Source organism: Tubulanus polymorphus, chromosome 6 (genome assembly GCF_964204645.1).
Source record: "Tubulanus polymorphus chromosome 6, tnTubPoly1.2, whole genome shotgun sequence".
Classification (NCBI taxonomy): domain Eukaryota; kingdom Metazoa; phylum Nemertea; class Palaeonemertea; order Tubulaniformes; family Tubulanidae; genus Tubulanus; species Tubulanus polymorphus.
Window position 1 is genome coordinate 20,988,795 of NC_134030.1, and position 72,089 is coordinate 21,060,883.

The 72,089-nt window shown below is 38.5% G+C and overlaps 2 protein-coding genes and 1 long non-coding RNA gene across 6 annotated transcripts; 2 read left to right on the forward strand and 1 right to left on the reverse strand.

The window, feature by feature from the left end:
• Window positions 1-36,886: 36,886 nt before the first annotated feature.
• LOC141907842 (CD320 antigen-like) lies at window positions 36,887-43,224 on the forward strand. Its single transcript, XM_074797584.1, has 4 exons — window positions 36,887-36,958; window positions 37,364-37,624; window positions 37,910-38,020; window positions 43,189-43,224. Exons 1-4 carry the CDS (start codon window positions 36,887-36,889, stop codon window positions 43,222-43,224), a joined length of 480 nt encoding a protein of 159 aa, XP_074653685.1.
• A 1,589-nt stretch (window positions 43,225-44,813) lies between these two features.
• On the reverse strand, window positions 44,814-52,203 carry LOC141906768 (matrilin-1-like). Of its 4 annotated transcripts, none has more exons than XM_074796128.1 (10): window positions 52,149-52,203; window positions 51,945-52,043; window positions 51,265-51,310; window positions 49,667-49,844; window positions 48,945-49,137; window positions 48,269-48,467; window positions 47,251-47,262; window positions 46,644-46,864; window positions 46,068-46,409; window positions 44,814-45,410 (listed from the first exon to the last, which is right to left on the reverse strand). In XM_074796128.1, exons 2-10 carry the CDS (start codon window positions 51,993-51,995, stop codon window positions 45,309-45,311), a joined length of 1,344 nt encoding a protein of 447 aa, XP_074652229.1. In that variant the 5' UTR covers window positions 51,996-52,043; window positions 52,149-52,203; the 3' UTR covers window positions 44,814-45,308. The 4 variants fall into 4 exon arrangements, with proteins under 4 accessions (XP_074652229.1, XP_074652230.1, XP_074652232.1 ...); XM_074796129.1 differs by having other exon boundaries at window positions 52,122-52,201; XM_074796131.1 differs by having other exon boundaries at window positions 51,945-52,033; window positions 52,149-52,194.
• Window positions 52,204-69,058: 16,855 nt separating this feature from the next.
• On the forward strand, window positions 69,059-70,474 carry LOC141906780 (uncharacterized). The gene is made up of 3 exons (XR_012619415.1): window positions 69,059-69,125; window positions 69,694-69,812; window positions 70,340-70,474. It is a non-coding gene; the product is annotated as an uncharacterized LOC141906780 (long non-coding RNA).
• The last annotated feature ends 1,615 nt before the right edge of the window (window positions 70,475-72,089 follow it).

Here is a 72,089-nt window from a genome sequence, read left to right on the forward strand (position 1 = left end):
GTTCCTAAACAGGATAGGTATTATTTTTATTCAATTTGAATCTCGAAGTATTTTTATACTCCTTCTAAAAACAGGAAAGATGATCTGAATTGCAAGTTGAGTCTTAATCAAAATTGTTTATTTTTTTCTAGCCTAATCTGATAAAAATATTTCAATGAATGAAACTAGATTTCATTTTTAAACAGAATGATGGTTATTACACATGGACAGATGGGAAACCATTGAGCTACGCAGAGTGGTTTAAACCTGCTATGATAAACGAAACGATACCAGAAGTTATTCAAGGATTGATATCTCCTCTACGAAAACAACCGATAAATGACGTCAATATGCCGTGTACGGCGATGATACTGAATAATCCACGAGGATCAGCGAACTGGGTTCGATTCCCGTGTCAAATCGAGGAGATTCACACGAGTTTTATGTGTGGATTCGATGAAGTTGATGTTGGAGAAAAACAGGAAAATACAACTAACACCAGCAGCAAAAATGAAACAAATACAATAATGTTTAAGTTTGATGATATTCAGAGAAACAATTCATTTTGTAGACGAGGTTGGCTTGGTATAGCTGGACAGTGTTATCAGATACTGACAGACTGGACAAACAAAAATGGTTTGGATATCAGAAGAGCGAGGGAAATGTGTCGTGAAATCCACGGAGAAATAACTCATCACGAATATTACATCGTTAAAAACATAATTGAAACATTGCACTATAGATACCAGTATGGCGCTATACTGACCTCTGATAACAGAATTATAAAGCCAATAATCACTAGAGATGACATCACTCATACACATATAGTTAAATGGATGATACAACAGTTTGATAATGTCACAGATGTAGCGCATTCCGTGCTATGTTCCTATAATGTAACTGGTGAAGAGTTGGCTTCTATAAGCGGTTGTAAATCGTGGCAGTTTAAATGTAACGATCAAAGATGTATCAGTGACCATCGCGTATGTGATACCAGAAACGACTGTCAACACGATGAAGATGAAGTCGATTGTTCGGGTTCAAACTTACAAAGTCAGTTCCACTGTTCAGATGGACGGGTTATATCAATAAGTGGATTCTGTGATTTCATTAAGGATTGTTTGGATGGTTCTGATGAGAACTCGTGTATTCATCCCCCGTGTTTGCCCCAACAATTCCGATGTACTAGTGGTCAATGTGTCAGTAAGTATAAAAGATGCGACGGAGACACTGATTGTAAAGACGGCTCGGATGAAATGGATTGCACCTCTCAACTGTGTCAGGGGTTTCTGTGTAACAGTGGCGACTGTATCAGTTCTCAGTTATATCAGGATGGTGTCGTGGATTGTAGTGGAAACCTCGAAGAAGATGAATTAGTAACAAATGCGAATATTACAGTGAATCCTACAGTTCATTGTAATGATTTGAACCAATGTACGACTAACTTCACAAATCTCTGCACGGAATCTGATGAACAAAGATGTTCTTTCGATTCTCCTCATTGTTATTCTAGACGTGATAGATGTATTTTAGAAAGAATGTCGAATAGTTACCCAGTTTGTAGAAATCTTGAGCATATATTGAAATGTGAAAAATTTGATTGTCCAGCTGGTACTGTAAAATGTCCAGCATCGTACTGTATACCGATGGGACAGGTGTGCGATGGTCGATCAGATTGTCCTAATTCAGAAGACGAGCGAAACTGCAAGACGTTGTCATGTCCCGGCATGTTCAAATGTGGCCAGGAAAACCGATGTGTACCACAATCTGAAGTTTGTGATGGTGTTGTTAATTGTAAACATACCACTGATGACGAAGCTTTCTGTAACGTCACGTGTCCTGGATATTGTAAATGTCAAGGCCATTTGATCGACTGTGGAAATGGCGGTTTAACAAATATTACTGATCTTTTCTCGGCATCAAGTCGAGTTCTGATTCTGTCGAATAACACAATTATCTTGGATATGACGACATTTTTTATTTATGTTTATCTTCGTTCGCTCAATATCTCCTTCAATAAGTTGTCTTATATTTTACCAGACGCTTTCTCAAACCTGCATAATCTATATACGTTAGACCTGTCATATAACAACATAACATACTTATCTACAAACACATTCATTGGTTTGTATAGTTTGAAAGAGTTATTGATAACTAAAAATCCAATTAGTCACTTAGCGGACGATACATTTCAAGATTTGAAGTCTCTTAAAGATCTCGATCTTCACGGACTTTTCATATCTGTCCTTGGTCGAAATGTGTTCAGAGGTTTATCTACATTACAGTCGTTGAATATCAGCAGTAACAGAATTCATCATATTTCTCCATATGCTTTTTCGGGATTAGATGAACTTAGACTTATTGATATATCCAATAACTCTAAAATAATATCTACGGAAAAAGATATTTTCAACAATCTGACAACATTAGTCTCTTTAGCGTCTGATGCTTACAAATTTTGCTGCATGGCTCCGAATGTCGACCAGTGTCTTCCTGAAGCAGATCAATTTTCGTCCTGTTCTGATCTGATGGGTAACACGGCCCTCAGAGCTATCATCTGGGTCATCTCCGCATTCAGTTTCTTTCTGAACAGTATCGTCATTTTATTCCGTGTTCGATCATTTCAACTTTCCTACCCTGAAAAGCATAACACATATTCTGACATCCTCATCATTAATATCGCAGCTTGTGATTTTCTGATGTCGATGTATTTGTTTCTGATCGCGGGAGCGGATTACGTCTATAAAGGAGTTTATTTCCTGCATTCTGAAACTTGGACGGACAGTTCGTTGTGTAGTTTCGCTGGAGTTTTGGTGACTATTTCCTGTGAAGGCTCATTGACGTTTCTATTCATTCTAACTCGATATAGATTTTCAAAGATAGTTAATCCATTTTCTGGAAGCCCGATTACATCTCCGAAATGCGTATCCATTATCTGTTGCCTATGTTGGTTATCTATCAGCACTATTTCTATAATACCGCTGTCACAATCATCTTATTTCGGCATCAAATTCTATGGTACTACTGGAATTTGTTTACCTATGAATTTGATATCAATTGATGTCCACGCCTGGCAATACTCATTCGCTATATTTGCCGTGTTTAACTCGGTCGTACTTGCTACAATAATGATGACGTATGCACAGATGTATAGACTCGTATCTGGAAGCAGGTCCGGCTCGGGTAGAGCTGATCCTACCGAATTGGTTCTGGCGCGTAGGAGTTTAGTGATAAATCTGTGTAATTCATTTTGCTGGTTACCGATAATTATCGTCCAGTTTTGCGCTGTATTGCGAGTAGAAATACCGAACCAAGTGGCGGCTTGGTTGGCGGTACTTTTCCTACCGATCAACTCGTCACTGAATCCACTTCTTTACACCATCCTCACTATTGATGTCAAATCAATTCGGGCTAGAAATAAACGGGTTTGGAGAACTCGTTGAGATCTTATTTGATATGGGCCTATAACCTTTAAGTACGCGTTGTAAATATCAAAATGTTGGAACATAAACAAGTTTTTACAAACACCACTAGCACAAGCACGGATATGTGCTGGATTTCTGTCCCAAACACTTGCGCATCGCTTCAAAAGAGACGTTTAGTGCAAAGTAATTGAATTATCCGATCTATTTCAATGAGGTAGACGATACGCGAACTACGTAGTGCTTTCAATAATCACTAGGAGCGCTGCAAATCACTATCAGATTAGCATCTAATTTAAATATTAATTTGTAACACTTTAACACGATTTTCGTCGTGAAACAAATAACTCAGTGAGAACTGTTGATGATTTGTACATTAGATTCGAATAGAAAATAATAAAGTAATGTCGTATATAAAAATATGTTGTATTATCCTGATGCAAGTGAAAAATTGTCAATCTTGCAAGTAGCAGGAAAGTTGCTTGTAGGGGGCTTATATTCTGCTCAATTCTTATCGCGAATTTTGATTGATAGACGATTTAGATACCAGACCAACCGATTAGCAATACGAATTGTTCCAATTTCCACACATAAAACACATTTATTCGTTCCAATGACACCAAAAAGTAGCACCTAACTACACACTGAAACAGTAGCTCATAAACTGCACTTTTTGAAGGCTCACAAGCCATCTACACAACACTTCTAGCCTAAATTCAAAATCCAACCATATCATCCTAACAAGTACTATCTATGGTGGCTCATTTAGGCCACGCTGAGATTTTTCAAACATGCTAAATCTGAAAACAAATTTGATAACGAGAATACGAGTTTACCTTATAAAGCCTTAGGTCTAAGGTTTAGGAATGATATGATTATTTAGAAGTTAATGAATATTGTGTGAATATTATAATATGATGCACTTGTCTTTGTATATTTCAGTTTCTTGGTTTTTTAATGGTTTAGTTAATTAACTATAAGTTTCTAACAACATCCGTGACTTAAATTACTGGCTTCATCGCAGACCCAAAATCCATCACAGTGGTCTTAGGATTGACGAGGAGAAAGTTGTTAATTTCTTCTCTAACTAATTACACGCCTCAAAATCCGAACGAAGATCCCCGAGAACAAAATCCGAGAAATATCGATGACAACATTTTTAAGTTCAGCGAATGAAAGTAATATATGAAACAATTTTCCACACTGACCGTTTAATTATCAAGATCGTCAAGCTTGGTGTAATACGGGTCATATTTCACGCAGACAGCTAAGTTTAACTCATACAAGTTACAGATAAACAATCGACAACTCCTCAACCATTTATTGATGAAAATAATGAAATTTGTCGCAATCGTTCTGATTAACACGTTCGCTGCCGCTTCCGAGTGGGTGCGCCGCAGTTTGCCATTACGAGATAAATCGTCATCGATTCAATGTCATTTTATAACGTAATGAATGACCTGGCAGAGGCGAGAAACCAGATAACAATTGTCTGGCAGTATGGAGAGACTAAGATATTATTTATGGGGGCAACTCAAGTCTGGTGCGAACTTGAAATTTTTTTAAAAAAACCTTCAGAAAGCAATGAATTTAAGCTTCTTTTCCGGCCAATATTTAGAGAGAATATAACTACTAAAATCATTCTATATCATTTATACAATAAAACTTTTATTCCTTAAGATATTTATTTGATTTTTCACACTTTTCACTGGCAATGGGGACAAGAAATAAATTGAGAATATCTTCACCAGTGCCAGTGACGAGTTATCTCGTCATTGGTTTTTTTTCCACTTAAATAGATCAGTGTATTTATTTATCAATGTACAAATAGTGCTGGCAGTATACGTATATTGTATAATGTCAACAATAAGCGTTGGCAATGGCGACTGGACGTTAAACCGCTAGGTGGCAGCGAACGTGTTAAAAGTTCTTTGCCAAAGTTTGAACAAGTATCGCAAAAATAGCTAATTCTACCATATCGAATCTTATCACCGGATAAGGTTACGAATGGGGAACTATTCGTGTAGTCGGTATCAAAGATTACATAGCCTACGTTGTAACCCTTAGTATACCCTGAAAAAAAAGATGGCATCCACTAATTTAGAAACATTGAATTTGTTGCAACGAAAAGCAAGATAACACAAGTATCCACAAAGGAATTGAGAATTAAACTATAAACTTAGCAAAGCATATAAATTGAAAATGAACTACAAACACCAGACATTAGACATTTTATCAGCACACTTTCAAAAACTGATCGTCCACACTTCACATGTGTTCAGTGCTTCACCGGAGACATTTCTAATTCAAAATGAACTATAAACACCAGATATTAGACATTTTATCAGCACACTTTCAAAAACTGATCGTCCACACTTCACATGTGTTCAGTGCTTCACCTGAGACATTTCTATTTGAAAATGAACCACAAACATCAGACATTAGACATTTTATCAGCACATTTTCGAAAACTTATCGTCCACACTTCACATGTGTTCAGTGCTTCACCTGAGACATTTCTATTTGAAAATGAACCACAAACATCAGACATTAGACATTTTATCAGCACATTTTCGAAAACTGATCGTCCACACTTCACATGTGTTCAGTGCTTCACCTGAGACATTTCTAATTGAAAATGAACTACAAACACCAGATATTAGACATTTTATCAGCACACTTTCAAAAACTGATCGTCCACACTTCACATGTGTTCAGTGCTTCACCTGAGACATTTCTATTTGAAAATGAACCACAAACATCAGACATTAGACATTTTATCAGCACATTTTCGAAAACTGATCGTCCACACTTCACATGTGTTCAGTGCTTCACCTGAGACATTTCTATTTGAAAATGAACCACAAACATCAGACATTAGACATTTTATCAGCACATTTTCGAAAACTGATCGTCCACACTTCACATGTGTTCAGTGCTTCACCTGAGACATTTCTAATTGAAAATGAACTACAAACACCAGATATTAGACATTTTATCAGCACACTTTCAAAAACTGATCGTCCACACTTCACATGTGTTCAGTGCTTCACCTGAGACATTTTTAATTGAAAATGAACTACAAACACCAGATATTAGACATTTTATCAGAACACTTTCAAAAACTGATTGTCCACACTTCACATGTGTTCAGTGCTTCACCTGAGACATTTCTAATTGAAAATGATCTACAAACACCAGATATTAGACATTTTATCAGCACACTTTCAAAAACTGATCGTCCACACTTCACATGTGTTCAGTGCTTCACCTGAGACATTTTTAATTGAAAATGAACTACAAACACCAGATATTAGACATTTTATCAGCACATTTTCAAAAACTGATCGTCCACACTTCACATGTGTTCAGTACTTCACTTGAGACATTTTTAATTGAAAATGAACTACGACCACCAGACATTAGACATTTTATCAGCACACTTTCAAAAACTGATCGTCCACACTTCACATGTGTTCAGTACTTCACTTGAGACATTTTTAATTGAAAATGAACTACAAACACCAGATATTAGACATTTTATCAGCACATTTTCAAAAACTGATCGTCCACACTTCACATGTGTTCAGTGCTTCACCTGAGACATTTCTAATTGAAAATGAACTACGACCACCAGACATTAGACATTTTATCAGCACACTTTCAAAAACTGATCGTCCACACTTCACATGTGTTCAGTACTTCACCTGAGACATTTTTAATTGAAAATGAACTACGACCACCAGACATTAGACATTTTATCAGCACACTTTCAAAAACTGATCGTCCACACTTCACATGTGTTCAGTACTTCACTTGAGACATTTTTAATTGAAAATGAACTACAAACACCAGATATTAGACATTTTATCAGCACATTTTCAAAAACTGATCGTCCACACTTCACATGTGTTCAGTGCTTCACCTGAGACATTTCTAATTGAAAATGATCTACAAACACCAGATATTAGACATTTTATCAGCACACTTTCAAAAACTGATCGTCCACACTTCACATGTGTTCAGTGCTTCACCTGAGACATTTTTAATTGAAAATGAACTACAAACACCAGATATTAGACATTTTATCAGCACATTTTCAAAAACTGATCGTCCACACTTCACATGTGTTCAGTGCTTCACCTGAGACATTTTTAATTGAAAATGAACTACAAACACCAGATATTAGACATTTTATCAGCACACTTTCAAAAACTGATCGTCCACACTTCACATGTGTTCAGTGCTTCACCCAAGACATATTTAACTGAAAATGAACTACAAACACCAGATATTAGACATTTTATCAGCACACTTTTAAAAACTGATTGTCCACACTTCACATGTGTTCAGTGCTTCACCCGAGACATTATTTATTCCTTTCTTTCTATGAAGTTGATATGAAAATAGATTCTTCCCTCTCTTCATCGTTAGCCTCTCCCAGGTAAAATGTCTTGGGGGAAATGTGCATCTCGTTGCATATAGATAGAATATCAGTAACCAACACAAGAATAAACTGACAGCATGTTAGAGATCAGAAAACTTTAACACTTTTATTTCTAAGATGTTTTTAATATTTCTACGTTTAAGCTCATACAAGGTTTATAGATTGATCCAACCATTAATTGTTAAAGATAATAGAAGTCGTTCTTATTAAGACATCGAGCATCTTTACTGAAGTTGTTGAAAAATGTTAGGCTCACGTCGGAGGGTAAGGCTGCACTCTTCGAACGAAGGATTCTTCAGGCGTTCTTCGTAGAACCCAGGGTTACGTAAGGTGGCGGCCACTAATTAGCACTTCGGCCATATTTACTGCAACGAAAATCAAGATTACCCAATTATCTACAAAGGAACTGAGTAACCTATAAACTTAGTAAATCGTGAATGATATTTTGAGATATCCTTTCAGTTATCTAGAATTGTCAAACGAAAGTAGATTAACCTCACCGTTTTGAAACACCCTGTACACACGCGTAGAGCATCTGCGATAATTCAGAAACCGCCGAACGATGAGAAAATATTCCGGGTATTTTTGAAATATGATTGGACACAGAAATAACCACGCGTTATGAAACTGAGAATTGCTGCACAGATCGATGGTAATTACTGGGATGATGATCGTTTGAGTCAGAGCCAACACTAATGACAGAATGATTAAAAATATCATATGCGATTTCGACAAAATATCAGCGGTTGAAAATAATTGCTGGATTTTAAAATTGCTGAGTGAAGCAAATCATGAATTTTACAAGTCAGAAATGTAAAATTCTACCTCATTTATGAATGGAACTTGAAGCTCTGTGGACAACCGAGCAGAATTTGAATAGTGAAGGAATTTCATTCATGTGCTGATGGATCGACTGAGAGCGCTGTTTATAGCGTCGCTGATCGTCTGGCGAGTTAACATCGCACACGCTGATCTGTCTGACTCTGTGACGGTCAGTTCGTCTTGTAACAACACTTGGTACCCCGTCGATTCTACGTCCGGTTACATCGTTTCACCGAATTACCCGTCGTTGACGCGCGGTGTTGAATGTCGTTGGTTCGTCAACAGCTCTTTACCGGGAACTTTCAACATTAAACTATACTACGACATCGAGCCGTCGATATTCTGTAGTGATAACTACCTTCTCGTCGGTGAGTCCGATAACAGATTCTGCGGTGAAGGAAAACATGAAATCCGCCGTAACGATTCGATCTCGTTGATGTTTAGAAGTAACGTCGATGGAGCGCGGGGTAGTCGGGTTTATGTTACATATCGCTATGAACGGAGCCGATTGAGAATCAGTCACCGCTGCCACAAATACCAGTTTCGAGTGAATGAATTGAAAACATCGACTGGATACAAATTCGCGATGTTACTACGTTACGGATGTCAGATATTTCTGGAATGGGAGGCCCTCTCGAATGATTCAGCGATGAATTTGACGCTTTTAGATTTCGACCTAAAACGCACGTCACTTTATACTAATGTCGATGCAGCGTCGGGTTTTCGAATCTATGACGGTTGGAACACCAGCAGTGAACCGATAGCGATTATGGGTGAACAACGTGGACATCCACCTTCATCGTTTTATACTAAAACTAACAAAGCCATTTTCACTTCGCAACGAGGCCGACGCGTTAGCACACAACTATCAGTTCAGGTGTATAGAATATCTGATTGGAACGTCTCTAATCCGTTAATTCAAATCTCTAATAACGAGTCTGGAGTGCTCATTCCTGATGACAACAGTTTACACGTAATAACTCGATCAAAACACTTACACTGCTGGTCTATCACAGTGCAGGTGTTACAGTACGTCGTCTTCAACTGGACACGTGATCTCAGCACATCCGGTGACGTCATTGGTGTATATAAACTAGAAGGGTTACGCGTTGTAGGAACTGATATTTTACTCGGTTACAACTACCTGGAATCACTGAGTGTTAAATCTGAAGGCTTTCTCGTCATACTGTGCGTTTTAATAAGTCCGAACATCACAGAATCGAATGTACGAATCGAATTCAGAACGGGATCAATTTTGAAAAAGTTACGCTTCACTAAACGCGTCGTAAGTGCTGATATAGTATTCAAACTTGGAAATTTGCACTTGTTATCATCCAATAACCTACCCGATGCAAACTCCCTGTAATGATAGTAGAATGTTCATGATTAAAGCAAACATTACCATTTCACCAGTTCCCGGCGCAATACATGTTATAATCACATTTCAACAAGTTAAAGATATTCACTAGAATAATGATGAAGCGATTTATAGTGCATTGTACTTTCATGTATTTCAGATATGGCGCAAGCTGGAGACGATTTCATTGTCACATGCGTCGCTTCTTGATAGTCTTCCACCAAAGACTTCGATCTATCGAATAAATGCGTATCAATTCAAATGGAAAGTTGAAATCTATGACATCGATCTGGAATTAGCGGTGCTGTCTGTGAATTGTGAAAATGCTGGATTTTATATATTTGATGGTGGTAATTTCGCGGCTAGACGATACGGTCCGTATTGTCCCGGTTTAGCGGGTTATCGACGAAGTGTCGTCAGTCTGATTACATCAGGCGGTCCGGTGATCATAGTAGGGTATTTCCTTGATAATCACAGCAACCTGAAGGGTAAGGGCAGTTTGATCTTACGTCCGTCTGACTGTGACGGCTACACTCTACGGGATGGAGAACACCACGTTAGAGTGACGTCACGCTGTTTAAGCATTACGCCTGAAAATAGACATGTTCCATCAAATGTAATTTACATATTATCACGACACGAATATCATTTGAGCTCATGTAATCCTAGTTATACGATCCCCAACTCGTGGTGTAAACAGTTCATGCCATTCAGTATTCAGCGCCTGAATAACAGTCTCATACTGCACACTGTGACGATGCGGTATTCGCGGTTGTTTGTGATATACAATTACATCATTGAATTGAGACTTGTTTGTCAATCAGTGAAAAAACATAGCACACCATATACCTGGGAAAACGAGTGTGGAATCATGCAGTCACCAAATTATCCAGGATCAGCGAAGAAATCTGATATCACTTTGAAATACTATCTCCTCACCGGACCAAACAGAACTCGAATTCAGTTTTACCGATTTATTGTAAAACACTTGGAAGCGACGCCGTGCATTAAACAATTCTCATCTGATTTAGACTCCGTTTTATTCGTGGAGAATGTAATTTACGACGGAGACGTGGGGTCAACTAGGTATGAAATTAGATTATGTAATGCATTCACTGAACTAGGAGTTATATTTCACAGTCTAGGTTGGGCAATCCAGTTTGAGGTGAAAAACAAAATACCAAAATTCCGCATACAATACATTTTACAGAAGCAGTTACGAACGAAAAGGCGCGATGATATGTGTAAATCAGGATTTCTAGATTCGGGAATTTCCTGCGTCAAATACATCAGAGATGAACGTCTGAATTGTGAGAACGCTGAAATGTACTGTCAACAGAAATACGGAGGACATCTTCTCAGTATCAACTCTGAACATGAAATGATTTCTGTTAAGTCATTATTTGCTACGGAACTTCTACGACAGGCATATTCACAGAAAGCGCTCATAATGATGATAGGATTGAAATTGCAGGTAATTTCCAAACATATTTCCAACAAAGATTCCCTTGCCGAAAATCTGTCAATATTCCATCATAATTTTTTACCTAAATTTCAGCAAAATACTTATTATTACACGTGGACTGATGGCAAACCATTGAGCTACACAGAGTGGTATGGACCTACAAATAACGAAACGATACCAGAAGTTATTCAAGGATTGATATCTCCTCTACGTAAACAACCGATAAATGACGCCAATATGCCGTGTACGGCGATGATACTGAATAATCCACGAGGATCAGCGAACTGGGTTCGATTCCCTTGCGGAATTGAAGAGGTTCACACGAGTTTCATTTGCGAATCGGAAAAAATGAATATCGAAAATACAACGGTTTACAAATTCAATTCAACGAAAAACGACACAATTTCGATGCGAGAAAATATGATTTATGATGCAATTTACTTTAGCTGGAGCTGTACGGTTGGTTGGGTAAGCATAAATAAAAGGTGCTATCAAATACTGACGGACTGGAACAAACATCGAGGTTTAGATATGAAAACTGCGACAGAGATGTGTCATGGCATCGATGGTGAAATAGAAACTGTGATAAACGGTTACACAGAAATAGAAACTTTGAACCTAGTAAGAATATTTCAATATCGACATCAATATAGCTCGATACTGACAATGACTTACAATGGCGGACTGCAAGTTATAAAACCAATAATCACTAGAGATGATATCACTTATATTCACTCAGTAAAATGGTTGATGAAACAGTTTGATAATGTCACAGATGTAGCGCATTCCGTGCTATGTTCCTACAATGTAACTGGTGAAGAGTTGGCTTCTATAAGCGGTTGTAAATCGTGGCAGTTTCAATGTAACGATCAAAGATGTATCAGCGACCATCGCGTATGTGATACCAGAAACGACTGTCAACACGGTGAAGATGAACTCGACTGTTCGGGTTCAAACTTACAGTTCCACTGTTCAGATGGACGGGTTATATCAATAAGTGGATTCTGTGATTTCATTAAGGATTGTTTGGATGGTTCTGATGAGAACTCGTGTTTTCATCCCCCGTGTTTGCCCCAACAATTCCGATGTACTAGTGGTCAATGTGTCAGTAAGTATAAAAGATGCGACGGAGACACTGATTGTAAAGACGGCTCGGATGAAATGAGATGCACCTCTCAACTGTGTCAGGGGTTCCTGTGTAACAGTGGGGACTGTATCAGTTCTCAGTTGTATCAGGATGGAGTCGTGGATTGTAGTGGAAACCTAGAAGAAGATGAATTAGTAACAAATGCGAATATTACAGTGAATCCTACAGTTCATTGTAATGATTTGAACCAATGTACGACTAATTTCACAAATCTTTGTACAAAATCTGATGAACAAAGATGTTCTTTCGATTCTCCTCATTGTTATTCTAGACGTCATAGATGTATATTAGAAAGAATGTCGAATAGTTACCCAGTTTGTAGGAATCTTCAGCATATATTGAAATGTGAAAAATTTGATTGTCCAGCTGGTACTGTAAAATGTCCAGCATCGTACTGTATACCGATGGGACAGGTGTGCGATGGTCGATCAGATTGTCCTAATTCAGAAGACGAGCGAAACTGCGAGACTTTGTCATGTCCCGGCATGTTCAAATGTGGCCAGGAAAACCGATGTATACCTCAATCTGAGGTTTGTGATGGTGTTGTTAATTGTAAACATACCACTGATGACGAAGCTTTCTGTAACGTCACGTGTCCTGGATATTGTAAATGTCAAGGCAATTTGATCGACTGTGGAAATGGCGGTTTAACAAATATTACTGATCTTTTCTCGGCATCAACTCGAGTTTTGATTCTGTCGAATAACACAATTATCTTGGATTTGACGACATTTCTTCTACATGTTTATGTTCGTTTGCTCAACATCTCTTCTAATAAATTGTCTTACATTTTAGCAAACGCTTTCTCAAACCTGCATAATCTACATACATTAGACCTTACATATAACAATATAACATACTTATCTACAAACACATTCATTGGTTTGTACAGTTTGAAAGAGTTATTGATGACTGAAAATCCAATTAGTCACTTAGCGGACGATACATTTCAAGATTTGAAGTCTCTTAAACATCTCGATCTTCACGGACTTTTCATATCTCTTCTTGGTCGAAATGTATTCAGAGGTTTATCTACATTACAGTCGTTGAATATCAGCAGTAACAGAATTCATCATATTTCTACATATGCCTTTTCGGGATTAGATGAACTTAGAATCATTGATATAACTAATAACTCTAAAATAATATCAACGGAAAAAGATATTTTCAACAATCTTACATCATTAACCTCCCTAGTGTCTGATGCATACAAATTTTGCTGCATGGCTCCGAATGTTGAACACTGCCTTCCCGAAGCTGATCAATTTTCGTCCTGTTCTGATCTGATGGGTAACACAGCCCTCAGAGCTATCATCTGGGTCATCTCCGCATTCAGTTTCTTTCTGAACAGTATCGTCATTTTATTCCGTGTTCGATCATTTCTACTTTCATCCTCCGAAAAGCGTAACACATCTTCTGACATCCTCATCATTAATATCTCAGCTTGTGATTTTCTGATGTCTATTTATCTGTTTCTGATCGCGGGAGCTGATTACGTTTATAAAGGAGTTTATTTCCTGCATTCTGAAACTTGGACGGACAGTTCATTGTGTAGTTTCGCTGGAGTTTTGGTGACTATTTCCTGTGAAGGCTCATTGACGTTTCTATTCATTTTAACGCGTTATAGATTTTCAAAAATCGTCAATCCATTTTCTGGAAGCCCGATTACATCTCCGAAATGCGTATCCATTATATGTTGCGTATGTTGGTTATCTATAAACACTATTTCTATAATACCGCTGTCACAATCATCTTATTTCGGCAACAAATTCTATGGTACTACTGGAATTTGTTTACCTATGAATTTGATATCGATTGATGTCCACGCCTGGCAATATTCATTCGCTATATTTGCCGTGTTTAACTCGGTCCTACTTGCTACAATAATGATGACGTATGCACAGATGTATAGACTCGTATCTGGAAGCAGGTCCGGCTCGGGTAGAGCTGATCCTACCGAATTGATTCTGGCACGTAGGAGTTTAGTGATAAATCTGTGTAATGTATTTTGCTGGTTACCGATAATTACCGTTCAGTTTTGCGCTGTATTGCGAGTAGAAATACCGAACCAAGTGGCGGCTTGGTTGGCGGTACTTTTCCTACCGATCAACTCGTCACTGAATCCACTTCTTTACACCATCCTCACTATTGATGTTAAATCAATTCGGGCTAGAAATAAACGGGTTTGGAGAACTCGTTGAGATCTTATTTGATATGGGCCTATAAGTACGCGTTGTAAATGTCAAAATGTTGGAACATAAACAAGTTTTTACTAACACCACTAGCACAAGCACGGATATGTGCTGGATTTCTGTCCCAAACACTTGCGTTTCGCTTCAAAAGAGACGTTTAGTGCAAAGTAATCGAATTATCCGATCTATTTCAATGAGGTAGACGATACGCGAACTACGTAGTGCTTTCAATAAACACTAGGAGCGCTGCAAATCACTATCAAATTAGCATCTAATTTAAATATTATGTTGTAACACCGATTTTCGTCGTGAAGGAATAACTCAGTGAGTACTGTTGATGATTTGTACATTAGATTCGAATAGAAATTAATAAAGTAATGTCGTATATAAAAATATGTTGTATTATCCTGATGCAAGTGAAAAATTGTCAATCTTGCAAGTAGCAGGAAAGTTGCTTGTAGGGGGCTTATATTCTGCTCAATTCTTATCGCGAATTTTGATTGATAGACGATTTAGATACCAGACCAACCGATTATCAATACGAATTGTTCCAATTTCCACACATAAAACACATTTATTCGATCCAATGACACCAAAAAGTAGCACCTAACTACACACTGAAACAGTAGCTCATAAACTGCACTTCTTGAAGGCTCACAAGCCATCTACACAACACTTTTAGCCTAAATCCAAAATCCAACCATATCATCCTAACAAGTACTATCTATGGTGGCTCATTTAGGCCACGCTGAGATTTTTCGAACATTAAAAATCTGAAAACAAATTTGATAACGAGAATACGAGTTTACCTTATTAAACCTTAGGTCTAAGGTTAAGGAATGATATGATTATTTAGAAGTTAATGAATATTGTGTGAATATTATAATATGATGTACTTGTCTTTGTATATTTCAGTTTCTTGGTTTTTTTAATGGTTTAGTTAATTAACTATAAGTTTCTAACAACATCCGTGACTTAAATTACTGGCTTCATCGCAGACCCAAAATCCATCACAGTGGTCTTAGGATTGACGAGGAGAAAGTTCTTAATTTCTTCTCTAACTAATTACACGCCTCAAAATCCGAACGAAGATCCCCGAGAACAAAATCCGAGAAATATCGATGGCAACATTTTTAAGTTCAGCGAATGAAAGTAATATATAAAACAATTTTCCACACTGACCGTTTAATTATCAAGATCGTCAAGTTTGGTGTAATACGGGTCATATTTCACGCAGACAGCTAAGTTTAACTCATACAAGTTACAGATAAACAATCGACAACTCCTCAACCATTAATTGATGAAAATAATGAAATTTGTCGCAATCGTTCTGATTAACACGTTCGCTGCCGCTTCCGAGTGGGTGCGCCACAGTTTGCCAATACGAGATAAATCGTCATCGATTCAATGTCATTTTATAACGTAATGAATGACCTGGCAGAGGCGAGAAACCAGATAACAATTGTCTGGCAGTATGGAGAGACTAAGATATTATTTATGGGGGCAACTCAAGTCTGGTGCGAACTTGAAATTTTTTTAAAAATATCTTCAGAAAGCAGTGAATTTAAGCTTCTTTTCCGGCCAATATTTAGAGAGAATATAACTACTAAAATCATTCTATATCATTTTTACAATAAAACTTTTATTCCTTAAGATATTTATTTGATTTTTCACACTTTTCACTGGCAATGGGGACAAGAAATAAATTGAGAATATCTTCACCAGTGCCAGTGACGAGTTATCTCGTCATTGGTTTTTTTCCCACTTAAATAGATCAGTGTATTTATTTATCAATGTACAAATAGTGCTGGCAGTATATAAATTGTATAATGTCAAAAATTAGCGTTGGCAATGGCGACTGGACGTTAAACCGCTAGGTGGCAGCGAACGTGTTAAAAGTTCTTTGCCAAAGTTTGAACAAGTATCGCAAAAATAGCTAATTCTACCATATCGAATCTTATCACCGGATAAGGCTACGAATGGGGAACTATTCGTGTAGTCGGTATCAAAGATTACATAGCCTACGTTGTAACCCTTAGTATACCCTGAAAAAAAAGATGGCATCCACTAATTTAGAAACATTGAATTTGTTGCAACGAAAAGCAAGATAACACAAGTATCCACAAAGAATTGAGTATTAAACCTATAAACTTAGCAAAGCATAAATGACATCCTCTTAGTTATCTAGAAATGTCAAACGAAAGTAGATTAACCTGACTGTTTTGAAGCACCTTATTTACACGCGTAGAGCGTCTGCGATAATTCAGAAACCGCCCGAACGATGAGAAAATATTCCGGGTATTTTTAAAATATGATTGGACACAGAAATAACCACGCGTTATGAAACTGAGAATTGCTGCACAGATCGATGGTAATTACTGGGATGTTGATCGTTTGAGTCAGAGCCAACACTAATGACAGAACGAGTAAAAATATCATATGCAATTTCGACAAAATATGAGCGGTTGAAAATAATTGCTGGATTTTAAAATTGCTGAGTGAAGCAAATCATGAATTTCACGAGTGAGATATGTAAAATTCTACATCATTTATGAATGGAACTTGAAGCTCTATGGACAACCGAGCAATGGATCGACTGAGAGCGCTGTTTATAGCGTCGCTGATCGTCTGGCGAGTTAACATCGCACACGCTGATCTGTCTGACACTGTGACGGTCAGTTCGTCTTGTAACAACACTTGGTATCCAGTCGATTCTACGTCCGGTTACATCGTTTCACCGAGTTACCCGTCATTAACGCGCGGTGTTGAATGTCGTTGGTTCGTCAACAGCTCTTTACCGGGAACTTTCAACATCAAACTATTCTACGACATCGAGCCGTCAATATTCTGTAGTGATAACTACCTTCTCGTCAGTGAGTCCGATAACAGATTCTGTGGAGAAGGAAAACATGAAATCCGCCGTAACGATTCGATCTCGTTGATGTTTAGAAGTAACGTCGATGGTGCGCGGGGTAGTCGGGTTTATATCATATATCGTTATGAACGAAACCATTTGAAATTAATTCACAACTGCAGATTCACAATGAACAGATTACAAACATCGACAGGATACAGATTTAAAATGTATTTATTTCGATGTAAATTGTATTTGGAATGGATCGAGATCCCGGATGGTTTTGCAATGAATTTGACGTTCATACAGATCGATTTCAGATTATTTCCTCGCACTCGTTCATTGACAACTGTTCAAATTTACGACGGATGGAACACCAGTGAACCTATAGCTGTTATACCAGAACAAACCGGGCATCCACCTTCATCATTTTATACTAAAACTAACAAAGCCATTATTGATGATACACTTCCATCATCCTTTAAATCGCAACTATCAGTTCAGGTGTATAGAATATCTGATTGGAACGTCTCTAATCCGTTGATTCGAATCTCTAATAACGAGTCTGGAGTGTTCATTCCTGATGACAACAGTTTACACGTAATAACTCGATCAAAACACTTACACTGCTGGTCTATCACAGTGCAGGTGTTACAGTACGTCGTCTTCAACTGGACACGTGATCTCAGCGCATCCGGTGACGTCATTGTTGTATATAAACTAGAAGGGTTACGCGTTGTAGGAACTGATATTTTACTCGGTTACAACTACCTGGAATCACTGAGTGTTAAATCTGACGGCTTTCTCGTCATACTGTGCGTTTTAATAAGACCAGGTGTTTTACAATCGAATGCAAAAATTGAATTTGAAGTGAAGTCTATTTCTATAGGAGACGTACAACTCCGCAAACGCAGGGTGAGTAAAAATGATTTGCTCAATTAAATGTAACCCAGGATGAATTGAGTGTGATTAACTACTCAGCTTCATCTAGATTAAGTGTAACACATCTAAAACACAGAAAATTAAATTAAATAAGATATATTAATGATTAATGATTGATGAAATGTGATTTAGAAAAAGAGTTCATATTGCACTAATTACAGTTTTGAATATGGATTAATTAAATTCAATTCTTTTGTGTTTTTTAGATTGAAAAGAATTCTTTTAATTAGAATGTGCCTTGTAATCAAACATAGAATAAAAGCAAACTAATAATGATTTAATTGAATCTGTAGAATTATTTCAAAAACGTTGCACAAATTTACTTCTAATTTCCCATACGGAAAAAACCCAATAATAAAAATTGCTCCCGTTGAAATCATTAAGCATTCGAATGTTCAGATTAAATCAAATGATGAATTATTCATTGGAAGAAATAAGATTGCTTTCAACATCACCTTTAAATAGATTAGGATCGATTTATGGAGATTTTAATGATCTGTTCATATTTTGTAGATATCTGGCTCTAGCGCCGGTCACAAGACGTCAAAGATGACAACATTAATGTATCGTATAAATACATACGAATTTAAACGGAAAGTTGATATCTATGAGAATAGATTAAAACTAACAGTTTTATCAGAGACGTGCGAGAGAGCTGGATTTTATATATATGATGGTGGTAATTTTACAGCTAGACGCTATGGTCCGTATTGTCCCGGTTATAAATACGGTCGATCTGTCGTCAGCCTGATTACATCAGGAGGACCGGTTACTGTAGTAGGATACGCTTATAACAGCTTATCAGCGCCTCCTGCAGCTCTCAGATTCAATCCTACTGATTGTGACGGGTATGTTCTACATGAAGGAGAAAATCAGATCAATATGACGTCACACTGCCTGGTGATTACACCTGAAAACCGGCGCCTTCCTTTAGAAAACATTTATATATTATCAGAATATGAATATCAAATTGACGCATGTTATCCTGTGCAATACTTCAGCAAAACATGCGACAGGCAAATTAGTTTATCAAATCAGTTTCTCAATAACAGTTTCGTATTAAACGCTGTGAAATTGTTCGACAAATATCAATTCTGGAATTATGGGTTAATAGTTAAACTACGTCGTAAATGTCAAGGAGTAAAAAACCCTACACAATCTAAATTTGGTGTTTCATATTTCCCGGATAGGGATGAATGTGGAATCGTACAATCACCGAACTATCCGGGATCGGCGGGATATACTTCGAAATCTTCTTATTATCGCTTTGAAAACCCGATAATGAATAATCGAATTCGACATTACAGATTTATAATCAAATTTATTCAGACTTTACCGTGCAATAAATTATCAAGATTTGACAAAGATCCAATTCTATTCAAACAACAAATACATGACTTTTACGATAATGGAGTAGTTATTTCAGGAAGCGACACCGAACATCAAACTAAAATGTGCGGAACTATTGCTAAACGTGGAAGTGTATTTCATAGTTTATGGGACAATGATTTGCAATTTGAGATAAAGGATCGCGTTCCCACATTTCAAATACAATATAATTTAGAAAAGTCGTTACCAATAAAACAGTTTGATAAAATCGGCTGTAAATCAGGATTTCTAGATTCGGGAATTTCCTGCATCAAATACATCAGAGATGAACGTCTGAATTGGGAGAACGCTGAAATGTACTGTCAACAGAAATACGGAGGACATCTTCTCAGTATCAGCTCAGAACAGGAAATGATTTCTGTTAAGTCATTATTTGCTACGGAACTTCTACGACAGGCATATTCACAGAAAGCGCTCATAATGATGATAGGATTGAAATTGCAGGTAATTTCCAGACATATTTTCCAACAAAGATTCCCTTGCCGAAAATCTGTAAATATTCCATCATAATTTTTTACCTAAATTTCAGCAAAATACTTATTATTACACGTGGACTGATGGCAAACCATTGAGCTACACAGAGTGGTATGGACCTACAAATAACGAAACGATACCAGAAGTTGTTCAAGGATTGATATCTCCTCTACGTAAACAACCGATAAATGACGCCAATATGCCGTGTACGGCGATGATACTGAATAATCCACGAGGATCAGCGAACTGGGTTCGATTCCCTTGCGGAATTGAAGAGGTTCACACGAGTTTCATTTGCGAATCGGAAAAAATGAATATCGAAAATACAACGGTTTACAAATTCAATTCAACGAAAAACGACACAATTTCGATGCGAGAAAATATGATTTATGATGCAATTTACTTTAGCTGGAGCTGTACGGTTGGTTGGGTAAGCATAAATAAAAGGTGCTATCAAATACTGACGGACTGGAACAAACATCGAGGTTTAGATATGAAAACTGCGACAGAGATGTGTCATGGCATCGATGGTGAAATAGAAACTGTGATAAACGGTTACACAGAAATAGAAACTTTGAACCTAGTAAGAACATTTCAATATCGACATCAATATAGCTCGATACTGACAATGACTTACAATGGCGGACTGCAAGTTATAACACCAATAATCACTAGAGATGATATCACTTATATTCGCTCAGTAAAATGGTTGATGAAACAGTTCGATAATGTCACAGATGTAGCGCATTCCGTGCTATGTTCCTACAATGTAACTGTTGAAGAGTTGGCTTCTATAAGCAGCTGTAAATCGTGGCAGTTTAAATGTAACGATCAAAGATGTATCAGCGACCATCGCGTATGTGATACCGGAAACGACTGTCAACACGGTGAAGATGAAGTCGATTGTTCGGGTTCAAACTTACAAAGTCAGTTCCACTGTTCAGATGGACGGGTTATATCAATAAGTGGATTCTGTGATTTCATTAAGGATTGTTTGGATGGTTCTGATGAGAACTCGTGTTTTCATCCCCCGTGTTTGCCCCAACAATACCGCTGTACTAGTGGTCAATGTGTCAGTAAGTATAAACGATGCGACGGAGACACTGATTGTAAAGACGGCTCGGATGAAATGAGATGCACCTCTCAACTGTGTCAGGGGTTCCTGTGTAACAGTGGGGACTGTATCAGTTCTCAGTTATATCAGGATGGTGCCGTGGATTGTAGTGGAAACCTAGAAGAAGATGAATTAGTAACAAATGCGAATATTACAGTGAATCCTACAGTTCATTGTAATGATTTGAACCAATGTGCGACTAATTTCACAAATCTCTGCACGGAATCTGATGAACAAAGATGTTCTTTCGATTCTCCTCATTGTTATTCTAGACGTGATAGATGTATTTTAGAAAGAATGTCGAATAGTTACCCAGTTTGTAGAAATCTTCAGCATATATTGAAATGTGAAAAATTTGATTGTCCAGCTGGTACTGTAAAATGTCCAGCATCGTACTGTATACCGATGGGACAGGTGTGCGATGGTCGATCAGATTGTCCTAATTCTGAAGACGAGCGAAACAGCAAGACGTTGTCATGTCCCGGCATGTTCAAATGTGGCCAGGAAAACCGATGTATACCACAATCTGAAGTTTGTGATGGTGTTGTCAATTGTAAACTTACCACTGATGACGAAGCTTTCTGTAACGTCACGTGTCCTGGATATTGTAGATGTCAAGGCCATTTGATCGACTGTGGAAATGGCGGTTTAACAAATATTACTGATCTTTTCTCGGCTTCAACTCGAGTTCTGAATCTGTCAAATAACACAATTATCTTGGATATGACGACATTTTTTCCATATGTTTATCTTCGTTCGCTCAATATCTCCTTCAATAAGTTGTCTTACATTTTAGCAAACGCATTCTCAAACCTGCATAATCTACATACATTAGACCTTACATATAACAATATAACATACTTATCTACAAACACATTCATTGGTTTGTATAGTTTGAAAGAGTTATTGATAACTAAAAATCCAATTAGTCACTTAGAGGAAGATACATTTCAAGATTTGAAGTCTCTTAAAGATCTCGATCTTCACGGACTTTTCATATCTGTTCTTGGTCGAAATGTATTCAAAGGTTTATCTACATTACAGTCGTTGAATATCAGCAGTAACAGAATTCATCATATTTTTCTATATGCTTTTTCGGGATTAGATGAACTTAGAATTATTGATATAACCAATAACTCTAAAATAATATCTACGGACAAAGATATTTTTAATAATCTGACAACATTAGTCTCTTTAGCGTCTGATGCCTACAAATTTTGCTGCATGGCTCCGAATGTCGACCAGTGTCTCCCTGAAGCAGATCAATTTTCGTCCTGTTCTGATCTGATGGGTAACACGGCCCTCAGAGCTATCATCTGGGTCATCTCCGCATTCAGTTTCTTTATGAACAGTATCGTCATTTTATTCCGTGTTCGATCATTTCAACTTTCATCCTCCGAAAAGCGTAACACATCTTCTGACATCCTCATCATTAATATCGCAGCTTGTGATTTTCTGATGTCTATTTATCTGTTTCTGATCGCGGGAGCTGATTACGTTTATAAAGGAGTTTATTTCCTGCATTCTGAAACTTGGACGGACAGTTCATTGTGTAGTTTCGCTGGAGTTTTGGTGACTATTTCCTGTGAAGGCTCGCTGACGTTTCTATTCATTTTAACGCGTTATAGATTTTCAAAAATCGTCAATCCATTTTCTGGAAGCCCGATTACATCTCCGAAATGCGTATCCATTATCTGTTGCGTATGTTGGTTATCTATAAACACTATTTCTATAATACCGCTGTCACAATCATCTTATTTCGGCAACAAATTCTATGGTACTACTGGAATTTGTTTACCTATGAATTTGATATCGATTGATGTCCACGCCTGGCAATATTCATTCGCTATATTTGCCGTGTTTAACTCGGTCCTACTTGCTACAATAATGATGACGTATGCACAGATGTATAGACTCGTATCTGGAAGCAGGTCCGGCTCGGGTAGAGCTGATCCTACCGAATTGATTCTGGCACGTAGGAGTTTAGTGATAAATCTGTGTAATGTATTTTGCTGGTTACCGATAATTACCGTTCAGTTTTGCGCTGTATTGCGAGTAGAAATACCGAACCAAGTGGCGGCTTGGTTGGCGGTACTTTTCCTACCGATCAACTCGTCACTGAATCCACTTCTTTACACCATCCTCACTATTGATGTTAATTCAATTCGGGCTAGAAATAAACGGGTTTGGAGAACTCGTTGAGATCTTATTTGATATCGGCCTATAACCTATAAGTACGCGTTGTAAATGTCAAAATGTTGGAACATAAACAAGTTTTTACTAACACCACTAGCACAAGCACGGATATGTGCTGGATTTCTGTCCCAAACACTTGCGTTTCGCTTCAAAAGAGACGTTTAGTGCAAAGTAATCGAATTATCCGTCGATCTATTTCAATGAGGTAGACGATACGCGAACTACGTAGTGCTTTCAATAAACACTAGGAGCGCTGCAAATCACTATCAAATTAGCATCTAATTTAAATATTATGTTGTAACACCAATTTTCGTCGTGAAGGAATAACTCAGTGAGTACTGTTGATGATTTGTACATTAGATTCGAATAGAAATTAATAAAGTAATGTCGTATATAAAAATATGTTGTATTATCCTGATGCAAGTGAAAAATTGTCAATCTTGCAAGTAGCAGGAAAGTTGCTTGTAGGGGGCTTATATTCTGCTCAATTCTTATCGCGAATTTTGATTGATAGACGATTTAGATACCAGACCAACCGATTATCATCAATACAAATTGTTCCAATTTCCACACATAAAACACATTTATTCGATCCAATGACACCAAAAAGTAGCACCGAACCACACACTTAAACAGTAGCTCATAAACTGCACTTTTTGAAGGCTCACAAGCCATCTACACAACACTTTTAGCCTAAATCCAAAATCCAACCATATCATCCTAACAAGTACTATCTATGGTGGCTCATTTAGGCAACGCTGAGATTTTTCAAACATGCTAAATCTGAAAACAAATTTGATAACGAGAATACGAGTTTACCTTATAAAACCTTAGGTCTAAGGTTTAGGAATGATATGATTATTTAGAAGTTAATGAATATTGTGTGAATATTATAATATGATGCACTTGTCTTTGTATATTTCAGTTTCTTGGTTTTTTTAATGGTTTAGTTAATTAACTATAAGTTTCTAACAACATCCGTGACTTAAATTACTGGCTTCATCGCAGACCCAAAATCCATCACAGTGGTCTTAGGATTGACGAGGAGAAAGTTCTTAATTTCTTCTCTAACTAATTACACGCCTCAAAATCCGAACGAAGATCCCCGAGAACAAAATCCGAGAAATATCGATGGCAACATTTTTAAGTTCAGCGAATGAAAGTAATATATAAAACAATTTTCCACACTGACCGTTTAATTATCAAGATCGTCAAGCTTGGTGTAATACGGGTCATATTTCACGCAGACAGCTAAGTTTAACTCATACAAGTTACAGATAAACAATCGACAACTCCTCAACCATTTATTGATGAAAATAATGAAATTTGTCGCAATCGTTCTGATTAACACGTTCGCTGCCGCTTCCGAGTGGGTGCGCCGCAGTTTGCCATTACGAGATAAATCGTCATCGATTCAATGTCATTTTATAACGTAATGAATGACCTGGCAGAGGCGAGAAACCAGATAACAATTGTCTGGCAGTATGGAGAGACTAAGATATTATTTATGGGGGCAACTCAAGTCTGGTGCGAACTTGAAATTTTTTCAAAAAAACCTTCAGAAAGCAATGAATTTAAGCTCCTTTTTCGGCCAATATTTAGAGAGAATATAACTACTAAAATCATTCTATATCATTTTTACAATAAAACGTTTATTCCTTAAGATATTTATTTGATTTTTCACACTTTTCACTGGCAATGGGGACAAGAAATAAATTGAGAATATCTTCACCAGTGCCAGTGACGAGTTATCTCGTCATTGGTTTTTTTTCCACTTAAATAGATCAGTGTATTTATTTATCAATGTACAAATAGTGCTGGCAGTATATAAATTGTATAATGTCAAAAATTAGCGTTGGCAATGGCGACTGGACGTTAAACCGCTAGGTGGCAGCGAACGTGTTAAAAGTTCTTTGCCAAAGTTTGAACAAGTATCGCAAAAATAGCTAATTCTACCATATCGAATCTTATCACCGGTAAGGCTACGAATGGGGAACTATTCGTGTAGTCGGTATCACAGATTACATAGCCTACGGTGTAACCCTTAGTATGCTCTGAAAAAAACGATGGCATCCACTAATTTAGAAACATTGAATTTGTTGCAACGAAAAGCAAGATAACACAAGTATCCAAAAAGAATTGAGTATTAAACTATAAACTTAGCAAAGCATACAAATTGAAAATGAACTACAAACATCAGACATTAGACATTTTATCAGCACATTTTCACAAACTGATTGTCCACACTTCACATGTGTTCAGTGCTTCACCGGAGACATTTCTAATTCAAAATGAACTACAAACACCAGACATTAGACATTTTATCAGCACACTTTCAAAAACTGATCGTCCACACTTCACATGTGTTCAGTGCTTCACCTGAGACATTTCTAATTCAAAATGAACTATAAACACCAGATATTAGACATTTTATCAGCACACTTTCAAAAACTGATCGTCCACACTTCACATGTGTTCAGTGCTTCACCTGAGACATTTCTAATTCAAAATGAACTACAAACACCAGACATTAGACATTTTATGAGCACACTTTCAAAAACTGATCGTCCACACTTCACATGTGTTCAGTGCTTCACCTGAGACATTTCTAATTCAAAATGAACTACAAACACCAGACATTAGACATTTTATCAGCACACTTTCAAAAACTGATCGTCCACACTTCACATGTGTTCAGTGCTTCACCTGAGACATTTCTAATTCAAAATGAACTATAAACACCAGATATTAGACATTTTATCAGCACACTTTCAAAAACTGATCGTCCACACTTCACATGTGTTCAGTGCTTCACCTGAGACATTTCTAATTCAAAATGAACTACAAACACCAGACATTAGACATTTTATCAGCACACTTTCAAAAACTGATCGTCCACACTTCACATGTGTTCAGTGCTTCACCTGAGACATTTCTAATTCAAAATGAACTATAAACACCAGATATTAGACATTTTATCAGCACACTTTCAAAAACTGATCGTCCACACTTCACATGTGTTCAGTGCTTCACCTGAGACATTTCTAATTCAAAATGAACTATAAACACCAGATATTAGACATTTTATCAGCACACTTTCACAAACTGATTGTCCACACTTCACATGTGTTCAGTGCTTCACCGGAGACATTTCTAATTCAAAATGAACTATAAACACCAGATATTAGACATTTTATCAGCACACTTTCAAAAACTGATCGTCCACACTTCACATGTGTTCAGTGCTTCACCTGAGACATTTCTAATTCAAAATGAACTACAAACACCAGACATTAGACATTTTATCAGCACACTTTCAAAAACTGATCGTCCACACTTCACATGTGTTCAGTGCTTCACCTGAGACATTTCTAATTCAAAATGAACTACAAACACCAGATATTAGACATTTTATCAGCACACTTTTAAAAACTGATTGTCCACACTTCACATGTGTTCAGTGCTTCACCTGAGACATTTCTAATTCAAAATGAACTATAAACACCAGATATTAGACATTTTATCAGAACACTTTCAAAAACTGATCGTCCACACTTCACATGTGTTCAGAACTTCACCTGAGACATTTCTAATTGAAAATGAACTACAAACACCAGACATTAGACATTTTATCAGAACACTTTCAAAAACTGATCGTCCACACTTCACATGTGTTCAGTACTTCACCTGAGACATTTCTAATTGAAAATGAACTACAAACACCAGATATTAGACATTTTATCAGCACACTTTCAAAAACTGATCGTCCACACTTCACATGTGTGCAGTGCTTCACCTGAGACATTTCTAATTCAAAATGAACTACAAACACCAGATATTAGACATTTTATCAGCACACTTTTAAAAACTGATTGTCCACACTTCACATGTGTTCAGTGCTTCACCCAAGACATTATTTATTCCTTTCTTTCTATGAAGTTGATATGAAAATATATTCTTCCCTCTCTTCATCGTTAGCCTCTCCCAGGTAAAATGTCTTGGGGGAAATGTGCATCTCGTTGCATATAGATAGAACATCAGTAACCAATACAAGAATAAACTGCCAGAATGTTAGACATCAGAAAACTTTAACGCTTTTATTTATGAGATGTTTTTAATATTTCTACGTTGAAGCTCATCAAGGTTTATAGAATGATCCAACCATTAATTGTTAACGATAATAGAAGTCGTTCTTATTAAGACATCGAGCATCTTTGCTGAAGTTTGTTGAAAAATGTCAGGCTAACGTCAGAGGGTAAGGCTGCACTCTTCGAACGAAGGGTTCTTCAGGCGTTCTTCGAAGAACCCAGACTTAGTATCAGATTTTGAATCTTTTATGAAAAGCTCAGTCGCTGACATCATGAAGCGCTTGAATGATATTCAACTTGAGCAGAAACAAATGACCGATAGTTTCGATTCTTTGAAAACCACAGTTCGTGTCCATGATACTGACATAAGTAGTATTAATGAAAAACTACAAAACCAATCAAAAACTATCGACGAGCTCGCTGACTCGGTTCAATACACCAGCAAATCCTACGACGACCTTCAAAATGAAAATCAAAAGTTGATCTCAGACTTGAACTTCACATCAGGGAAAGTAAACAGCCTCACCACAAGCCTTAAAGCCGCAAGGGCAGATATAAAAAAATTAGAAAGCCTCTGCATAGAGCTGCAGTGCCAAGTGAACTCAGGCCTCACTGCAAACTGCCCCGACCCACTAGACTGTGCAGAACTCTGCATTATCGTGAGCGACTTGAAGAAAGAATTCCAATCTGATCTCCAAAAAACATGCGAAGAAATGTTTGACTATCTTGGCCATAAACAAGCAATTACAGCTCACAAGCAATTGCCGATTAGAAATGGTCAGAGAAATCCGCTTGTAAAGGTCGCGTTGAAAACAAAAGCCATTAAAATCGATGTCTTGCGAAAGAAACATAATCTTAGAAAAAATCCTAAGTTCACTGATGTCTGGTTGAGATCAAGCCAATCACATGCGGAACGTCTCAATGACATAAACTTCCGAAGAGTTCTAGATTTTATACCAGAAGCCAAGAAAGAACTTAAAATAGCGAGTAATGGGCGATTGATAAGTCGCTCCGTGCCACATAGGCAACCGATAAACCGCAGCGCGCCGGCTCAAAGAAACCGAACCCCAGCGACAGAGCCCGATGTAACCCCTACCCGCGATGAAAGTAATGATGAAAAAAACCGAACCCCAGCGACAGAGCCCGATGTAACCCCTTCCCGTGATGAAAGTACTTTTTCTGGTTTTACGTTTCGAGCTTCACCTACCCTGCCACCTCAAGTTGCTGTTAATAATGATGCAACATCTGGTGCGAACGAAACAACCAGCCGCAAGGAATACGCCACACTGACCAACTCTACGAAATCGCGCACCCGTAAAACCGCGCCTGCTGGAAATCGTAAACGGGATACCGTTAGACCTCCGGAAAAAAGAGCCAGAGTAGCGTCTGAACCTGAACAATCATCAGTAAACGAAGCGCTCCGAGACGCCAGGTTCGTCTTGGATATGGACAGTGGATTACATCTATCCCAACCGCTAGCAACAGCTCCAGAATAGGATTGCGCCGAGCCAGGAGAAATTAGTATCCTGTGTCTGAATATTTGTGGTTTGAAATCTAGATCATATACTCTAGAGTTTGATAGTTTATGCAAGTCAGCTGATATTTTAGTTTTTTCTGAAACCAAACTTGATGATTCCGATGAATTGTGGGTAAAAGAGTATTTTAAAAGTGTCGGTTACGAAGTAGTCATGAATAACAGATCAAATCTAGCTATAAGGAAATCTGGGGGAATCCTGGTCGCTTTTAAGCAAAGTCTAAACAGATATATTAAAACTATTCATAAATCAACCAATATCATTCAATGGATTGAAATTGATAAGAGATTCCTAGGGTGGAAAAAACATTTGTTAATTGGAGGAGTATATATTCCCCCAGAAACTAGTAGATATGGAAATATTAACTTATTCGATGAACTCGACACTGACGTTATAAACCGAATGAGTTCTACCGATGCTTATTTTTGTCTATGTGGCGATTTCAATGCCTACACAAAGCAGTTATTAGACTATTTACCCCATGACGAAATACTCATGGAATTCCTAGGCCTAGACGAAGTTTTTGTGGAAGATCGTCATAACCTTGATGCACTAAAAATACAAGGTCTACTCAATAGGAAAAACAAAGACTCCTCTATCAATAATTGGGGTTATCGTTTGTTAGACTTTTGTAAAAATCACAACATGTTCATTGCAAATGGCAGATTAGGTAGGGATAAAGGAATCGGTGAGTACACGTGCATCAAAGGGGAAAATAACCATGTTATTGATTACTTTATTATGTCTCCCTATTTGTTGTCAAAATGCGTGAACTTCAATGTAAACGACTATGACCAAATGATTTCAGACGTACACTGTGCTGTTACGTGTTCCTTCTCTATTTCACACACGAGAAGTCCATATACAAATGTACAAAACATGCCTAACATACCAGGTAAAATTAAATGGAACAGTGGTCGAAGCGATGTTTTTAGAGAGGCAATCAACCAAACCGAATTGAATAAAATAAATATCGAACTTCAAAATGATATAATAGACAGCGCCTGTGCGAATAAGCGTATATGCGACATTTTAAATAAGGCGGCAGGGGCCACAATGGGCCGAAGCCGGGTTAACTTTGACAAACCAAAAACTTTGTTACATGACTATAAAGTGAAACGAGACCGTAGAATTTATAGGAAAGCGAAAAGAAATTATAAAAGATATCGATCCGTCCAAAATAGAACTAATCTGAATTCGGCGTATAAGAGGTATAAAACATCGATAAAGATATCAAAACAAAAGAAAGTTAAATTGCACAATGACCAAATAGGAAAGTTAGCAAAAGACGATCCAAAAGCTTTTTGGAAATATTTCCGAAAGGAAAAACCAAATGAATGTAAAGCGTCGCTAGATGATTTATTTGACCACTTTTCCGTCATTAACCAAAACCGTAGTGCAGAAAATGATAATCGTAATTTTTTCAATGTGAATGACTTCCTTCATGACCACAATGATGATGCACTTAATAGGCTAATCACTGAGGGAGAAATATCTAAATGTATAAAATGCCTCAAAAATAATAAAGCCCCTGGAAACGACGAAATTTTAAACGAATTCCTCAAAACTGCAGAAAATGAAATCATGCCTACCCTCGTTTTGTTGTTTAACAATATTTTGAAAACTGGCTGCATTCCGGAAGAGTGGGCTGTAGGTATTATCACTCCAATCTTTAAGAATAAGGGAGACCCTTCCAATCCGGATAACTACAGAGGAATTACTCTATTAAGCTGTATGAGCAAATTGTTTACGAGCCTGATTAATAAACGTTTAGAGGAGTTTTTGATGGATAACCAATTACTGAATGAAAATCAAGCTGGATTTCGAAAAAATCGTAGTATCATGGACCATATTTTCACATTGCATTCTCTTATAGATATTCTGACTAGCAATAAGCGGAAGCTTTATTGTATATTTATTGATTACCAAAAAGCATTCGATACAATATGGAGAAAAGCACTGTGGCATAAATTAATTTTAACGGGAATTACAGGAAATATCCTCCGAGTGATTCATAACATGTATCAACATATTAAATCTAAGGTCAAGGTAAACGATCGATTATCAGAAAGCATAGATAGTCAAATTGGGTTACGTCAAGGGGAAAATCTGTCACCAGTGCTTTTCTCCATATTTGTCAATGACCTCGAGTCTTTCTTATACGAGAAAGGGTGTCAAGGATTAGATTTCCAGCTGGATGATTTCTGGTTTAACATATTAATACTTTTATATGCCGACGATACTTTATTATTATCTGACAATGCTTCCAAACTGCAAAATATACTTGACCATGTTGTGGATTACTGCCAAACATGGCAGTTAGTAATCAATGTCGAAAAAACCAAAGCCATAGTTTTCGAAAAAAGACGATCTAACAGACAGCCCATTTTCTATATCAGGGGGGTAGCCTTGGATACAGTATCTGACTTTAGATATTTGGGAGTACACTTTAATTATACTGGAAATTTCGCTAAATGCAAAAAAGATATCTGTGACCAAGCAAAAAAAGCACTATTTTTTGTTCTTAAAAAAGTACAGCAATACTCCCTAACTATAGACATTGCATTTAAAATTTTTGATGCAATGGTGGGATCGATCCTTACCTTTGGTAGTGAAATATGGGGTTTCTCGAACTTAGATGCAATCGAGAAAATACACCTAATGTTCTGCAAATACTTATTGAAATTGAAACGTGCAACTCCAAATGCTATGGTTTATGGAGAATTAGGTCGTTTTCCTTTTGAAATACAAATTAAAGTCAGAATGGTTAAGTTTTGGGGACATCTGATCACAGAGAGCAACACTCATTCTAGTAAAATGTATCGTATCCTAATAAAAAATCATGTAAATGGTAAGACCAGTAAATGGATCACTTGTATTCAGTCTATCTTAGAAAACTGTGGTCTAGGTTACATTTGGTACGAACAATCTTTCCCGAATATCCGGTATTTATCAGAAACTGTTAAATTATGTTTACAAGATCAATTCAAACAGAAATGGCACCAGACTATCGCAGCTTCAACAAAACTAGATACCTATAGAATTATTAAGCCGAATTGGGGGCGGGAAGTATGTTCATTAGCACTACCATTTGACCTCAGGACAAATGTAATACGGTTTCGTTGCTCTAATCATAATCTACCGATTGAAACAAGAAGATATGAAAATATCCCCCGAAATGAACGACTTTGTACCAAATGTAACCTAGGGCAAATCGGCGACGAATACCATTTTATAATGGAGTGTACTTTTTTCGAAAGTTTAAGAAGTCGGTACATACCGCAACAAATAGTAACGTTTCCTAATATAAGAAAATTTATGAACCTTTTTACGTCAGAAAACCCAAACGTCCTAAGGAATCTTGCAGTTTTTATAAAAAAGGCACATAGCCTCATCTAGCCTCACCTCATCGCTGTTCCTGGTATACACGAACTTTTCAAAATAACTTTTCAATTGTAAATATAACTAGTTATTGTATGACTAGCAACTGTTATTGTATAACTGCAAACTGTTTATTTTGTATGTATCCTGTGCTCGCAAAAAATGTACAATTTTCTGGAGCAATAAATTTAAATCTAATCTAAAATCTAATCTACGTAAGGTGGCGGCCACTAATTAGCACCTCGGCCATATTAGCTGCAACGAAAATCAAGATTACCCAATTATCTACAAAGGAACTGCGTAACCTATAAACTTAGTAAATCATGAATGATATTTTGAGATATCCTTTTAATTATCTAGAATTGTCAAACGAAAGAAGATTAACATCACCGTTTTGAAACACTCTGTACACACGCGTAGAGCATCTGCGATAATTCAGAAACCACCCGAACGATGAGAAAATATTCCGGGTATTTCTAAAATATGATTGGACACAGAAATCACCACGCGTTATGAAACTGAGAATTGCTGCACAGATCGATGGTAATTACTGGGATGTTGATCGTTTGAGTCAGAGCCAACACTAATGACAGAACGAGTAAAAATATCATATGCGATTTCGACAAAATATCAGCGGTTGAAAATAATTGCTGGATCTTTAAATTGCTGAGTGAAGCAAGTACTGAATTTCACGAGTAAGAAATGTAAAATTCTACATCATTTATGAATGGAACTTGAAGATCTGTGGACAACCGATCAGAATTTGAATAGTGAAGGAATTTCATTCATGGGCTGATGGATCGACTGAGAGCGCTGTTTATAGCGTCGCTGATCGTCTGGCGAGTTAACATCGCACACGCTGATCTGTCTGACTCTGTGACGGTCAGTTCGTCTTGTAACAACACTTGGTACCCCGTCGATTCTACGTCCGGTTACATCGTTTCACCGAATTACCCGTCGTTGACGCGCGGTGTTGAATGTCGTTGGTTCGTCAACAGCTCTTTACCGGGAACTTTCAACATCAAACTATACTACGACATCGAGCCGTCGATATTCTGTAGTGATAACTACCTTCTCGTCGGTGAGTCCGATAACAGATTCTGCGGTGAAGGAAAACATGAAATCCGCCGTAACGATTCGATCTCGTTGATGTTTAGAAGTAACGTCGATGGTGCGCGGGGTAGTCGGGTTTATGTCACATATCGTTTTGAACGAAGCCGATTGAGAATCAGTCACAACTGCCTGAGGTTCGGTTTTCGATTGAATGAAATGAAAACATCGACTGGATACAAATTCGCGATGTTACTACTTTCCAGATGTCGGATATTCCTAGAATGGGACGCCCTCTCGGATGGTTCAGCGATGAATTTGACGTTTTCAGATTTCGACCTAAAACTGAGGTTTAGTTGGATTTATGTCGATCCAGCTTCGACTTTTCGAATCTATGGTGGTCGGAACACCAGAAGTAAACCGATAGCGCATATTGGTGAACAACGTGGACATCCACCTTCATCATTTTACACTAAAACTAACAGAGCCATTATCACTTCGATAGCATACCAAAAAGTTACCTTCCAACTATTCGTTCAGGTATATAGAATATCTGATTGGAACGTCTCTAATCCGTTGATTGAAATCTCTAATAACGAGTCTGGAGTGCTCATTCCTGATGACAACAGTTTACACGTAATAACTCGATCAAAACACTTACACTGCTGGTCTATCACAGTGCAGGTGTTACAGTACGTCGTCTTCAACTGGACACGTGGTTTCAGCGCATCCGGTGACGTCATCGGTGTATATAAACTAGAAGGGTCACGCGTTGTAGGAACTGATATTTTACTCGGTTACAACTACCTGGAATCACTGAGTGTTAAATCTGACGGCTTTCTCGTCAAACTGTGCGTTATGATGAGACCGAACATCACAGAATCGAATGTACGAATCGAATTCAGAACGGAATCAATTTTGAAAAAGTTACGCTTCACTAAACGCGTGGTAAGTGCTGATAAAGTATTCAAACTTGCAGATTTGCACTTGTTATCATCCAATAACCTACCCGATGCAAACTCCCTGTAATAATAGTAGAATGTTCATGATTAAAGCCAACATTACCATTTCACAAGTTCCCGGCGCAATACATGTTATAATCACAAGTGATGTTTGTTATAGATATTCACTAGAATAATGATGAAGCGATTTATAATGCATTGTACTTTCATGTATTTCAGATATTGCGCAAGCTGGAGACGATTTCATTGTCACATGCGTCGCTTCTTGATAGTCTTCCACCAAAGACTTCGATCTATCGAATAAATGCGTATAGATTCAAATGGAAAGTTGAAATCTATGACATCGATCTGGAATTAGCGGTTCAGTCTGCGAATTGTGAAAATGCTGGATTTTATATATTTGATGGTGGTAATTTCACGGCTAGACGATACGGTCCGTATTGTCCCGGTTTAGCTGGTTATCGACGAAGTGTCGTCAGTCTGATTACATCAGGCGGTCCGGTGATCATAGTAGGCTATTGCCTTGATAATGACAGCAACTTGAAGGGTAAGGGCAGTTTGATCTTACGTCCGTCTGACTGCGACGGCTACACTCTACGGGAAGGAGAACACCACGTTAGAGTGACGTCACGCTGTTTAAGCATTACGCCTGAAAATAGACATGTTCCATCGAATGTAATTTACATATTATCACGACACGAATATCATTTGAGCTCATGTAATCCTAGTTATACGATCCCTAACTCGAAGTGTAAACAGTTCATGTCTTTCAGTATTCAGCGCCTGAATAACAGTCTCATACTGCACACTGTGACGATGAAGGATTCGCGATTGTTTGTGAAATACGATTACGTCATTGAATTGAGACTGGTTTGTCAATCAGTGAAAAAACATAGCACACCATATACCTGGGAAAACGAATGTGGAATCATGCAGTCACCAAATTATCCAGGATCAGCGAAGAAATCTGATATCACTTTGAAATACTATCTCGGCACCTTCCAAGGACACACAACTCGAATTCAGTTTTACCGATTTATTGTAAAACACTTGGAAACGACGCCGTGCATTAAACAATTTTTAAATGATTTAGACTCCGTTTTATTCGCGGAGGAAGTAAAATATGTCGGAGACGCGGGGTCAACTAGGTATGAAATTAGATTATGTAATGCATTCACTGAACTAGGAGTTATATTTCACAGTCTAAATTGGGCAATCCAGTTTGAGGTGAAAAACAAAATACCAAAATTCCGCATACAATACATTTTACAGAAGCAGTTACGAACGAAAAGGCGCGATGATATGTGTAAATCAGGATTTCTAGATTCGGGAATTTCCTGCGTCAAATACATCAGAGATGAACGTCTGAATTGGGAGAACGCTGAAATGTACTGTCAACAGAAATACGGAGGACATCTTCTCAGTATCAGCTCAGAACAGGAAATGATTTCTGTTAAGTCATTATTTGCTACGGAACTTCTACGACAGGCATATTCACAGAAAGCGCTCATAATGATGATAGGATTGAAATTGCAGGTAATTTCCAGACATATTTTCCAACAAAGATTCCCTTGCCGAAAATCTGTAAATATTCCATCATAATTTTTTACCTAAATTTCAGCAAAATACTTATTATTACACGTGGACTGATGGCAAACCATTGAGCTACACAGAGTGGTATGGACCTACAAATAACGAAACGATACCAGAAGTTGTTCAAGGATTGATATCTCCTCTACGTAAACAACCGATAAATGACGCCAATATGCCGTGTACGGCGATGATACTGAATAATCCACGAGGATCAGCGAACTGGGTTCGATTCGAATTGAAGAGGTTCACACGAGTTTCATTTGCGAATCGGAAAAAATGAATATCGAAAATACAACGGTTTACAAATTCAATTCAACGAAAAACGACACAATTTCGATGCGAGAAAATATGATTTATGATGCAATTTACTTTAGCTGGAGCTGTACGGTTGGTTGGGTAAGCATAAATAAAAGGTGCTATCAAATACTGACGGACTGGAACAAACATCGAGGTTTAGATATGAAAACTGCGACAGAGATGTGTCATGGCATCGATGGTGAAATAGAAACTGTGATAAACGGTTACACAGAAATAGAAACTTTGAACCTAGTAAGAACATTTCAATATCGACATCAATATAGCTCGATACTGACAATGACTTACAATGGCGGACTGCAAGTTATAACACCAATAATCACTAGAGATGATATCACTTATATTCGCTCAGTAAAATGGTTGATGAAACAGTTCGATAATGTCACAGATGTAGCGCATTCCGTGCTATGTTCCTACAATGTAACTGTTGAAGAGTTGGCTTCTATAAGCAGCTGTAAATCGTGGCAGTTTAAATGTAACGATCAAAGATGTATCAGCGACCATCGCGTATGTGATACCGGAAACGACTGTCAACACGGTGAAGATGAAGTCGATTGTTCGGGTTCAAACTTACAAAGTCAGTTCCACTGTTCAGATGGACGGGTTATATCAATAAGTGGATTCTGTGATTTCATTAAGGATTGTTTGGATGGTTCTGATGAGAACTCGTGTTTTCATCCCCCGTGTTTGCCCCAACAATTCCGCTGTACTAGTGGTCAATGTGTCAGTAAGTATAAACGATGCGACGGAGACACTGATTGTAAAGACGGCTCGGATGAAATGAGATGCACCTCTCAACTGTGTCAGGGGTTTCTGTGTAACAGTGGGGACTGTATCAGTTCTCAGTTGTATCAGGATGGTGCCGTGGATTGTAGTGGAAACCTAGAAGAAGATGAATTAGTAACAAATGCGAATATTACAGTGAATCCTACAGTTCATTGTAATGATTTGAACCAATGTGCGACTAATTTCACAAATCTCTGCACGGAATCTGATGAACAAAGATGTTCTTTCGATTCTCCTCATTGTTATTCTAGACGTCATAGATGTATTTTAGAAAGAATGTCGAATAGTTACCCAGTTTGTAGAAATCTTGAGCATATATTGAAATGTGAAAAATTTGATTGTCCAGCTGGTACTGTAAAATGTCCAGCATCGTACTGTATACCGATGGGACAGGTGTGCGATGGTCGATCAGATTGTCCTAATTCTGAAGACGAGCGAAACTGCAAGACGTTGTCATGTCCCGGCATGTTCAAATGTGGCCAGGAAAACCGATGTATACCACAATCTGAAGTTTGTGATGGTGTTGTCAATTGTAAACTTACCACTGATGACGAAGCTTTCTGTAACGTCACGTGTCCTGGATATTGTAGATGTCAAGGCCATTTGATCGACTGTGGAAATGGCGGTTTAACAAATATCACTGATCTTTTCTCGGCTTCAACTCGAGTTCTGAATCTGTCAAATAACACAATTATCTTGGATATGACGACATTTTTTCCATATGTTTATCTTCGTTCGCTCAATATCTCCTTCAATAAGTTGTCTTACATTTTAGCAAACGCATTCTCAAACCTGCATAATCTACATACATTAGACCTTACATATAACAATATAACATACTTATCTACAAACACATTCATTGGTTTGTATAGTTTGAAAGAGTTATTGATAACTAAAAATCCAATTAGTCACTTAGAGGAAGATACATTTCAAGATTTGAAGTCTCTTAAAGATCTCGATCTTCACGGACTTTTCATATCTGTTCTTGGTCGAAATGTATTCAAAGGTTTATCTACATTACAGTCGTTGAATATCAGCAGTAACAGCATTCATCATATTTTTCTATATGCTTTTTCGGGATTAGATGAACTTAGAATTATTGATATAACTAATAACTCTAAAATAATATCTACGGACAAAGATATTTTCAACAATCTGACATCATTAGTCTCCCTAGCGTCTGATGCCTACAAATTTTGCTGCATGGCTCCGAATGTCGACCAGTGTCTTCCTGAAGCAGATCAATTTTCGTCCTGTTCTGATCTGATGGGTAACACGGCCCTCAGAGCTATCATCTGGGTCATCTCCGCATTCAGTTTCTTTATGAACAGTATCGTCATTTTATTCCGTGTTCGATCATTTCTACTTTCATCCTCCGAAAAGCGTAACACATCTTCTGACATCCTCATCATTAATATCGCAGCTTGTGATTTTCTGATGTCTATTTATCTGTTTCTGATCGCGGGAGCTGATTACGTTTATAAAGGAGTTTATTTCCTGCATTCTGAAACTTGGACGGACAGTTCATTGTGTAGTTTCGCTGGAGTTTTGGTGACTATTTCCTGTGAAGGCTCATTGACGTTTCTATTCATTTTAACGCGTTATAGATTTTCAAAAATCGTCAATCCATTTTCTGGAAGCCCGATTACATCTCCGAAATGCGTATCCATTATCTGTTGCGTATGTTGGTTATCTATAAACACTATTTCTATAATACCGCTGTCACAATCATCTTATTTCGGCAACAAATTCTATGGTACTACTGGAATTTGTTTACCTATGAATTTGATATCGATTGATGTCCACGCCTGGCAATATTCATTCGCTATATTTGCCGCGTTTAACTCGGTCCTACTTGCTACAATAATGATGACGTATGCACAGATGTATAGACTCGTATCTGGAAGCAGGTCCGGCTCGGGTAGAGCTGATCCTACCGAATTGATTCTGGCACGTAGGAGTTTAGTGATAAATCTGTGTAATGTATTTTGCTGGTTACCGATAATTACCGTTCAGTTTTGCGCTGTATTCCGAGTAGAAATACCGAACCAAGTGGCGGCTTGGTTGGCGGTACTTTTCCTACCGATCAACTCGTCACTGAATCCACTTCTTTACACCATCCTCACTATTGATGTTAAATCAATTCGGGCTAGAAATAAACGGGTTTGGAGAACTCGTTGAGATCTTATTTGATATGGGCCTATAAGTACGCGTTGTAAATGTCAAAATGTTGGAACATAAACAAGTTTTTACTAACACCACTAGCACAAGCACGGATATGTGCTGGATTTCTGTCCCAAACACTTGCGTTTCGCTTCAAAAGAGACGTTTAGTGCAAAGTAATCGAATTATCCGATCTATTTCAATGAGGTAGACGATACGCGAACTACGTAGTGCTTTCAATAAACACTAGGAGCGCTGCAAATCACTATCAAATTAGCATCTAATTTAAATATTATGTTGTAACACCGATTTTCGTCGTGAAGGAATAACTCAGTGAGTACTGTTGATGATTTGTACATTAGATTCGAATAGAAATTAATAAAGTAATGTCGTATATAAAAATATGTTGTATTATCCTGATGCAAGTGAAAAATTGTCAATCTTGCAAGTAGCAGGAAAGTTGCTTGTAGGGGGCTTATATTCTGCTCAATTCTTATCGCGAATTTTGATTGATAGACGATTTAGATACCAGACCAACCGATTATCATCAATACAAATTGTTCCAATTTCCACACATAAAACACATTTATTCGATCCAATGACACCAAAAAGTAGCACCGAACCACACACTGAAACAGTAGCTCATAAACTGCACTTTTTGAAGGCTCACAAGCCATCTACACAACACTTTTAGCCTAAATCCAAAATCCAACCATATCATCCTAACAAGTACTATCTATGGTGGCTCATTTAGGCCACGCTGAGATTTTTCAAACATGCTAAATCTGAAAACAAATTTGATAACGAGAATACGAGTTTACCTTATAAAACCTTAGGTCTAAGGTTTAGGAATGATATGATTATTTAGAAGTTAATGAATATTGTGTGAATATTATAATATGATGCACTTGTCTTTGTATATTTCAGTTTCTTGGTTTTTTTAATGGTTTAGTTAATTAACTATAAGTTTCTAACAACATCCGTGACTTAAATTACTGGCTTCATCGCAGACCCAAAATCCATCACAGTGGTCTTAGGATTGACGAGGAGAAAGTTCTTAATTTCTTCTCTAACTAATTACACGCCTCAAAATCCGAACGAAGATCCCCGAGAACAAAATCCGAGAAATATCGATGGCAACATTTTTAAGTTCAGCGAATGAAAGTAATATATAAAACAATTTTCCGCACTGACCGTTTAATTATCAAGATCGTCAAGTTTGGTGTAATACGGGTCATATTTCACGCAGACAGCCTGCACTTTGCAGCCCAAACTTTTAGTGCACGGTTGTGAAACTCCGCATCCAGTTTTACCCAATTCGACTGGTCCAATCGCAGCTTTATTCTCGTCACTATGTTTGAATCTGAATGAAAATCGTTTTAGGAAAAATGTGAAAGAAATGTGAACAGTTTATATATTCAAAAAGCACCATATTTATCCAATAGAACAGCGCTATACTTGTCAGTTAAATATAAAGCTGCAAGAATATAAGAAGCCTACTATGGGCTTTCTTATTTATTCATTCATTCATTCATTCATCTTTACACTCTAACCCATTACAGGTATTGTAAACAACAAAAAATTTACAGATTTTATTACACTGTAGAATATTTACAAATTCAATAACACAATTAACTTGAAATAACATAGCAACTAATTTGGACTACATACGAATAAAACACTATAGTTTCAATGGCATGTTGCCCCCTAGTGGCATCACTACGATCTAATACTGTTACATATAAAAATACGCCTATTAAACTATGCGCCCCTGGTGCCAGTATTAAGAACTATGGAAGATCGACGCAATTCTCCAATTCTAAGATTAAGATTAGTTGATCATGCAGTGAATCTGTATTAAACCTGGTGGACAATAGACTTTAGGATTACTAACTAAATTTGTTGTGACGATTATATGTTCGTTGTCTTCGTCGATTCCGTCGCAAGCTAACGAGGCCTGGAAAATACGGTTTTTACGAAATTTGGAAAACTCAAACTGAAGTTTATTGGCTATGCGGAACCGACTGCACATACCAGATGATACAAAAATATATCCTGGTTATTATGGATATAGGTAATAAACGTAAATTTGAATTCAAGGACGAGCAGGTTGATATGCATTATAGAAAAAAAGCAAGATATTATAACAGTATAATGGAACAATTTAGAAGGTCGGGAACTTTTAACATAATTAATGTAACAGAGATGAATACATATAGGCTATAAACACATATATGTAAAATGTAAAATCCGCAATTGTATGAATATTCCGGGTGGTTCTTTCTACGCTTCTTCGATCTACGAGGTAATTGAAAGGCCAATAATGTGATCGGTAATTAAAATGATTGATATTCAAAGTAATTGGCAATTAAACTAATCTTTACCCTTGTCGGATGGTCTGCGTCGTTAGTAAGATAAGCAACACATGTCTTTCCGTCGTCCCCAATCAGCGCCCCGTCACAGTACTTATAATCGTATTGACATAGACAATTCATCGCTTTCCCTGCGGGACATTTGACTAAGCTTTCATCGTCATCGCCTAAACCACTTTCCTCGCCTCCATGATGAGACTCATATCCATCAATTGCACGCTTTACACAGTTACCGACATCCGTTAAAGACACTGGAAATAAAGACCAAATGAAAGAGGGAGACGGAGACGGAGACGGAGAAATAGAAGGAGCAATAGAGGGAGAGGGAGAGGGAGAGGGAGAGGGAGAGGGAGAGGGAGAGGGAGACGGAGACGGAGACGGAGACGGAGACGGAGACGGAGACGGAGACGGAGACGGAGACGGAGACGGAGACGGAGACGGAGACGGAGACGGAGACGGAGACGGAGAGGGAGACGGAGAGGGAGAGGGAGAGGGAGAGGGGGTGGGAGGGAGAGGAGATGGAGAGGGAGACGGAGACGGAGACGGAGAGGGAGACGGAGACGGACGGAGAGGGAGTGGGAGACGGAGCAATAGAATGCCATATATCTTAAAACTTACGCAAGATCAAAATCAATTTTCCGGCGAACATTTTTAACTGTAAGAAAAGAACACGTTTACCCACGTTGTAGAATGTCTATTTCCAGATCTAAAAACTGTAACAGTAAATTCTACTCACGCTTTGACTAATTTTCCAGCCACAAATCTCTCGACGTCAGTTGTAGATCAGAGATCACAGCTATAACTGCAGTGAATTTAACCATCTTTTATTCTATCGAGCTGAAATCCACCTGTTTTTGATTGGCATCCGCGATCGAACAAAATGACACATGTTAAATTATTGATTCCGGAATATTTTTCAAGAGTTGAGTATTAGTGAGGATTTTAGAAACGTTTGTAAAGATATTACAATCGTTTGGGTGATCGCTTCATTCAGCTTTGTTGCGAACATTATTGTCATTTTACTTCGCGTTCGAGCGTTTCGAATTCCATCATCTGAATCACGTAACACTTCCTCTGATATCCTCATCATTAATATTGCCACCTGCGATTTTCTGATATCGATTTATCTGTTTCTGATTGCAGGAGCCGATTACGTCTATAAAGGAGTTTATTTCCTAAACTCAGAAAGTTGGACGGATAGTTCATTGTGTCGACTCGCCGGGATTATAGTGACTCTTTCTTGCGAGGGATCTTTGATTTTTCTCCTCATTCTAACCCGTCAGAGATACTCGAATATCGTCAACCCATTTTCTGGAACCCCAATTATATCGTCGAAATATGTGTCCGGTATTTGCTGTATATGCTGGATAATTTTGGGCAACATTTCAATGTTTCCGCTATCGTCATCTTCTTATTTCGGAAAAAACTTTTACGGCACAACCGGTGTTTGTTTACCTATGAACTTACTAACCATCAATGTCCACGCCTGGCAATATTCATTTGCTTTATTTGCCGCGTTTAACTCGGTCCTACTTGCTACAATAATGATGACGTATGCACAGATGTATAGACTCGTATCTGGAAGCAGGTTCGGCTCGGGTAGAGCTGATCCTACCGAATTGGTTCTGGCGCGTAGGAGTTTAGTGATAAATCTGTGTAATTTATTTTGCTGGTTACCGATAATTATCGTTCAGTTTTGCGCTGTATTGCGAGTAGAAATACCGAACCAAGTGGCGGCTTGGTTGGCGGTACTTTTCCTACCGATCAACTCGTCACTGAATCCACTTCTTTACACCATCCTCACTATTGATGTTAAATCAATTCGGGCCAGAAATAAACGGGTTTTGAAAACTCGCTGAAACATTTGTCAGTCGATAGAAACCTTTTTTGAAATCTAATGAGAATGTGCAAAACTTTTCTGATGAAAAGCATAAACACATTGGCACTAGCACGCACTGGTGGTGGCTTTATGGTTTCTCTTTTAAACACGTCACTTCAAATCAATGACCTTGGCGCAAAGTTATCAAATTAATCAAAGTAAAAGTTATCTAATTCAGTGAGGCCCTCGTTACCAGACATTAGACATTTTATCAGCACACTTGCAAAAACTGATCGTCCACACTTCACATGTGTTCAGTGCTTCACCGGAGACATTTTTAATTGAAAATGAACTACAAACACCAGATATTAGACATTTTATCAGCACACTTTCAAAAACTGATCGTCCACACTTCACATGTGTTCAGTGCTTCACCTGAGACATTTCTAATTGAAAATTAACTACAAACACCAGATATTAGACATTTTATCAACACACTTTCAAAAACTGATCGTCCACGCGTCACACTTGCAGGTGAATGGTTGTTGGTTGTTGTTGTTACTTACAGGAGGGGCGTTAGTGATATCCTCTTTAAACTGTTTAATGACATCTTTGTGTAAAGTCACCAAGTCTTACGCCCAACCTTTATGAGCGCGGATAACCTCCTAACGCCGTCAGAAAACCTAGCATCGGTTATTAATCAAAGTCAGTTAATTCCTCCATTTCCTTGAAGATGATATGAAAATTAATTTTTCCTGTTTGGTGGATACATCCACAGCAACATTAAGCCGGTTCCAGGTTAAATGCTTGGGGGAAATTGCAACTCATTGCATACATAGACCATCAGACCAACACGAGAATAAACTGCCTTGGGGCAATGCATAGATAGACCACAAGTAACCGGTACGAGAAAAACTGCCTGAAAGTGTGAGATCAGAAAACGTAAACGTTTTTAGAATCTAAGATGTTTAATATTTCTACGTTTTAGCTCAATACAATTTTTACGGATAAACAATAATATACTCCTCAACCATTAATTTTCTGAAAATTAATTAAGTCGTCGCAATCGTACTTATTAAGACATCTTTGCCGAAGTTATGAACAAGTTTAATAAAAGTAAAAGCTTTTTTAACATTGACTATTGCATTTTATCACCAAAGCGTAAGGCTACGAACGACGTCCCGACGACAAGTTCCACGAATAGATACAGGATTGATTTTCCCGATATATGGTTTATGGTATTATAGACGTCACCGGATATTGATTTAACAATCGGAAAACTTGATTAGGATTTCATTAAAATGCAGAAAGAAAATAAGCATTTAGTGCAAGCGATATCTGCGGATCTTCATGGCATCCTCACTTGCCACAGCAACAGCGGTGCCGATACCTCATCCCAAATCGGGTGAATCATAATTTTATCGAGAATTTCTCACATGTCCATCTATTCCATCGATGATTTTTCGCGGTCTATTTCCTCTGCCTCGTCGACCAGTTCCTGTAAAGCGTCCATGATTCGCTTCTGTCGAGTTTCTGTATCCGATCTCTGAAAATAGACGATCGAAAGCGAAATGGAAACGAAACCAAGATGACGAAGGTGCCGTTGGTACACACCAGATGGCGCAGCAATACGTGTGGGTCAACTCACTATACCGTGCCAATATGCATTGTTTACCGATTGAGGAGGACAGATATACGAAAAAGAAAGACTATGTACAATATGTAATTCAGACGATATCGGTGATGAATACCACTACTTAATGATTTGTCATTCTCACACCGAACTGAGAGGATACCTTACAAGTAATCGTTACGAAAATCCAACCTAGCTAAAATATAACGACTGAATACAAAGGACCCTAGATTATTATTGAATGTAATAGATTTGTTGAAATGTTCTGTAAATACTTTGTTTCTTACATTAATCTGCATGTTTTTCTATATCCTGATACAATTGATATTGTCACGATAAGGTTATCTTATCTTAACTCAATCGACTCTTTCGAGGATTCCAGTTTTGCGTCCCGACAGGACAGACCACCAGGTAGAAACGATACAGAAATAATTGTCTAGTTTCCACGTGTTGAGTGGTTTGAGGGGATGAATCTAACATTTTCCATTTGATCGAACCATTGAACTTCGTTAAATACTCCTAATTTGAATACATTTAGAAACTTTGATAACCAGTTTCTGCGGGACTCACCATTAAGGTTCTGTAACAGATTCCTGACACCAGCTTATCCTTTAACTTCCGCAACGACTCGTAATCAGGAACCAACATCACGTGACTTCTATCGGTGGCCAAACCGGTCAATAATTTGACGTCGATCTTTTTGCCGACACCGATCACGAATATCTCGACGTCCAGCGCCCTCAAGCGGTCGCTCTCGCGTCTCAACGCGTCCAGGTCGATCGGTTTACCGTCGGTGACTAGGATGATGATTTTTCTGGCCGTGGACCGCGCGCCGAACTCGGAGGTGAATGTTTTAGCGAGCGTCTTCTCCAGCAGGACCGGCAGACGTCCGGACTTAGCGGTAGATTCCACCTAAAATCAATTAACAAATGAATCCTACATATTGAAATCTTAGTAGTCCAAGAATTGATTGAGATATGGCGCCATCTATTTGGGGTAGATGCTCGAAAAAAAACAAGCACGCAATTCGTCCCCGAATTAATTGGGATTCGAACCGAAGTTCCATCTCCGCATTTGCATATGCAAATTAACCGAGTTGCGACCGACGGGAATCGAATACTATTCGTATTTTTAATGAGACCTTACCAGTAAAGCATCGAGCACTTGGTCTTTAGTCTTGTGTGAATTCAGGTCGAAGGCGGCCAGTGTCGTACACCTAGACGGCACAGACGCCATGCGCACTTTCTTATCGCCGACATCCAGTTCTTTAGTAACGACTCTCATGAATTCGTTCGCTTCGATGATGTCCGTAACGTCGGCGTTCGGCGTGTCCATCACGAACGCGCAGTCCACCTCACCACATTTACCTAGATTGTAATATTCGTGCATGTTAATGGCAACACCGCAACACCAGTTATCTCACCAGATGGCGTGACGAGTACTTCGTCAAACATCGTTAGGATTAGATCATTATGTTATAAACTTCGATTGAATCTTTAGCAAATGTCAGTTCATATTGCTTATTCAATGAGTTCATTAATTATCGATTTATTTAACTTTAGGCTGATGATTGTGTCACATGACCCGATCAGTTCATTTTGTTTATTCAGTAAGTTCATTAATTATTGATTTATGCAAAGAGAATTCGATTTTGGCATTCTTTAAATGACTAGAAGTTTTTCCGAGGGAAACCTCAGTGATTAGACTTTCAGTGATAGATGTCGATGAAAAAGCATTTGAGATGAAATCTTACTGCTGTCCGGAACTGAAACGAGAAAATGATAACTTAATTTTAGATTGAACATACTTTCTTATCGAAAATGACAACAACAACAAAAAAAACAGATTAGAAAATTAACTGAATCTTTTATTATTATCTGATCGCATATCAAGTATCGTAACTTTTCGAATCTAGTCGAATATGAGCAATGCCTTACTTAAGTATCAACTGTAGACTAGTTACTTGATTAACTGGACTAAGACATACATGGACTTATAAATACTGGTCTTAGACATGTTGGTACTGATCCCAGTTCCACATTCCCAGATATGGTCTCAAATCTTAAAAACTGGTCTAACAAGTAGTTAGATTGGTTATAATGCTAGGATGGCATAAATTGCAAAGTTGACCTGTCTAAACCCATCTTGATGATATAACCAATCAAATAACTAAAGACCAGTCTTATGAATTAGGGCCACAATAGAATTAAAGTCATGACTAAACAACTGGATCCAGAGTTAGGGTGTACAGTACCGACATAGACAAAAGATGGTTTCAAATCTATAGACTGGTCTTAAGTTGTTTTTAAGATTGGTGATAAAGCTTTGATAGCCTTCCTGCTGCCCTAACTATCAGCCATGACTATGCAACTTGGCCCAAGGCTAAGTTTTCTCCAATTAAGGCCGAAATTTCACTTTAAATCAAGTAAACTTTACTTTACACTTTTAAACTTAACTCAGGGGTCTTGATACTTCACTTTCATTTTAAACCGTTCGCTTTAAACTGGTATTTAATTGTTTAAGACCGGTCACCGCGTACAGAACTAAGATAATCTTAGAGTCTGAATCTATTAGCATTAAATATTGAATAATTTCTACATATGTTTTGTTTGTACGCAACATGTTTCTATCAAACCAATTCATATTGCATATTTCCCATTCCCAGCAACGCTGATTCCGAGAGGGCGCTGCGAGGCAGTATGTTTACTTAATTCCACCTGTTTAAATCTGTACGTCACGACGAACAAACATCGTCTTAAGCAACTACTCACAAGGGCAAGACTTTTTTAATATAGACTGTTGATGATCTACTAATTGCGCGTAATCTTTGGTTGTCATGACGCGATCTTTCGATCCTGCTATATGGACTAGTTCAATCTCGCTGACGAAATCTCCGATCCCTATCGCGAACAGCATGATCCCGGTCTCCTCGCGTGTCTTCGCCGACTCCGTTTTCGTTTTCCAAGGAATCTGAAAAAAAAACATCGCCAGGAAATCATATAGAGTTTCATGAATTTCGAATCATAAAGGAAATACGCCCTCCTTTAGTGATGGGATTGACCCACCTTATTTCATGGGCGATGGAAGTTCTGATTCTGAATCTCATCCTCAAGTGAGGATCCACCAGGTGTCGTTAACGTGCAGAAGGGCACCAACTTCTGCAGCGAAACATGATTCCACTTGTGGCAAGTGAGGCTCCACCAGGTGTCACTAGTGTGCAGTAGGACATCAAGTGCGGCAGTAGAGGATTCCACTTGTAGCAAGTGAGGATTCACCAGTTGTCGCTAGTGTGCAGTAGGACATGAAATACTGCAGTAATAGAGGATTCCAATAGTGGCGGGTGAGGATCCACCAGGTGTCGCTAGTGTGCTTGTCGGATATCAGATGCTCGTGCAGTCGGAAATAGAACCCCCAACTTAGAAAAAATGACTAGAGTTTTCGACGAACCTGTGAATTGCCGTCGGTGATGACGATACCGATTTGTGGCACTTTTCCCTTTCTCGATCCTTTCGCGGTGGTTAGAGCGCTGTTTCTCGCTAAAGCCATCGCTTCCCAGGTGTGCGTGTCACCGTATAACTGTCTGAACTTACTCACTGCGCTCGTCATCTCATCAGTCGTGTTATATTCATTCATATCAAACCTTTCGAATCGAGAGAAAAGAAACAGTGATTAACTCTATGAATCCCCCTTTGACGTCATCGTTGAAGTCTCCTATTACTAGCAAAGGATATTCCGCATCCACGAATCTTTTAATATCAGCGAAGTTCCTACCTGTAGAAGTAATAACTATCTCCATGAATCCCCCTATGACATCATGAACGTTCATATTTATTTCTATGTAAATCCCCTTATGACATCATCAAAATACTATCACAACTTTGAATGAAGATTTATGTGTGTCCATAAACTCCTCTGTGTCTGTGTCTCCACAGATCCCCTTATGACATCAACAAAACCTTAACATCTGTATCTGTAACTTCACCTTAGATGACGTCATATATGGAGATTTATAGGGGCCAACACATGTTCACATAATGGATGCGGACAGTTGTACTAGAAGTCAATGATATCAAATCAGCACATTTGCATGGTGTCATAGGGGGATCTTTGAAACTGCCTTAAATTAGATCAATATTATGATGTCATAGGGGGGATGGTCAGGTGCGTACCTAGTAATCGCACGCGTGGCGAAACTGATGATACCAATTCTGGAGCGATCCGGTCCGATCTGGAAACTCTTTATCATCTTATTCACGAATGTCAACTGTCGATCGTAATCTTCCGGTAGTATACTGGTCGACTCGTCCAGTATGAATAGAACGTCTACTTTATTGCCCACCCCACAGTCTGCGTAGAAAATAACAACTACTGCCTGTCACACCTGCTCTCCGTGCGACGGGCCTGAATTTCGATCATAATCAATTGATCTGTGAATACTATCTATCAATTTGTCCAGTAAGGAATTTGCATTCAGAAATAGATTATGAATCGGCATAAATTTGTTTGTTTTCATCATCTGTCGGCGATTGTTCACCTAGCATACGCTCGCGTAATGCTGAAACACGGCTTATTTATTTATAATTTATCTATCTTACACTGAAACCCATTACAGGTATTAGAGGGACAACACAAAATTTACAAATTTCATAACACTGTAGAAAATTTCGAAATTCGATAACAAAATAAACTTTCTTGAATAAACAAACAGAAATAACAAAGTAACTTTGACTTTCTATGCATAGATATCCACACAAATAAATCACTATCTGGTAATTTAAAGCGATTGGCTTTCACGGCCCGTAACGTGGCGCCTCCTACATTTTTTTATGCTAACGAATAGGTGATGACGTCATGGCAACGTCTCTGAGCGTCCGCGGAGCGGTTTTTTCAGCACTACGCGAGCGTATGCCGAGTAAACTATCGCCTGGATAGCATGTGTGACAGACAGTAGAGTTGTCCAGCGACACGACGCCTGCTTGGAAAGTGGTTATTGAATTGCTCGACAATTAAACGATTTATACATTATCAAATTTAATTGATAATTGTGAATAGCGTTGATTTCGACGAAAAACAATGGTCATCAGTCGGCCATCTTGAATCCGATTGGACCGGTCTTTAGGCTCAGCGTGTATCTAGGGTAGATACACGCTTAAACCAGATATCTAGACAATAAAATAGTTCAAGATTCACAAAAATAACTGGATTCCGCCTGCGGACAGAAGGAGGGAATGTGAACACAAAAGGCCATATCGGAGCTTTCTAAATTAGAGCTTCACCCCGAGAGGGCTCAATCTTAGGGTAGAAAAACTCGACGAACCCTTAGGTCATAAATAGGTCAACAGGTTCCTCTACACCTACTGAGCGCCACTCTAAGAATGACCATCGACCAACAGATTCGTCGACGCATTCCACAAAACATGTATTTACGAGAATAACTGATCGAACTGATTATTAATTCTCTACGTTATTTTAAGAGCCGTTTATTGCTGAATAGATGAAAACATTCTCCAAATATCCCAACTATTTATCATTGCATCCAATTATTTTCGCTGGAAATATTATTCGGAGATAAAAACGTGATGAAAACAAGAAATCTTCGAGAGTCAATTCGCCATGGCTTGCGGTGTTTGATAAAAACTGTTTTGGAAATCTGATAAAAGGATACTCTATGCACATTGATGAATATGGTCCATTTTGAAGTTAAAGATAATCAAAGATTTTAACGGATTATCTATGGATAATCCGTTGATCGATATTCCTTACTTACCGCGGCGTGGTTGCTTCAAAGCTTCGACATCGAGTTGAGCCGATACCTACAAAAATGCGTACAACCTTTTAAAGCACCCAAACAGCAAACGGTTCGGAATCGCGATTGCGAGAATGTTTGAAATTACACACATTTTTTTCATAACAATGATAATAATTCAAAACTTAAAACCTATGTAAAACAATAAAATCGGTAGCAAAATATCAAAAACAAATATCTATGTTTTTCTCAGTGTAAACGTCTTTCTGAATGGGTCGATGCGGTGGATGAAATGCTTATCAACGATACAATGGGTCAAAATCGGTCGCATCATTAAGGGGACGTGTTGCTGAATCTTCGATTATTAAGTCATTTTAATTGCGTTTTCATTATGAAGATAGAACGTGTCAAAAAGTTAAGCCTGTTAAAACTTAGAATGTTTCTGGATTTCCGAAAGCTCTTATGACGCCATCAAGTTGAATACTATTCAATATTCATAATCATTATCATTGATCAAAGACTCTGAGTCTGTCTCGTAACTTGATGATATAAAATGCTACCCTTGAATAAAAGATATTTTCGAATGCGACTTTGATATATTTGGATATATTCGTAACGTCGAATAAATCATTAGTTTCTATAGGAAACAATTTCAACAAGTTTCATAATGAAATAGCTAAGCTAAACTATAGTGTACGTACGGTGAATATGGTCCCGAGAAAGGCGGTCAGAATTACGAGGAACCTCCACATCACGATTGTTCGACTGATCCACGTGTTTGGTGATAATCCTAAAATTGCCTAATCCAGGAATTTGGATCCAGTCCCGCAGTTGTAAGAGTTTAAGTCGACTTCGAGTTAAGATTATTTGTTCATTACTTCCGATATTTTAACTCTAAAACCAACTTTTGGAAGAACTATGGAAGTGGATCCTGCAACGCGCTGGTCGTTCGCTCCGCGATACGCTGACAAACTGGTGAACAGCAGAATTTATTGAAAGTTTTAGACGTCTGGGCGATAAAAGTTGTGCGTCGGTGAATAAATCATCAGCTTCCTGCTCGAGCAAAAACAAGTCGTGTGCATTTTTGTAAAGATGCGAAAGAGTGGTCACATCAGCGCCAGTGTAAATACACTTGAAATTAATGACGATTGCTGCTGGAACTACAGAGCCCCGTATCCGGGACGGATGGTTAGTTGATTCCGAGTTCCGGTTAAAGAATTCCCTACGGTTACGCTCATTCTGTACTGTACTTGTTTTTCTATTCTAAATCGAACTGTATGAACCTGTTTTAATATTTGAATTGTCCCGCCATGATTTAGTACTGGAAATCACGTGATTTCTTGGGCTTTGTCGAGAGCTTTGAGTTTTGTTCTTTTGAAATTAATTTTGGTAGTATCTTATCATGTAATAATCCTTTCTTGTAGAAACATGTATTTTCGGTAATGAATCGTAGTAACAGAGAGAATGTCGTCGTATTTTCTGGTCGTAACACCTACAGTCCTCAAAAATCTGAACTTGATGTTTTCCATGGATGTACTGTCTTATCCGAGTAAGAGGTTTTGTGTTGTATGTACAGCCGCGATCACACGGAGACGATTTTACCCGGGCCAAAGCGGCACGGATCAGGTGACGATTTAGTTCCGTTCGACAGGAGTTACAATATTACATTACAGATTATGTCAATGGTATAATTATCACGTATAGATAAAGAGGATATCGAATTGAATCTGAAGATGCGCAATGTCAACAGGTTAGCAGAAAACTCTCTTGTTAGAACATTAATTAACCCACTCCCCAATCCAAAGAGTTTCCAATCTACTGAAGATTCAATCGAATGGGCGTCGAGTTACATATAAAACGATCCACGTACAAGAACGTACAGGGCTATCAAAAATCTATTATTTTCAACCACGTTAACGTCAATCGTGTACATATGGATTTTAACATCCAAATTTGAGGGGGGGTCCGGACACCCTGACATCCCCCTAGATCCGCCTCTGTCAGTTCAATAATCTACCAGTAAAGAAGGCTTCTATATCGCACATACTCGTGTGCACATACATTCGTTTGAAGTCTAGTGTATGACACGAAAACATCTAGAACCAATATCAACTTTTATCACGAGAAGAACCAGTAGAGAATTGTACCGTATTCCTCAAACTCTACTCTATCTGACACCAACTCGGGGTAGAAATAACCAGTGTCACCTCAAGGAAACTTGCATATCAAAAACCCATGGAGCCCAATTGATGCTATTCATTAAATTGAATACAAAAAGGAAATGAATTCAAAAAACCTTGATATGAGTTTTCATTAATAAAGTTCTTATCACTAGGTTATATCTTTTTCCGAGAATTGTGGAGGAGCCATGTCAAAACCTAGGACAATTAATATGATAATTTAGCAGAATGTTCACCGTAAATTGCTGCGTCAAGGGGATACCCCCTCCAACCCGCGTCAAGGGGATACCCCCACTCACCCGCATCAAGAGGATACCCCCTCCCACCCGCGTCAAGAGGATATCCCCACTCACCCGCATCAAGAGGATACCCCCACTCACCCGCATCAAGGGGATACCCCCACTCACCCGCATCAAGAGGATACCCCTCTCAACCGCATCAAGAGGATACCCCCACTCACCCGCATCAAGAGGATACCCCTCTCAACCGCATCAAGAGGATACCCCCGATCACCCGCATCAAGGGGATACCCCTCCTACCCGCGTCAAGATGATACCCCACTCACCCGCGTCAAGAGGATACCCCCACTCACCCGCATCAAGAGGATACCCCTCTCAACCGCATCAAGAGGATACCCCCACTCACCCGCATCAAGGGGATACCCCTCCCACCTGCGTCAAGATGATACCCCACTCACCCGCGTCAAGAGGATACCCCCACTCACCCGCATCAAGAGGATACCCCTCTCAACCGCATCAAGAGGATACCCCCACTCACCCGCATCAAGGGGATACCCCTCCCACCCGCGTCAAGATGATACCCCCACTCACCCGCATCAAGGGGATACCCCTCCCACCCGCGTCAAGGGGATACCCCCTCCCACCCGCGTCAAGATGATACCCCCACTCACCCGCATCAAGAGGATACCCCTCTCAACCGCATCAAGAGGATACCCCCACTCACCCGCATCAAGAGGATACCCCTCTCAACCGCATCAAGAGGATACCCCCACTCACCCGCATCAAGGGGATACCCCTCCCACCCGCATCAAGGGGATACCCCCACTCATCCGCATCAATGGGATACCCCCACTCATCCGCATCAAGGGGATACCCCCTCCCACCCGCATCAAGAGGATACCCCCACTCACCCGCTTCAAGAGGATACCCCTTCCCACCCACTTTGATCCGCACACATGTTTCAGGAGGATGACCCTGGATAGAGAATCTGATTGCCTAGTCTCTGATGGACACTGATTCTTTAGTGCATTTTTAGCCGATGCCAATGCTTTCAATTCGTTCCGGTGTAAACACCATTATCATATAATTACGCGAAATGAATTTGCATTCAACAATCTAAATCTCCGTATACTGTAGGATTGTGATGTACGGTTACAGTGTACCGTTTACTTCAATGGTGATTCTGATATATTTTATGTGTAATTCGTACCAGTGTAAAGCACCATTTCATGTATAATTTGTTACATTATAGTTTTTTTGTCATATACCACGAACCGTTAACTTTCACTGCAATTTAGGGGCTAAAACTCGGTATCCATTCGACGCGTCAAAATCGCTTCGTGGATCAACTTTAAAAATGAAAACGTCATATTCAACCAATACATCACACAGAGTTATAATGTTGAATCGATTTTGATTAATTAAATTAAAACTACACCATAATCATGTACAACAATTTATGATCGATTTACGTGAATTTGAATAACATCGCAATTAATAACTGCACTCAACACCAGGTGTCAGTGTGACACAACACTTGCACTAAATTTATCCAGTTAGGTTTAAGTTTATACAAATCCCCTCCAGTAAATTGTGTATATAGGCGTGATATATGTTGTCTGTAAATAGTTTTACTGAAGATTAGATTTTAAATTTTGTTGTGGAATCATTTCCCTATTTTGTTTTTGTCTGTATGTATATATGTATATAATTCTGTTCATGTTTTGTAAATTTGTATATTTCATAGTTTGCATTCAATCTTGCCTCCACGAACCAATCTTATGATTGGAGTGAAATAAATATCTTGTCTTATAGCACTCGGAATCGTGGAAGTGCTTCAGATATTCGATATTTCAAGATACAAAGATAGCCGAGAGCTTACCGTTTAGGTTTCCAACTAATAAGCTCACAAAATTATCGGACAATATGTCACTTTTCAGGATAATTTGCTATACATTCACCAACAACCAACAGTACTCACTGATTCATTTCACTATAATCGATGTTGCAACATATTCAAATTAGATGCTAATGATACATACAGCGCCCCTAGCGTTTATTAATAGCTACCGCGGTGTGTAGTACCATAGAACTATAAGCGAACGAGAAGGCCGACTCCTCAAAAATCCGCTAGGCATCGCTAGTAATCTTGTGTTTTGTTCAGCGCCCTCAGCGGTGGCGATAAACAATAGATTTTGTAGACTGGTTGCCGGTCTCTATTCTTAATTTAGCGTTTTTCATTGATTTGTTTAAGTCTTAATACCAAATGTTGATAAACAGTAATGTTCAATGCTCGCAGTGATTAATATAATCGAAAATATTTCCGAGAACCTATTGTTTATCGCTACCGATGAGGGCGCTTATCAATTTCGAAGATAGCAAAGGCAAATGTATTGTGACGTCGCGGATTTGGCCTTCCCTACCGCTTTTAGTTCTATGGTAGTACACGTAACAAGTGTCTCGTTGAAATGTATAAGATAATTTGATTTCTTTGCGTTGGCGTCTTGGTATCGAAGTGATGCATCTACAACAGTAAGTACGCGCTCGTGTCAAGGTCTGAAGAGGTGTTTATATTAACATTAAGCCACCACCAGTGCGATCTCGTGTCAAGGTGTTTCCTACAAACATGTTTTTCGAATTCATCTGAAATGTTTTCACATTCTGTTTAGTGCGAACTTTGACTTACAAATATTTCAGCGAGGTCTCCAAACCCGTTTATTTCTGGCCCGAATTGATTTAACATCAATAGTGAGGATGGTGTAAAGAAGTGGATTCAGTGACGAGTTGATCGGTAGGAAAAGTACCGCCAACCAAGCCGCCACTTGGTTCGGTATTTCTACTCGGAATACAGCGCAGAACTGGACGATGATTATCGGTATCCAACAAAATAAGTTACACAGATTTATCACTAAACTCCTACGCGCCAGAACCAATTCGGTAGGATCAGCTCTACCCGAGCCGGACCTGCTTCCAGATACGAGTCTATACATCTGTGCATACGTCATCATTATTGAAACAAGTACGACCGAGTTAAACACGGCAAATAAAGCAAATGAATATTGCCAGGCGTGGACATTGATGGATAATAAATTCATAGGTAAACAAACACCGGTTGTGCCGTAGAAATTATCTCCGAAATAAGAAGATGACGATAGCGGCAGCATTGAAACGATGCTTAAATTGATCCAACATATGCAACAAATCCCGGATACAGAATTCAAAGATATAATTGGGCTTCTAGAAAATGGATCGACGATATTCGAGTATCTTTGACGGGTAAGAATTAGGAGAAAAATCAATGATCCCTCGCACGAAAGGGTCACTATAATTCCAGCGAGTCGACACAATGAACTATCTGTCCAAGTTTCAGAGTTTAGGAAATAAACACCTTTAAAGACGTAATCGGCTCCTGCGATCAGAAACAGATAAATCGACATCAGAAAATCACAGGTGGCAATATTAATGATGAGGATATCAGAAGATGTGTTACGCGATTCGGATGATGCTTTCCGAAACGCTCGGACGCGAAGTAAAATGACAATGATGTTTGCAACAAAGCTGAATGAAGCGATCGCCCAAATGATTGCTCTAAGAACAATATTAACCATCAGGTCGGAACAAGATGAAAATTGGTCGGCTTTCGGGAGACACTGGTCAACATTCGGAACCATGCAACAAAATTTGTACGCGTCAGAAGCCAAAGAACTCAATAATGTAAGACTGTCAAAAACGTTTTTTTCTACGTGTATGACTTTAGCATTTTTGGTTAGATCCAGATTTCTAAGTTTTGTTAAGCCAGAAAATGCGTTCGGTGAAATATAATTGATTTTGTTACTGCTGATATTTAATGACTCTAAAGCGGATAAACCACTGAACACATTCCTACTGAGTAGCGACAAGGAAAGTCCGTGAAGATCGAGATCGCTTAATGACTTTAAACCTTGAAAACTGCCTTCTTCTAAATATCTTACTGGATTTCCAAACATCAGAAGTATTTTCACACTATACAAACCGGCGAATGTATTCGCGGACAATGACATTAAGCGATTATATGTAAGATCTAATGTATGTAGATTATGTAGGTTTGAGAACGAGTTTGGAACAATATAAGACAAATTGTTACGTGAAATATTGAGGAAATGTAGATAGAGGTAAGAAGAAAACGTGGACTCATTGAATACAACTCGGTTTTCTGATAAAATCAGAACTCGAGTTGATGCCGAGAAAAGATCAGTAATTTCTACTAAACCAGCATCATCGCAATCAATTAAATGACCTTGACATCTACAATTTTTCGGACACGTGACGTCGCAGTAAGTCTCGTCATCAGTGGTATGTTTACAATTGATGACACCATCACAAACTTCAGATTGAGGTATACATCGGTTTTCCTGGCCACATTTGAACATGCCGGGACATGATAAAGTCTCGCAGTTTTGCTCGTCTTCTGAATTAGGACAATCGGATCGACCATCGCACACCTGTCCCATCGGTATACAGTAAGATGCTGGACATTTTACAGTACCAGCTGGACATTTGAAATCAGTACAACCTTGTATATTTTCGAGCCTTCTACATACCGGGTAACCAATCGGCGTCCTTTCTAAAATACATCTATGACGTCTCGAATAACAATGAGGAGAATCGAAAGAACATCTTTGTTCATCAGATTTCTTACATAAGTTTGCGAAATTAGTCGTACAGTAGTTTTCATCATTACAGTGAGTTTTCGGGTTAACAGTTATATTGGTTACTATCTCATCTTCCTCGAGGCTACCACCACAATCTACAACACCATCCCGATACAACAGAGAACTGATACATTCACCATTTACACACAAAAACCCGTTACATTCATCTGAAGAGCAGCCGATCTCATCAGATTTATCTTTACAATCAACCAGTCCATCACATCGTTTATATTTACCCACACATTGTCCATTGCTACACTTAAACTGTTCAGAGGAACATGAAGTATGATAGCACGAGTTCTCATCTGATCCGTCAGCGCAATCTCGTACAAAATCGCACACATTACTCACATATATAACTCGTCCATCTGAACAGTGGAACTGACTCTGTAAGTTTGAACCCGAACAATCGAGTTCATCTTCACCGTGTTGACAGTCGTTTCTGTTATCACATACGCGATGGTCGCTGATACATCGTTGATCGTTACATTTAAACTGCCACGATTTACAACCGCTTATAGAAGCCAACTCTTCACCAGTTTCATTGTAGGAACATAGCACGGAATGCGGTACATCTGTGACATTATCGAGGGCAGTCATTGACCATTTCACTGTTTTTATATATGTTATTTCATCTTTAGTTACAATTGGTTTTAAAGCCAGAATTCTGTTATTTGTTGCCTTTGCTAGTATAGCACCATATTGATGTTCATAACGAAATGTTTGAATCAAATTTTCAATTCTTATATTATTGGATATTACACCCATTTCGCCACCGATTGCAAGACACATTTTCTCTGCTTCCCGAATTGACAATGTGTGAGTATCCCAGGCTGTAAGTATCTGATAGCAATTTCCTTCTACATCAATCCGTCCTTTTAAACATGTCGAGTTAACTATCTCAAATATCTGAGAAACATTTTTCTCTGGGATATCAAATCCTTGATTGTAGATAGTTGTGTAGTTATTTGTGTCTTTTTCACAAATGAAAGTTGTTCGAGTCTCCTCGATTTGACACGGGAATCGAACCCAGTTCGCTGATCCTCGTGGATTATTCAGTATCATCGCCGTACACGGCATATTGACGTCATTTATCGGTTGTTTTCGTAGAGGAGATATCAATCCTTGAATAACTTCTGGTATCGTTTCGTTTATCATAGCAGGTTTAAACCACTCTGTGTAGCTCAATGGTTTACCATCAGTCCACGTATAATAACCATCATTCTGTTTAGAGATAAAATTCAGTTTGTGGACTTCGATATAAATCTGTTTCAATTAATATTAGAGATTTTAGAATTTTAGTAGAGAATGAATGATTTACTTTTGTACCAAATCCAAAAACATTTTCAACAACAATCAATGAAAGTTTGAGAACAAAAATGTTCATACTATACTTTGAAATTACCTGCCATTTTAGCCCAATCATCAAAATAAGTGCCACCTGTGAATATGCCTCCAGGAGCAGTTTCGTAGCGAACAGTTTTTTTACTGCGATCATTTCATCTTGTGAGTTGATACTGAGAAGATATCCTCCGTATTTCTGTTGACAGTAAATTTCAGCGTTCTCCCAATTCAGACGTTCATGTTTGATGTATCTGATACACGAAACACCTGAATCTAGAAAATCTGATCCGCAGCCATTATTCAGATGTTTTTGTAAAGACGCTTGTTCTAAAGCGTATTGAATTTGAAATATCGGGATATAGTGTTTCGCTTCGAAGTAAACGTCGTGCCCGAGTAGACTGTATAACACAATTCCAGGTACTGCGTTATTTTCACATATTCTAGTCTCGTGGTGCTGGTCGGCTTTTTGATTACCAGGTTCAATGATAATTTGTACCAGTAATAGAAAATCTCGAACTAAATGACTATTAGAAGAGCTACACGAGGCTTGACCAATAGATTTCAACAGGAATCTGATGTAATAATTCAAATGTTTTTGGTAATGGAATGAGTAGTACAAACTTGATATACTGCGACGGAAAAGATATCCCGGATATTCCGGCGACTGTACGATTCCGCATTCCGCTCGCATCGGCGGGATGTATGCAAAATTATAAGAATTAAGTACCGGGGAATCTTGATCTGCCATCAATCCTTGGCATTTACGTCGTAGCACAATCATCAGTAGATTACTCCAGAAGCTATAACTACCTCTTTTGAAAATCAGATGATTTATATAGAGACGGCTATTCAGTAATTGAGTTACAAGAGTAACATGGGGACATACACGATGACCACGGACACATTTGTCAATTTGATATTCATATTCAGATAAAACATACACATTCTTTAAAGGAAGGCGCCGGTTTTCAGGTGTAATCACGAAACAGTGTGACGTCATAGTGATATGGTTTTCTCCTTCCTGCAGAACATACCCGTCACAATCAGTAGGGGTGAATACTAGATAGGCTGCCGAATCAACTATCAACCAATTAACCCAGTTATCCCAGTTATAAGCGTATCCTACTACAGTAACCGGTCCTCCTGATGTAATCAGACTGACGAAGTCACGACCGTATTTATAACTAGGACAATACGGACCATAGCGTCTAGCTGTAAAATTACCACCATCATATATATAAAATCCAGCTCGCTCGCACGTCTCTGATAAAACTGTTAGTTTTAATCTATCCTCATAAATATCAACTTTCCGCTTGAATTCTATCGTATTTAGACGATACGTTAATGCTGCCATCCTTGACCGCGGGAACAGAGACCTAGCTGGCAAAGAGTAACTTGAGCGAGATAACTACAAAATAATAAAGAATCAACATTTATCGAGATATTCTATGGTTGTTTGTGTGTGGACCCTCTACTGTCTTTCATAAAAAGTCTGTCTCCGTACGAGAGTTTTCGTTAATAATCCGTTGATTAACCTTTATCATGCATCAATTAGTGTTCTGTAAGGAATTTGCACTCAGAAATAAACTACGATTTTGACTTGTTGTCTTTTCGTTCATCGGCGGTAGTTTTCTTGGCATACGCTCGCGTAATGCTGAAAAACCGCTCCGCTCCTATTATATTACTATTAACTACCTAGTTTGGTAACGAATTAGTTTGGCTTCATAGAAATTCATTATTACTCGAATTTTCTTCGAAGAAAGAATGATTCATTTCATATTCAGATATTTCGTTTTTGGTGTAAAAAACAAACCTAAGATTTTTCCTAGAGAAAACCGAGTAGTGATTTTATTTACCTTGCGTTTGTAGACTTGTACGTCTCCTATAGAAATAGATTTCACTTCAAATTCAATTTTAACATTCGATTGTAAAACACCTGGTCTTATCAAAACGCACAGTATGACGAGAAAGCCGTCAGATTTAACACTCAGTGATTCCAGGTAGTTGTAACCGAGTAAAATATCAGTTCCTACAACGCGTAACCCTTCTAGTTTATATACACCGATGACGTCACCGGATGTGCTAAGATCACGTGTCCTGTTGAAGACGACGTACTGTAACACCTGCACTGTGATAGACCAGCAGTGTAAGTGTTTTGATCGAGTTATTACGTGTAAACTGTTGTCATCAGGAATGAGTACTCCAGACTCGTTATTAGAGATTTGAATTAACTTATTAGAGACGTTCCAATCAGATATTCTATATACGTGAACTGATAGTTGTGAGTTGATGGGTTGGTTTTGTAGCAAACTGATAATGGCTTTGTTTGTTTTAGTATAAAACGATGAAGGTGGATGCCCGGTTTGTTCTTGTATAACAGCTATAGGTTCACTGGTGTTCCATCCATCGTAAATTTGAACAGTTGTCGCTGAATCAGCGCCAGGATTTAACCTGAAATCTATCTGTGTAAACGTCAAATTCATCGCAAAACCATCCGGGATCCCGATCCATTCCAAATATAATCTACATTGACGTAAATATAATGCGAATTTGTATCCCGTCGAAGTTGAAATTGTATTTATCCTGAAATTGTATTTTCTGCAGTTGTAAATTAATTTCAACCGGCTCCGTTCATAACCATATGTGACATAAACCCGACTACCCTGCGCACCATCGACGTTACTTTTAAACATCAACGAGATCGAATCGTTACGGCGGATTACATGTTTTCCTTCACCGCAGAATCTGTTATCGGACTCACCGACGAGAAGGTAGTTATCACTACAGAATATCGACGGCTCGATGTCGTAGTATAGTTTGATGTTGAAAGTTCCCGGTAAAGAGCTGTTGACGAACCAACGACATTCAACGCCGCGCGTAAACGACGGGTAATTCGGTGAAACGATGTAACCGGACGTAGAATCGACGGGGTACCAAGTGTTGTTACAAGACGAGCTGACCGTCACAGAGTCAGACAGATCAGCGTGTGCGATGTTAACTCGCCAGACGATCAGCGACGCTATAAACAGCGCTCTCAGTCGATCCATACCGAACAGCATCAACACGACAGAATGAACCGAATCATTCAAACTTTAGTTCGTCGAATAACAACCGAGCACAAATTACAGTTCGTCCAATCAGAAAATTCGCTGAGAATTCTTTGAAATAGATATTTTTCGTTGCTGCTGCAATTATTTTGAAACCGATTCTAATCAAGCGTTCAATTTTTTTTTTCGCTGAGTTCCAATCAATAACGAATATTCATATATCTACATTTCGTGTAGCTACCTACTACCTCACGTGTTTTTAGAAGTGAAAGATCGTTCACACTTCACGTATATTAGTCACGCATATTATACAGTTTTTGAAAGTGTTCTGATAAAATGTCTAATGTCTGGTGTTTGTAGTTCATTTTCAATTAAAAATGTCTCAGGTGAAGCACTGAACACATGTGAAGTGTGGACGATCAGTTTTTGAAAGTGTGCTGATAAAATGTCTACTGTCTGGTGTTTGTAGTTCATTCTCGATTAAAAATGTCTCAGGTGAAGCACTGAACACATGTGAAGTGTGGATGATCAGTTTTTGAGAGTGTGCTGATAAAATGTCTAATGTCTGGTGTTTGTAGTTCATTTTCAATTAAAAATGTCTCAGGTGAAGTACTGTAACATATTCAAAAACGGTCTCTGTTAGACAAGAGGACTGGTTTAAACTCCCCCTCCAGTCCCCTACTGCCAGTGGGCAAGTCATGTCATTAAAAACCAATCTATAAATTCAAAGCCGTCTTAAGATTTTGAGACCACTCGATAACCAGTTTCTAAGTATCCAGAAAAAAAAAGTATACAGAAACTCTCAAAAACAGAAATATTAGTTACAGGTAGATATGTATTTTGAAACGAGGAATGATGATTCAGAGGAATCGATCGGGTTTTAGATATCAGGATAGATGAGATGGTGGTTGTTTGAAGTTCTCTCTAATTAACTTCGAGGCCTTCAGGGCTATATACGCATCGGAACAAAGAACAACCGAGCAGCGAAGTTGAACATATAATTTTCAACCGGAGCAAAATCTTTAACCGATGATAAAAAGTTGAAAAGTTCATAGATCTTCAATGCACGCATTTTATATATCAAATACTGGTTTTTAGACTTACGAGTACAAACCGTATCCTAGGTAACAGCGCGCAAGTTTCATTGTGGGATTCGTCCTTCATCAAAGGCGCGAAATATTATCAATATTTCCATCCGAATTACAATTTCGCTTCCTGATTCGCCATCAAAAAGATAGATGTTAAAATCGGAAGCTTTTCTTAATTACAGGCATTTGAATTAAAAGTGCACTTTCAAAAACTGATCGTCTACACTTCACATGTGTTCACTGCTTCACCTGAGACATTTTTAATTGAAAATGAACTACAAACACCAGACATGAGACATTTTATCAGCACACTTTCAAAAACTGATCGTCCACACTTCACATGTGTTCAGTGCTTCGCCTGAGACATTTTTAATTGAAAATGAACTACAAACACCAGACATTTTATCAGCACACTTTCAAAAACTGACCGTCCACACTTCACATGTGCTAGAACTTTATCCGAGATATTTTTAATTGAAAATGAACTACAAACACCAGACAGAAATTTTATCAGCACAGTTTCAAAAACTGATCGCAAAACTATAGATCGTGCAGTAGAATTGAGAAAAATGATCAATGACAATTCTGTACGCTACAACTTAATGCGACAACAATACCCTTTTATGAATCGTTAAGATTGATAATTGAAACACATACGTTGAAAAATTAATTCCAAAATGTTCCCTCGATCTAATAGTTCTAACATATCGACTATCCGTTATAACGCACTGTTGGGGCAAATGGAAAACATGGTGAACGAATTTGGCGTTATCCCGAATGGTATTTCCATTGAATTTGAGTCAATGTCACTGTCATTTCTATAATGATTGTAATTGCTTGTAATGTAATGTCCCCTGGGGCCGGTTGCATAGTCATGACTTAGATTTAAGACCAGTTTAAGACCAACTTATAGTTCTATAGCCAATCTAACAACTTAAGACCAGTCTTAAGATTTAAGACCACTTTTGGACTTAAGTCACGACTGTGCAACTGGCCCCTGGACCTCAGCATGTATTTATTTTGTATTGACTTGTTTAACAAAATCTATTTGTTCAAAAAAAGAAAATTGAATTTGAGTATGATCTTAAATTCGTTCGCTGAAAATATATTTTTTTCTTTTGGGAACAGGCCCGTATCGTCATGAACGCGGGTATGTTCGTTTTTAACTATAAGTTGGAAATGAAGATTGGATTTGTGGGACCTTCGGAATTTTGAAAAACTTTATGCTTAGATATGGCCTCTGAAGGATCCCCGTTGGTATTATCAGGGAAGTGTATATCGCTTGTATTACCAATGCCTAAGAAAATGAACATAATCGATGTGTACATTTGTGGTTGATGAATAACTATAGATTAGAAGAATCAATTCAAACGTCATTTGTTTGAATTTCTGCAGCGGACTTTCATGCAGAAATATTCACGAATTTCTCGTCCCAGTAAAAGATATATGTAGAAATTTACCACATAATTACAAATATAAAACTGGCCTAGAATGTCATAGAGAAATTCTCTTCGTTCCGGTGAGATTGGCAAAAATGTTGTAATGGTAGAAGGAACATTAAATATTGCAAATGCGAGTGAAACTGTTACGAGCATTACTGTCGTACGTTTTGATTTTGTAGTTTTCTGATCGGACGAAACCATTTTTGAACCTCTGAATAACTGAATTATTATAACAGAATTCGATATGATAATCAGGGTTAACGGTATGATGTTATTGTAGATGACGATTATGGAAAAAAGCTTTATTTGGTCAAATAATTCGTGGTAGCATCCAAAAACCTGGTCGGTAAAATGTATGGACAAAGCAGGTGAGAGATATAGAATCAGTACATTCACTGCAGTGATTATGAATATAGCAAATCTAGCGAATCTCGGTGTACATATCAAACGAGATGTGAACGGGAAAAGCACAACCGCCGCGCGTTCTAGTGACACAGCTACTATCAACCACGAACTATTACAAGATGCAAGCGCCATCACAAATTCATAGATTTTACAACTGATGAGTGAATTCATGATGAACATAGGACCATCGTCAACGTGCAAGAGAACAAACTGTAAAACAGGCATCAGCGTACAATTGATGCAATACATAGAATCGCTGAGAGACAAAACGATCAGATAGTTAGCGTAAGATAAACCGCGGAATCTACAACTTATCATTATCAGGAAAGTAGCCGAATTTCCGAACGCTCCTAGCAGCAAAAGGGTTACCAGGAGGACCAACGAGGCCGTAACGTAGCCCCCGGACTTGTTTGCCACGGACATGAGAACGATGTAACTGGCATACGGTCGTCCGATTCGAATCCGGGTTAGATTCATGATTCACGAGGAACTGAACTATGTGTCTGGTTCACGAGCTAGAAGAATCTAGTATTAACTGCGGAAGGTGTTTGATTGAAAATAATTCTACGAAAATGAAAATATCGATACGCACACCATCGGAACAATGTCTTACTTAATGGAAGAGTTCACAAGACATTGTCCGCTTCAAATGAAGAATCAATTCTCTGAAATCTCATACCATTTACTAAGATCTTGTGAAATTTCGTTAATGTGTTATTATTCTATATCCACGAATTAAATCGCATTGGAAAATAGAATAGTTAGACGCAACTAGATTAGATATCAATATTCGTTGTATATGGTAAATGGTGTATTGGTTTATAGCTAAACATCTGAACAGATTTGAAAAAGTTTGCACAAGTAGAATTCGTTTCTAAGTGAGGTTATAATGATATTACAACGAATTCCTACTATTAAGCAGTGGGAAAATCACACCTGACCCGTAGAACATCGGGGTTAGACAACCATCTTAGATACCGGAGGTCCCGAGACTAGTCCAGTACTAACACGCACAGTAACTGTAGAAACCGTCTGGAGAATTTAGGGAGCCAAGGTTCACCGAAGTCCTCTCTTGTCGTGATGGGGGCAGATCCAAAGAGCACGTCCAACACTGATGGTTACTATAAGACGGACTGAACTTTATTTCTCTCTTAACTGCATTTGACCTACTTCATGGGAGTCGAGCTCGCCACTACTACACATGTGTCTAATCAGCTGTTGACCAGAGAAAGATGAAACATGAACAATCCCACGTTATCGGTTTGGACTCTAAAAAGACTCTTCGTTTTAGAGTCCATGGTTTGGCGAACCCGACAGTAACTTCTATCGGTAACAACTATCATATACCATCCGTGTTTCGTTGAAACAAATTCCGAACGCGACTCCCCTTTCAGACGGAGCACACGGCCTTCATTCTTTCATCTTCTTCGATATTTCTTATTACAGTCAAGGATCACCTGTAAAGTTAATCAAGAGATCTGAAATGATTTTGATGTTCATTCAGTAACAGTAACAGTAACAGTAACAGCCTCAGATTGTTTGTTTACCTAAGAGTCATCATCCGATGACTTCGTGCCACCAGCTATCCCGCTAGATGGCGTGCGTAACAGTGCGACAACCCCCGTCAAAATCTAGTTCATTCTCAATGAACTTTCTTCAAGATTTTTAGCCTCCCTCATCAGAAATTAGGCAAATCACTCTTGATAAACTTAGATGATCTTTAGGTTCATATATAAGGTGGATTTTACTAATCATCATTCAAAGAATTTGAGAAATAACGGATGGATTTTGATTGAATCTGAGAAGAAATCCGGGAGTTGTTGTCTGAATACTAGCGACACCTGGTGGATCCTCGCTTGCCACAAGTGGAATCCTCGATTGCCACAGTCGAACGTAGAGTCCTCATTAGTAACGGCATGTCTGTCTGTTATTCGCGAAAACAAGCTTCAGGAAACATTTACATATATTCACTTGACTTAAGTTCGGCTTAATACTTACTTACTGACAGGCCCTGTTAGTACTCAAAGAGGTGCCTTCCTACTGGACATTGAAGACGATTATTAGGATATCTTCGAAACGTCGAATGAATATTAGCTCAAGGGCTTGTTGGGGAGTCGTTTTGGGGTTTTGTCCAACACCGATTATTACGATATTAGACAGAGAAGTGCCACAACCTTTTTAATTGTTTTTACTTTGACCGCGCAGGTGTCCGGTGAGATTACGGGTAATCGTCGGATTAACGAAACGTCGATATTCGCTACAAATGAGGTGCAACGGATTTAGAAACGATTAAATGTCGTTTATTAGGATTTCCAGATTTTTGCGGATTAACGGTTTATCGAAACTGACAGAAATTATACATTTCTGGTAATCGCATATATCCTTAAAAAATGACCAGGTGTCTGCAGGGTTCGATGCCTTTATAAACTGGACGCAATTCGACTGCGTTTGTCTTCTGATTTAGAACCTTTAAAGACGAAAACTCTTTAAAATGAAATCAGGCACCCTGGTGAAGATATTCCTCGCTATATCGCTTATCGCGATTTTGGGTAAGTTATATAGAACCAAAAAGCAGCTTAGACTGGTCTTAAGTTGTTAGATTGGTTATGGAACCAAAATGAGCTTAGACTGGTCTAAGTTGTTGGACTGATTATGGTCCCAAGATGAGCTTAGACTGGTCTTAAGTTGTTAGAATAGTTATGTTACCAAACGAGAGAAATCCCACTATAAGTTCAGCCAAAAATGAAATTTTCTGAGGTTATTCATCTTACACGGATATTGTGTATCTTCTCGTCTCATTACAGAACCAAAACGAGCTTAGACTGGTCCTAAGCTTTAGATTGGTTATAAAACCAAAATGAGCTTAGACTGGTCTTATGCGTTAGATTGGTTATAGAACCAAAACGAGCTTAGACTGGTCCTAAGCTTTAGATTGGTTATAAAACCAAAATGAGCTTAGACTGGTCTTAAGTTGTTAGATTGGTTATAGAACCAAAACGAGCTTAGACTGGTCTTAAGCTTTAGATTGGTTATTAAACCAAGATGAGCTTAGACTGGTCTTAAGCTTTAGATTGGTTATAGAACCAAAACGAGCTTAGACTGGTCTTAAGCTTTAGATTGGTTATTAAACCAAGATGAGCTTAGACTGGTCTTAAGCTTTAGATTGGTTGTAGAACCAAAATGAACTCATATTAATCCTGTCACAATAATAATTGATTCAGTTTCGGAAATCATCACCACGAATGAAAATAAAGTCAAATGGAAGATTTTCGGTATAAAATGAATCAATGGCTTCTTTTTTTAGCTGTTGAGAAAAGTTCGCAAAATGTTGCCCAATTCGCGGCGATGATTCGACACACAACTCGTCGGAGGGCGTTGGACTTTAATAAGTATGGAAACTGGTGCGGGAAGGGAGGTGGCGGTCCGGTACTTGATAGAATCGATCGGTAAGTTTATCAGTTTACTTACCCTTCACATATTGTTTCATAAATTTCATTTTAGGGCCCATTACTGAGTGAACTACTTTTGGTCGAGGTTTTTCGTCGTTTCCGTATATAGGCTTTGTTCTTGTCAAAACTGATGCCGCAGCAATAGAGGATTTCACTCAGTGCAAGTACCGATCAACCAGGTGTCGCTAGTGCGCAGTAGGACATCAACTACTGCGGCAATAGAGGATTTCACTCAGTGCAAGTACCGATCAACCAGGTGTCGCTAGTGCGCAGTAGGACATCGACTACTGCGGCAATAGAGGATTCTACTCGTGGCAAGTGAGGATCCACCAGGTGTCGGTAGTGTGCAGTAGAACATCAACTACTGCAGCGATAGAGTATTCCATTTTTAGCAAGTCAGGATCCACCAGGTGTCGCTAGTGAGCAGTAGAACATCGGAAGAGGGTGTGACTAGAATGCAGGAATGAAACGCTGGGATTTCCCAGTGTATCGAGTTGGTGGGCTTCGAGAATTGATCATCAAAGTACAGCATCGGTTCTAAGATATGATTTGATTATTTTTCCAGATGCTGTTATGATCATGATAAATGTTGGGCCAGACTGAAAAGTGGAACTTGTTTAGGACGCAATCTGTTTACTACACCTTACAACTATGACAAAGTGTTTAACCGACGACTGGCCTGCGGTAAGTTCCTCAATATCAAACTTAAAACATGAAACAAGTCATCGGGGGATGGGTGGTAGCAGTTTCAACTTAACAAAGGCGATCGGGTTGGACTATAGTGCGACCTGTGTTAGGCATAACATTGACAGGAGCTCATTCTAGAGCTACCAATCAGAGTGCGTTTTCCATTAGAACGTGCACCCCCATTGGCTGGTTAGCTACTGACCAATCATGCGCAATTTACATTAGAACACGCACCCCTATTGGCTGGTTAGCTTGTGACCAATCAGAACCGGTTTTACAATAGCCACTGTTTCAATTGGCTGGCTGGCGGATTTTACAAGAACACGTCGATGGCTGAAAATCATTAGCTGGTTACAACGGACCAATCAGAGTAGCATCTCACAGCCAATATTTCGGATGATTAAAACTTTGAAAGAACATTATACTCCGCCTTAATTGGGACAGTACACATTTCACAGAAGAGAATCAGAATTTGAAGCCCCGTTCACACTCAGACATGAATTGAATTCTCTCTCCTTTTCCAGGTAAAAATAGGTGGGGATCGGCAAGTCTTAGAAGATGTAAGCGAGCTCTGTGCGAGTGTGACAAGAAGTGCGCTTACTGCTTCAAGGCTAACCTGAAACATTACGACGTTAATAACAAACATTAGAAATTGACCGGAAATTGTTGTCAACCAATTGAATCGATGAATAATGAGGCATGATAGATACAACGTCTTAGACATTTCTTCAATCAGGAACTTCAATCAGGAACTGGGTTCAGAGCCAAATTAAACCCTCACAAATGTGGAGCTGGGGGCCAGAGTCAAATTATTCCCACACAACTGTGGAACTGGACTCGGAGTGAAATGAAATCCACGCAACTGCGCACAATTTCATAAATTAAACCCTCACAACTGTGGAACTGGGTTCAGAGCTAAATTAAACCCTCACAACTGTGGAACTGGGTTCAGAGCCAAATTAAACCCTCACAAATGTGGAGCTGGGGGCCAGAGTCAAATTATTCCCACACGACTGTGGAACTGGGTTCGGAGTGAAATGAAATCCACGCAACTGCGCAACTGGGTTCAAGGTCTTAAATTAAACCCTCACAACTGTGGAACTGGGTTCAGAGCTAAATCAAACCCTCACAACTGTGCCACTGGGTACAGAGTGAAATGTAACCCACACAACTGTGGAACTGGGTACAGAGTGAAATGTAACCCACACAACTGTGGAACTGGGTTCAGAGTGAAATGTAACCCACACAATTGTAGTACTGGATTATAGGTAGTCCAGATTGCAAACGAGTTCAAATTGTTTTAACAAATCGATATTTTCTACCTTTGGATTACATTTCATGAATAACCTTTGAATTGCCATTCTGCAAAAGTATTTAATCTAATCCCTTATACTAAAAATGTCTAATGTCCCTGATACTTGAAAACCCGAGAAAAATCCTTTGTACAAATGCGATAAAAATGGTCTCAATTTCAGACAGCGCTACTAATTCTATAGGCGCGCTTTTAAGCTTTTGAAAACACATGTAGATTTCAATCATCCCCAACATCTGAAATGCAAACATCTAAAATATATATTTCGGGATTTGAAGGATTCGCGCTAAAAGCCTCGTAATTACCGAGTCGTTCAGACCTGCGGAATAAGACGATATCGATTCTGGTAAATAAGATAGTGGGGAGAGAGAGAGTGTTGTTGAAGGCTGTTATCACGGGTTTTGTGCTGCTTTCTCGCTGTATGATGTGTTCGTTAGAACAGTCGATATCGAGTACGAAGCGGAGGGTAAGGATAAAAACAAGAAACCAATTTGAGAACTATGTAAATTAAAAAGAGAAAAGCTACTTTTAAAGAAATGTGATTTTTTAATGAATCATCGAAATCGGATTCTGATGCTCTGTAATTGAAACCACGTTGCTTCTCTAGCCCAGACCCAGAACTTGATTCTTTAACAATTCAGCAATTAAGCAATTGTTCAGTCATTTAAACAAAATGTTTGTGGTTCGAGTTGGTACGTCGTTACCCATCTTGTCGTCCAGTCGTTTGGATTACCGTTGGTTGGCCTGGTGTCTCGGGGTTATTTCTGACCCAGCCATCGTCGGCGTGACATATGCCATTATTCGTCTCAACAGCGTCGTGATATCTCAACCGGACGCCGTTTTGTTTCAGAGCAGACGTAAACGATAGTGAAACGCAGGATTCGTCTGTGGCAATCGAGGATCCCACTTGTGACAAGCGAGGATCCACCAGGTGTCGCTAGTGTGCATTCAGAAAACAACTC

Bases quoted from the DNA above. Each gene is read 5' to 3' on its own strand.
- LOC141907842 (XM_074797584.1), top strand. From the start codon at position 36,887: ATGTGTCATGGCATCGATGGTGAAATAGAAACTGTGATAAACGGTTAC. The intron at 36,959-37,363 runs GTAAGAACATTT...GATTTCATTAAG, and splicing joins AAATAGAAACTTTGAACCTA to GATTGTTTGGATGGTTCTGA. The intron at 37,625-37,909 runs GTAACAAATGCG...GGACAGGTGTGC, and splicing joins ACCTAGAAGAAGATGAATTA to GATGGTCGATCAGATTGTCC.
- LOC141906768 (XM_074796128.1), bottom strand. From the start codon at position 51,995: ATGTGGAGGTTCCTCGTAATTCTGACCGCCTTTCTCGGGACCATATTC. The intron at 51,311-51,944 runs GTACGTACACTA...GCATTTTTGTAG, and splicing joins TTCTCGGGACCATATTCACC to GTATCGGCTCAACTCGATGT. The intron at 46,410-46,643 runs GTAAGGTCTCAT...AATTGATTTTAG, and splicing joins AAGTGCTCGATGCTTTACTG to GTGGAATCTACCGCTAAGTC.